Source organism: Coptis chinensis, chromosome 3 (genome assembly GCF_015680905.1).
Source record: "Coptis chinensis isolate HL-2020 chromosome 3, ASM1568090v1, whole genome shotgun sequence".
Taxonomy (NCBI): Eukaryota; Viridiplantae; Streptophyta; class Magnoliopsida; order Ranunculales; family Ranunculaceae; genus Coptis; species Coptis chinensis.
Window position 1 is genome coordinate 22,651,928 of NC_141458.1, and position 72,089 is coordinate 22,724,016.

Below are 72,089 nucleotides of genomic sequence, written 5' to 3' on the forward strand. Positions count from 1 at the left end.
AAATACCAAAACTATGTAAATGTATAAGAATCACGAGTAACCACATACTACATCTTGAGATTTTGTAAATTTAGTGCAAAATATAAGAATGCAGACTAACCACATACTACACATTCAACTTCAAGACTAAAACTACTATGCAAAATAAAAATGCAGAGTAACCACGGACTACACATTCAACTTCAAGACTAAAACTACTCACATAAAATATAAGAATGCGAGTAACCACGGACTACATCTTGAGAGATTTTGTGAATTTAGTTTGCAAATATAAGAATGCAGACTAACCACAGACTACCCATTCAACTTCAAGACTAAAACTACTATGCAAATATAAGAATGCAGAGTAACCATAGACTACACATTCAACTTCAAGACTAAAACTACTACGCAAATATAAGAATGCAGAGTAACCACAGACTACATCTTCAGAGATTTTGTGAATTTAGTTTGCAAATATAAGAATCTTGAGACTAACCACGGACTACCCATTCAACCCAAGAACTACTACATAAACATAAAAATGCATAATGAAATTGCAAAACTATGAAAACTAGAAAATACATAGTAAAATCACTAAACAAACGTAAATTTGTATTTACAAGCATATGAAAATTTAATTTTTTCATACAAATTTATAGAAATATGATTAAAGGTTGAAGATTCTCACCGGATTTGGTTTGTTCGCCGAAGTTTTTGGAGCAGTCATCTTCTCAATTTCATCTCCATCTCTTCTAGAACTTGAAAGTTTGATTTTGTTTTTTTTTTTTTTTTTTTTTTTTTTTTTTTCTAGCTTTTTTCGAGATTGTAGAGTTCTTCATTTTCTCTTTTGTTGCTTTCATAGTTTTTGTTGGTGATTCAACCATTTTTTTCTTTTGTTTTGCCATCTTAACTATGTGAATTTAGATTTGTAGGAGAAGAAATTTTAGATCTAAAAAGCTAAAGAGAAAGAAGAGAGAAAATAGAAGGATTCACAGGTTCACGGGTCTGTTAGGTAGGAGGGTATTTTTGTCAGCTTATTATTTTAAAAAAAATAGGGAGGTTTTGTGAGTGGTTAGGATTTGAGGGGGTTTTAATGTACCGGTTTTTTAAGCAAGGAGATTAAACGCAATAAAAAAGAGTTTCAATTTTTTAAGCTGACGTGTGAATTCAGGGAGTCCAGCAAAACGCATTATCATGCAAATTTAGAGTATTGCTACAGCTCTGTTTGGCAGCAACTATTTACCCTGCATTAGGTAGTCCATATCATAGTTCGTGATTACGAACGAAACTTCGGAATTCCGCCCGGAATTTTGGTTTTTCAAAAAAATGGAATTCCGAATGTAGAGTTGAAATATCCGAAATTCCGAATATGATAGGGATCGAAATTTAATGAATTTTGGTTTTTAGATTTGTCGGAATTTTGAGAATTCCGAACTATGGTCTATATACAGTAGATATGTAAACAAGTCAAGACTAGTGTCGAAGATGTTTGGTATCATTTTTGTTCTTCTTGGCAATCCACAAGATAATTATTTTTCTCAAAAAAAAAAAAGAAAGAAAAACAACCATTGAAATTGAATACCAACCTAAAACAAGAAAATCAATTTTTACTACTGAAAGAGTATGTTTATACAAGTAATAACTTCAAAATGAATACCCATCATCCAAATCGGCCAAACAAATTATGATCTAACATGGACTAAAGAAACCCCAAGTTATACATAGCTCATCTTCAAAACTTCTTGACCAAATATGTTGTGAGAAGAGAGAGAGAGAGAGAGATTGTGAGAAAAAGATTTTTGAGAGTTTAAATTACCAGTAGAGAGCTTAATGGAGAAGAAGAAGAAGAACTAAAGAAGCGCGTCCCCTATTTTCATGTTTTAATCGATGTCTTTTTGGTTCTACTCCTAATGGATAACCGTATCATAGCTTTCCCAATGGATACCGTTATACAGACTTTTGTGGTTTTTTTTTTTTTTTTTTTTTTTCGATATTAACTTACCCATCTCATAGCTATTAACTTAAAACACCATAGGTTGTATGTTTTGTTCAAGCATACACTTCGAAGATGGCTCAAACTTAACTCTTCTTGATAGCCCATCCAAATAAGTCATGAGCCTCCCCATTATAAATCCTACTTATCCAACTAAACCTATGAAATCGTAAGGAAGATACAAGATTGTGTATCGAGTCTCTCAAGCTCTCCAAAGCCCGAAGCAACTTGGACTTGTGATAGCTTTAATCACCTCAGCACAATCTCCTTGGAAAATGACTTCCTTCCAGCCAGCTGTTTTTGTCATACGAGCTGCCACTTCTGCTGCCAACATCTCTGCTTCTTCTTGCCGACCTTGCCTTACACCTCCTTGTTCTTTGCTCCCCACAATTCTGCCTTCATCATCATTTGCAATGCAGCCAACTGCTGCCCATCCTGTTTCTTTGGTAAAAGCAAATACAAACCTAATAATTACGGTCATTAGGGATATCAAAGAAAGTCGATTGGGATAATCATTCAAAAGCATATCTATATTAAAGTCAGAAGAAACTCCCTCCTCCTTGAAAGCTTGACAGCATTTCATGGCCTCCACAGAGCTCCTCCTGAGCACCCTATCCCTATTAGCCTGCTTCTGTTCAAATCTGATCTCATTTCTAATCCTCCAGATGTTGTTAAGCATGCAGCAAGCCAGCACCCCAGCATAGGCTATTTCCTCCTTGGTGCTCTGGGTCCAGGTCAGAAAAGTTTCCACCCATTTTTGTATGGTACCCTTCTCAGGTCCAATCACCCTAAGCCCCAAGCCAGATGCAAACCAAAGGGCTCTCACCCAATCACACTCAAAGAACAAGTGTATGTCAGTTTCAATGGTCTTATAGCAGAAGGGGCATGATAGGTCCCCTTGGACCTTCTTTTGGATCAGTTTGTCCCCCATAGGGAGACCAAGCATATACAGCTTCCATAGGAATAAAATAGTGTTTGCTGGGAGTCTAGCCTTCCAGATGTGGGCAATGGCCTTCGAGCTATAGCTGGAAGTCTGTCCCTCCCACTTGCTGTGGTTCAGTATGGAGTAAACAGATTTCACAGTTAAGCTCCCAGACCTATCCGCACACCAAATCAGCCTATCCTTGCTAGCCCCCAAAGGCCTTACTACCACTTCCTGAATCTTTTGTCTTATAAAAGGCTCAAAGTGTAGAGCTAGCATCTCCTGGTCCCAGCCAGTCCCATCATTTTTGAAAAGGTCAACCACTTTCATATCCTCAAGCTCAGGGTTATTCACCCCTAGCTCTCTGAGGGTCCTTGGTTTCCCATTGCACATCAACCAAGGATCCTTCATAACTGAAGTGGATTTCCCATCATGAATGTTCCATAGGACCCCTTCACTGATAGTATTATACACCTTGTGTATACCTTTCCAGAAGAAAGAGGCATAATCAGGTGGCTTTTCAATATCCCCTATCCAATTTTTGCTGTATATACTATATAGAGTTTTGGTCCACATAGACTCCACATCAGTGGCAGCCTTCCATGGCAATTTGGCCAACATGGCCACATTCATCTCCCTTGTTTTTCTGAAACCCAGCCCTCCATATTTTTTAGGCTTACACATGTGTTCCCACCCAATGGTGTGGACACTTTTTGCTGTTTCTGTCCCATTCCAAAAGAAATCCCTACAAGCCTTGTCTATTTTATCACACGTCGAAGCAGGCAGCATGTATGTAGACATGGCATATATAGGTGTTGCTTGGGCCACAGAGCTTATAAGAGTAGCTCTCCCAGCCTGAGACAACACTTTGGCTTTCCAGCCCTTGATCTTTTTGTGGACATTATCAACTAAGAAATCAAAATCTTCTGATTTCCTTTGGGATAGCATGACTGGAATCCCCAGGTATTTCTCTCTGGGTGCAAACTGCCTCATTTTCCAGAACCTTTTAAGCCTCAGCTTATTTTTGATTCTCACATTCCTACTGAAAAACATACTAGACTTGTCAAAATTAATTTTCTGTCCAGATGCCTCACAGTAATCTTCAAGGATCTGTCTGAGGTGCCCCCCATCAGTGGAGTTGGCTTTAGTAAATAGAATCAAGTCATCTGCATATAGCAGATGAGTGATGGGGGGGGGACCTCTTTTTTATTTTGATACCATGTATCAGCCCCTCTTGCTCTTTTTTAGCTATGAGCCTAGATAGAGCCTCAGAGACTAAAATAAAGAGATACGGGGATAATGGATCCCCTTGCCTTAACCCTCTTTCAGGTTTAAATTTCTTCAGAGGAGACCCATTGAGTAAGACTTGAAAAGTGACAGAGGTCAAACATTGCTGGATCATTCCTCTCCACTTATCATTGAAGCCTAGCTTCTCAAAGATGCCGTCCCAAGAACCCATTCCACTCTATCATAGGCCTTAGCCATGTCCATCTTGAGGGCCACCCAACCCTCTCCCTTAGATTTCATATGTTTCATGTTGTGAAAAAGCTCACAAGCCAACCCAGTATTATCCCCAATACTCCTGCCCTTGATAAAAGCCCCTTGAAAAGGGGACACAATCTTATTAAGGTGACATTTTAACCTGTTAGCCAGGATCTTAGAAATAATCTTGTAAATGGGTTTACAAAGGCTTATAGGCCTGAACTTGGAAACATGATCAGGATTGGTGATCTTTGGTATAAGGGCTACAAAGGTTTCATTAAAACTAGGATTAAGATTCCCAGTGACGAAGAAATTTTGCACAAAGGACACCATACTGGGTCCAACAATGTCCCAGCACTTCTGATAAAACACCCCTTGGAACCCATCTGGGCCAGGGGCTTTGAGACTCCCCATCTTTTTAATCACTTTCCATATCACATCACTAGTAGGAACAGCACAGAGAATCTCATTTTCCCTTTCAGTAATACAAGGGCTGAACAAATCAAGAATATGGTCGTTTTGGGGGGGATGGTCAGAAGTAAAGATATGAGAGAAGTAGTCATTGATGTTGACTCCTACTTCCTCTTCTCCTATGCTCCACTCCCCATCATCATTTTTGAGCTTCTCAATTCTATTCTTCCTTCTTCTATAAATGGTCGAAAGGTGGAAGAATCTAGTATTCCTCCCCCCTTCTTTGATCCAGTGATTAGTAGATTTCTGTTTCCAGAACTCTTCTTCTTTAACCAACCAATCAAACAATTGGGATTTCAGGTTTTTTGCTTTCTCATAGTTTGTGATGGAGAAGGTCTTTGAGAGGACCTCATTAAGCTCTCGCTGAATCTTAGTGATGTTAGTAAAGATATTGCCAAAAACATGCTTGTTCCAGTGATTGAGACTTTGTTGGGTAGACTTTATTTTATTTAAAACATTCACATCAGGCATATCATGTCTAACCACGTTCCAAGCATCATCAATCACAGGCCTGCAAGTGTCATCCCTAAGCCACATGTTATAAAACCTGAAAGGTTTGGCCTTCTTAACCTTGTTCTTTTCCTTATTAAGAGTTATCAACATAGCCAAATGATCAGATGATGCAGTGGCAGAAGTGGTCACTTGCATGTTAGGGAACAAACACAGCCAGTTGGCAGTAGCCAAGGCTCTATCTAACCTTTCCAGAATATGATCTTTAATCTTTCTGTGGTTACTCCATGTGAATTTAGGTCCTTTATACCCCAAATCAATCAAACCTAAGTCATTTATCACTTTGTTAAACTCTAGCATACTCTTATTCATGACACTCCTGCCTCCAATCTTTTCATCTAAGGAAGATATAGCATTGAAGTCTCCAAAGAGACACCAAGGGCCAGGAATAAGAGTAGCTATATCCCTTAACTCATTCCAAACTTTATGCCTCTGACTCGCAACAGGATGACCATAAACAAAAGTAAAGAACCAAGGTACATTAGACTGGAAATTCAAAATTTTACCTGTTATGTGATTCTGTGTCGCTCCCAAAATCTCCAGCTCCACTCCTTCTTTCCACATCACTGACAAGCCCCCACTCTGACCCTTAGCCATCACACTGAAACAACTACCATACTTAATCTGCTTACTAACATACTCCATCCTTTCACTACTTGCTTTTGTCTCCGAGAGGCATATCACATCTGGACTATGACTCCCCACCAGGTCCTTTAGATGTTGAATTGCCGTGGTGGTACCAATACCCCGGCAATTCCAGGCGTAAATACTCATTGTGGTGAAGGCGGCTGTGAAGGGACAGCCACCGCGAACCCTGGAGGAGTAGTGTACAGACCTCCACTGCTTGACCTTCCACTTACCTTCCTTCCTGTCCCATGCCCTTCCCTTTTACTTGCCCCATGGCTCGATCCTTCCCCTTTCTGCAATCTTGTATTCCCAAATAAGCTGTCTTGTTCTTCTTGCCTCTGTATCCCTTGAACTGCAACAGAATCATCCACCGCTAGGGGTGAAGGTTGATCCACATATCCTACTATATCTGTTTCATAGCCACTCATCACCTGAGCCCCATATATAGTGATTCCTCTCTCCATATTCCTCTGACTTGCCTTTTTTCGTTCTTCATTCATCTTCAGAGGATGGTTTTCATCCATGTTATCTATGATTTCAGAGAAATCTGACTCTTCATCCTCCTCTGTCTCAGTCTGATCGTCTTCTATAGACTCCGATGTAGAGAATGATGGCTCAGTGGAGGTAGCCTGACCCATAGAGTCTGATTGTCTCTGAGATCCAGTTGAATCACTAGAAATAGGAATGATTTGAGCATCCTCAGGGATCAGTTCTTGGCCTAACCCACGTCTCCTCATTTCATCTGCATAAAGTTTTGCCTTCTTTGATCGGCCAGCCATCACCCTTAGACTCTTTCTGGTCCAATACCCATCACCATTGTATGCCATTTCCTCCCTTTCTCTCCACTCAACTGATTTCCTTTTTGATCCAGCCTTTATTAGCCCTTGTTCCTCTTGACCCCTTTGTATAGTCTTTTTTCTGCAGGCCTCTCTACTTCCCCTACCTTTTTTCCTTTTCGAGACCATGACCTTAACTCCCCTACCACGCGTTGTCCTACTATCAAATAAAAAAATGGGTTCTCCACCTGTTGATGTGCTACCCAGCGCTGGTACGGGGGCAAGCCTTTCATGAGGCTGGTGGGAAGCCTGGGAAATATCAGTTTTTTGTTGGGAGACCAATCCATCTTGTCGCGCCCCCTCGATTTCCACCACCACTGCGGTAGCCCTGTGGCTAGAGATCTCTCCCTCGCGCAGCTCTAGATTCTCTGTCCTCTTATCTCCTTGATCTGATTCAGTTTCCACAGCTATGCTCTCCGTGTCCCTCATTTTGTTTGGGGTTGGGCCCTTGCACATCCAAACCCATCTCGTCCACCTTGGGCTTTATCTAAGCTCTTTTCCCCCTCAGCCCTTTCTCCAATCCCCTTTGGGCTTGAGCCCAGCATCCCGAATCCAGTCGAGTTGTTACCCCTTCCCTTTGCTGTTATCTGCCCTTGGCCCATTAAGTTTATGACCGTTAAACTAGCCGTTGTCTCTGTACCTGGAGACCCAGGTATGCTGCATCCTCCTGTCCCTGTGTCCTTGTCTTGTTCTGCCCTTGCACATGCGGACAATTCCTTTTCCCTCTTGTCTTGTCTGACTTGCCCGTTGTTTTTCCGGCCACCATACTCCGTCGCATCTCCTCCGCTTGCCGGCTTTTCATCCATTCGCAGTTTTGCTGGTGTTCCTGATATAGTGACCATATGCTTGCCTGTGTACGCTATTCCATTGTAGAACTGATTAGCCCTCAGTTGACTTGTGAAAAAAGGTTTGATATCTTTCTGTGAGCCACCACATTTGAGAAGTTCATATCGGTGTTGTGCTCGTATTCTGCATGTGTATTGGTCATGGCCAATCACTCCACAGAAGAAACAGAACACTTCCAGTTTCTCATACTTTAGCCTGACTGTTATCGTTTCTCCAGTTTCCAATTTTACATTTTGATCTTTTGAGAGCCTTTCTCTGATATCTAGTTCCACTCTTACTCTAGCTATCGGTTTATTGAACTCAGGGGGACATGATAGATCCACCTCCATGACCTTGCCGAGCTCTGCCCCTATTCTCCACACATTGACTTTATTTATCCTTTCTCTTGGGAGATCCCAAATCTGGACCCAGAATTTAACAAACTCAAAGTCATATTCTGCAAAATTATAGTTCCTGTTCCATTCCTTTACTGAGAATATATATCCATACAGCACCCAAGGACCATTTTCTATCACATGCTTCCGCTCCAGATCATCATCAAACACTACTTTCACATGTTCCCGATCCATGAGTTCCAAGTTGATGTGCCCTTTTGTTTGCCGTGTCCGATCACGGATCTTCCCCAGCCCTCCAAGTCAATTCCTTGACTCCCCATACATCCTCCCTACTATCGTCAAAGCATCATTCACGGTTCCTCTATATTGAGGCAATCTATCTCCACTACTGACTTTCTTTCTTGAGAAGAAAAGTGGTGCATCTCCTTTGGAGTTTGTCTATTTTATTTTGATCTCTATTTTGGTTTCTGTTGTTTCGAGGAGTCTTCCCCAAGGTTATTTCCTTCTTCTTCATGACTACCTACCAAGGTCCTTAGACCAACCCCACTACCCCCGCCTCTTGCCAAACCTTACGGGACCTACTTCGGGAATAACCTACTCAAGACAAAGACAAAGAAGCGACGCCATGTGAGGTTTGACAATAAAAGATCCCAAGGGGAAAGGATATCGAAACATAAACCACTTTGCTTGGTTCTCAAGATCACAATAAGTGAACAGAATGGAAAGTGAGATTTGAAAAGGGGGGACAGGGGAAGAAATAAACTTTGTTGTTCTTTCTATATAAGCCAGCGATGAGGCTCTTTTTAAAAAATCAACTTCTCAGTATGTGTTTTCTCTCGCTCATTTAGACTTTTGTGGTTAGGCCAACCAACTAATGACATACGGTCTATAGAATTGGGCCCAAAATATATGAACCAAACATAAAAAATAGGATAGTGCACCCTAACCCATGAATAGGTTGGGCTAAACATGCTACCAAACCGAGTCTATAGGGACCTACTTTTTCACTATTTGGATAACCTTAGTTTGCATTACAATGAGTCATGTTCCTCTATAACCGGGTACAGGTACAGAGATTAATCTCTGTAACCGTGTTATTTAACCATTGGATCGTCTCGAAATACACACATTTGCCTCGAAATACAGACCTTGACCTCGACATTTGTGTGTTGTGTACCTCGGCACAGTTTTAACGGTTAAATAACACAGTTACAGAGATTAATCTCTGTACCCGATTATAGAGGAACCGGTCACCATTACAATACACACAGACATGTATCTCTATGTAAATCAATTATTACCATTAGTAGGTCAGTTAAGTACATCAAATTAGTAGGTTTGTGTATCATTCCAGTGAGCAAAGTGTGCTCTCTCCACCCAAGAAACAAATTAAAGTTAGCAAAGGCACAAAACATTATGTTGCTCTTCTTTGGATTCTTGGAGTTTTGATGCAGTACAAGATCTAGCAATTACTTTTAGAGGGCGAATTTGTGGACAGACTTGTCCACAAACAGCAGCTTCTCATTGGTCCAAACACTTTGTGGGCCAGATAAATAGTTTTTTCAGGCAGGTAAATAGTTTTTATGGGCAGCCTCTCCACCAATCAGCGCATGAGGTCTTGTGGACAACAAATAGTTGTATGTCCACAAAATTATTCTCTTACTTTTATGGATGCTCATGATCATGCTAAGGGAGTGATTATTTTTTGTTCTATGGGTGCACGCCTATAGTTTCGTCTCGTGTAGGAGCATGCCGATCGTCTTGTTCGTAATTGGTTGTCTTAATTGAGTAGGCACACGCCTACAATCACTTCTTATTTTACGAGCACACATAAATGATATATTTTATGTCGAGTTTCTTATTTCTGTAGGGTTTTAATCGGTGAATTTTAGGGCTACTTTAGTCCTTATTTGCTTATGTTTTGGACGCCTATTTAAGGCTATTTTAGGGTTTGTAAAAACGACTTCTTGATTATTATTTTATTCTCAATCGATTCTTGGTTAAATATTGATTATTTACTATCTTTTCTTGGTTAAAGGAGAGATATTTAAATTGTTTGAGAGCTAACATTCGTAGTCATACATTAGTTGGTATCAGAATCAGTAACGAACTGGGCATGCCTCGTCTAGCAGGAAGAGGTCGGGTACAATGTGGTAGAGAACAGAGAGACACTGCTTTAGAAGATGTGTATGACCGTGAACGAATGACGAACTATGTAGGCAGGTTGCTACGCTAACCCGCCAGATGGCATCCCTAAATCGGCAGGTTGATCAACCACAAGAACGCGACCCACCATTAAGGATGATGGTTTGGAGGCAGAGGATGCTAATCCTTTCGCCCCCTAGAGGATGAATATGACCTACTGTTTGTTACACCTCCCAGAGAAAACAAGCGTTGGGAATTTGGTTTGGAAATTGATTTGCTGGAATTCCATAGTAGTTTGCAACCGAATGAATTGATTGATTGGATAGGTATTGTGGAGGAGGTTATGGATTTCAAGGAAGTGCCTGATAACAAACAAGTGGCGTTTGTTGCAACTCGTTTTTGTGGTCGTTTGGTGGCAATAGTTGAAAGCGAGTCGTAAAAGAAGAGGTAAAACCAAAATTGTTGCATGGGAAAAACTTAAGAAACATCTACGTGCTAGTTTCTTACCGTTTAATTATATTGGTGAACTGTATCAACAACTTCAATTCAGAACTTGCGCCAAGGTTCTAAGTCTGTGGATGACTATATATACCAAGGAGTTTTACCAATTATTGGCTCATGTAGAACCTACGGTATCAATTTTGGCAATTAATCACCTATTAATGGTATATCTCTTGTAAACCGATTAGTTTTTACCGATTTTTTAATTTTTCTCACCGGTCCAATTTAATCACCGAATTGATCGATTAATTAGCCGAGATGACCGATTTCTCACTAAGCTGAGATAAAAAATCACAAAAAATATCGGTTCTCCATCCAAAAAATATATGTAAAATTAACAAATTAGATTCTTAAACCGGATTTATAATAAAAGAACATAATCAACAAACAAAGCTATGAGTTTACTTATTTCCTAATCATTAACGAAAGTTAAATATACAAATTATTATATTATCCCAATATATATTATATCTTAATTATGTCTCTTTATTTCGTTAAATATTTAACATAATTGTTGTGTTTGACATCAAGATTGAGTTGGTTAGATGTGATTATGAGAATTTTATATTTTTGTTGCATTTCTGATAAGTATTATAAATATTTGGTATGATTATACAATTATATATTTTGAAATGGCCAAATATATATATACATTCGATTAAATCACCGATTAACCAATTAATCGCATATCACTCTGAAAACCAATTAGCCCCGAATACCGATTTTAACTGCTTATTGTAGAACTAACAGAGACTGATGATCAATTGATAGCACGTTATATTGGGGGTTTTTCGTTATAATCTGCATGCATGATGCCCTAAATCTGTTTGATACTTTTTTGTGTCTGACTCGTTCCTATTTATTAGTCTCTTTGCGCTCTACAGTGATGGGCTTGGACTCTTTTGCTGATTTGTACCCGTCTGATCCTTATTTTGCACCTATCTTATTTGCTATACAGGAGGGACAACTATCTGAGTTTTCATTGTAGGGTGACTTTCTGTTTAAAGGCCGACGCCTTTGTGTTCCTGATTGTAGCCTTCGTATGTGTCTCCTCTCTGAATTACATAATGAGGGACATTTTGGTCGTGACAAGATGCTTAAACTCTTATCTGACTCTTATTTATGGTCGGGTTTAAGCAAGGATGTTCAAAATTTTGTTGCTCGTTGTTAGGTTTGCCAAGTTTCTAAGGGACACAATACTAATGCAGAATTGTATATGCCTTTACCTATTCTGACTCATCCATGGTGTACTATTAGTATGGATTTTGTGCTGAGAGTACCTCGTACACAGCAAGGCTTTGATTCTATCTTTGTGGTTGTGGATCGGTTTTCCAAGATGGCTCGTTTTATTGCGTACAGAAAAACCTACAAATGATGTCAATGTTGCCCAATTGTTTTTTTCGTGATGTTTATCGTTTACATGGCCTGCCTGACTCTATTGTTTTTTATTGTGACACTCGATTTCTTAGTCATTTTTGGCATTGGTTCTGGAAGCTATATATTTCATACAGATTTGGAGTTTAGCAATGTCTATCACCCTCAGACTGATGGACAGACCCAAGGTTATTAAATGGTCTTTGTGCAATTTATTATGTAGTTTGGTGGGTTCTAAAGTGAAGCAATGGGATTCTCATCTCGCCCAGGATGAATATGCTTTTAACCAATTGGTTAATCGGAGTTTTGGTTTCAATCCTTTCCAAGTTCTTTATGGATTCAACCTTTGGGTTGCTGCTAATCTCGCCCAAAGCTGATGCTGATTGGCATCGCCATCATGTTGAGTTTAAGGTTGGTGATTTTGTTTGGGCTGTCCTTACTAAAGAATGGTTTTTAGTTAGTGACTATAATAAATTGAAGCATCACAAGATTGTCCATGTTGAAGTGGTAGAGAAGATTAATTCCAATGCATACCGTCTCCTCCTGCCTAGTCATATCCGCACTTCAGATTTCTTCAATATCAAATATCTTATTCCATATTCTGGTAGTTCGTCAGATGATGATGATGATGCAAATTCGAGGACGAATTCTTTCCATCCAGGAGGGGACTGATGTAGTATAAGATCTAGCAATTACTTTTATGGATGCTCATGATCGTGCTAAGGGAGTGTGATTGCTTTTGTTCTATGGGCGCACGCCTATAGTTTTGTCTCGTGTTATAGGTGCACGTCGATCGTCTTGTTCGTAGTTGATTGCCTTAGTTGAGTAGGCGCACACCTACAATCCCTTCTCATTTTACGGGCACATGTCGATGGTCTATTTTATGCCAAGTTTCTTATTTTCGTAGGGTTTTATTCGGTGAACTCTAGGGCTACTTTAGTCCTTATTTACTTATGTTTTGGCCCCCAATTGAAGGCCACTTTAGGGCTTGTAAAAACCTTGATTATTATTTTATTCTCAATCAACTTTTGGTTAAAATTTGATTATTTACTATATTTTCTTGATTAAAGGAGAGATATTTAGATTGTTTGAGAGCTAATGTTCTTAGTCATACATTAAGTTTATAAAAACATCGTGCTCAGTTAGTTCTTAGGTAGATGCTCCAAAGTTATGATAATATTAAATTGCGAAATATTAGAGCTCCAAATACCCATTAAATAAGACAAGTATTATTCCATGTGTTTGGCTCGAAGTTATTTATCAAGAAATTAGTCCAGAAGACCAATTCTGGGCCAAAATCACTCTCAAGGACATTTTTTTTTTTTTTTTTTTTCACTCACAAACCCAATTTTTGGGTGAAAATAACCCTTAACGACAAATGACCCGGATATGAAATTAATATATTCCAATTTTACCCTTTCTGTCTTTTTGATATGATTGTTCATACCTTCTCATGTATGAATAATGTTTGTTCATACCCCAATAAGTGAACATACCTCATACATTATATTGAGGTATGAGTAGAGATTGATCATATACCCCAAATATGTATGAACATACTCCAATAGGTGTTCTTACTTATCATATATTATTTTGAGGTATGAAAAGTGATTGTTCATATATGAACACTCCAATAAGTGTTTTCTTACTGATCATATATTATGTCGAGGTATGAATAGTGATCATTCACACCCCAAATAACTAGGTATGAACAATGATTATATATTATATTGAGGTATGAACAGTGATTGTTCATACTTTAATAGGTATTTTCTTACTAATCATACATTATGTTGAGGTATGAATAGTGATTGTAGCTATCGTTCATACCCCAAATAGATATGAATAATGATTGATTGTTCATACTCCAATAGGTGTTCTCACTAATAATATATTATGTTGAGGTATGAACAAGGATTGTTCATACGACATACTCCAAGTCGTTTTGGTTGGGTCGGACTGTTTATTTATTTCGCATTAGGGGTAAACTTGACTTTTTACCACCCGACTGTTTTTAATTTTGTGTCAGGGGTATATTTGTCTTAAAATCTACCCGGTCCTTGTGAGTGATTATAAAAAATATATAGGTTTTAGAGTAATTTTTTATTCCTTTTTGTCTTTGAGATCTATTATTTTATTTAGTGTTTTGGCTCAAAGTTATTCTGAACCACAGTAACAATTGGCGATGTATATATATGGTACAATTGGTGAGGTTTACATCAATTTCATATTTTCAAACAATTTATGCGCTCATACAGTTTTGAATTGAGTTATATGCAAAAGTTTAAGGTTTCCGCTAAAGGCACTTTCCATTTCGTGTTGTATAGACCCAAAAAATTAAAAAAAAAAAAAAAATAATAATAATAATAATAATAATAATAATATAAAAATAAAAATAATAAAAATAAAAATAAATATATATATATATATTATAAATTTGTCATTGACTTAAAAAATATGTTTTATGTTGGGCACCCAAATACATCAAGTTAACCTATTGGCAACCTCTTATAGCCTTTCTCCCCTACATTTAAAACTCAAAGTTAAGGTTTAATTTACATAAACAAGATGAATAAGAATGATTATAATCAAACATTTGCAAATTTCAAATAATATTTAGTTTTAAATCTAAACTTGTTATTTTATATTTTATTTTGTCCAATTGTGAATCAACAACTAGTTTAGGGTTAACAAATTTCACACCAAAATCTCATGTAAATTGTTCTCAATAGCATCTTAATTTCAAATTTTACTCAAAAATTCTACAAATGTTTAAAATTTTGTATAAATATCAATACAAAATTCGGTGATAATTTGATGAATGCGGTTAGAGAGTGGTCGAAAATAGAAGAAAGACACGAAAGCTGAAACTAGTTAGTACCGGTTTCTCGGTTCTTAGTGAATTAGGTGCGGGGTGTATGAGATTTTGTATAGTGCCCAACATAAATACCGACCCCAAATTAGACTGGAGTCTGTCCAATACAATTTGAAATTTGGAGGGTGTCAATAATTGGACCCAAGTTTAATTGTGACAAATCTTTCATATGAAAAAATTGCAGAAAAAATTGCATGGCAGTCTGCCGAAATAATTGTTTAAATCTCCTATTGTATAGCATTTCAAGATTCGGCATTTGTATCGTCGTAGAAATTAGATGTCTACTGTTTTCTGGTTAAGTTTCGTAGGTATTTTGACGCTCCCTTCATTTTTATTTGGATGCTCCCTCATGGAGTAATTAAGCTATGGGCTTATGGCTTCTGCAGTTCTGCGCATATCGTCCAAATTCATTTCCTGTCTAGGTACATAAAGAAATGCATGTCACGTGCTAATGGTGCTATACTGCATTACTGCTGCCTATAGCAACGGTTGTCGGATAAAAATGACAGAGCAGCCTTCTCAGCGTGACTTGGGAAGCTATATTTATGCCAAGTCCTGAAAATTCTTCAGGTGGTTTAATAATGACAAAGAAATGGGTCCAAGAAGAACCACATGACATTCGGTGGGCCATCTACTTTTTATGCTTTGCCTGCCACCCTCTCTAATATTTGGTTCCTCATGATGTAATCCTAAGGCGAACGCCACTCCAAAAAATCAACTTCCTCTTTTCGTCTTCATTTTCTACGATCGTTAATCCAACAGCAAAGATATAAGGAGTAGTTTTTAATTTGGAATTACAGTAAATAAAAGTTGCAAATTGAAAAAGCCCGTACAGTGAGAAACGCACTCACGAGCTCATCCATGTCGAAATAAATATGTAGGGCCCAGTGGGGTCCAGGCCCATTACCTAACATGATCAGCTCCCACCAACGTACACGCCAAGGACAAAAGGGAATGAAAACGGAAAAACATTAATAAATAGTCCATTACACATGTTTTAAGGAAAATGAAAAAAAAAAAGAAAAAAAAAAAGAAAAAGAGAGAGAGAGAGAGGCAGGCAGATTCTTTTTTATTTTTTATTTTTTTCTGTTTCGATAATCCTACTTTCACGGGCAGATTCTGTACACTTCCCTAAGAAAGACTTCTGCATCGATCGTTAGCCTTTGTTGGGCTACATTCATTTTCAGTTTTAAACTTTGCTGCTAAATGAGACCAGTTTTAGATTCTGTAACCTTCTTAAGCATTACATGACTATGAATTATCTGCTAATGTTGGGTTACATTCACTTTTAGTTCGGATTAGAATGAAGTTTAGATGAGACAACTAGCACTTACTTGAGTGTTGGGTTGTAAGTTTGTAACCGATTTCACCATGTGACTTTGGAACAATAATAGTTTACCAACCATATACTATATATAGATAGTCATGATTTATGAATTACGATATCACAAAAATTGAGCTAACATTTCCAACATTTCAAACATTTCAACAGAAGTCGTGTATGTGATTGCAAAACAAGGCCAGTGTGCAAGGCTCCCCCTAGTGTGAGGTCTCGGAACGGTCTGTCACAATAGGGCAACTTTCTGTTGCGCACCCTCCGAATTACAACAACCTGGTGCCAGAAATAAACTCATCTGGCCACTTTGCTCTCTGCGAAGTCATGTTTGGGCGAAAAATAAAATGGTCGATTTCTAATCTGCATCCATTTCATTCCGCAAAATTGCACTCATGTTAGCAGGCTGGAATTTTGGATTGCGGCATTGCGCTATGCAATAAACTTGACAGTAAAAGCAGCATTCCTTGTATCTCTGTGTGCAGGAAATATGTCGAGAATGTCTAGCAATATGGAATGACTTGACACAGAAAATGATTAAAATGACAAATAAATCAAAATCAAACCCATTGTTTATATGATTAAGAATCATGAGTTGCTCTTTTACATTCTTCCCATTAACAAAACAATGTGCTCAGGATGGTTATCGCTTATGTCACTTGCTTTTTCATTGGGCCCAAATAATTGTAGTAATGCCTTCTTTTTATTTGCTCACGTCAAGACTCCAATAACAAACTTTACTTTTGGCTTCTCTAATTTAATCATAGGATTAAGATATAATTAAAATCAAGATATGCATCATTTAGATATGGATATTGATGTGTGTTCTCTTAATTTAAACAAGCAATTAAGTAAGTGGAATTGCCACCATCAGGGACTATTGTGTCTAGCCAATCTCGAACACTTCCTTTTGTTTCTCTAATCATGTGTCACCTCTAAACTCGATTGAGTCTGCTCGATCATCAACACATTAAAAAGTGAAAGATTTGTGAACCGGTAATTCTACTAATCACGAATGACGAATGTGCTAAATGAGAACACGCCCATAATACAACATGTTTTTTTTCATATAAATTATGCTGGGAAGCCTGGGAGGCTGGGATGTACAATAAGTATGAAATAATTATAAATAGCGTGAGTAAAAATCCTTCTATTTTCATGAAAACTCTACGAAATTACTAGCACTTCGAATATAATTAATTAAATAGATGTTAGGGAAACTATATTGTTATTTGGAAAGGAATAACACTTGTGAAACCGTTAAGCTTCACGAGCTTACGAAAGGCATTATTATTTTTGGTACAGCAGACAACAAATTCGTTACATCCTTTAGCATGTATGTTTTAAACTTTTAATCAGCACTTCGAGTCAAGTCAATTCAACAATTCATTCTTCCGCCGGATTGAATTTGCCTTTACCAACATTTCTAGTTGCGCGCCGCCCGCTCTAAACCAAAGCAAAAGATTCTTTTGTTATTATATATACGAAATGTTGTTAATAAATTTGGTGTAGCACACTTCAATAAATACTTCGAGGTTGTGGATTGAGACCGAACTTTGATCGATATCATTTATGAAAGATTAGCGTCTATTTTAATCCAAGCTAAACCTTGAGCAACAAAGAATGGAGAGCTACTCATCACAGGAGTTTGATTGTGTTGGAATCTTCTGTCACAACACACAAACTCATTCCACAGCTAGAAAGGATGAAAAAGCAAACTGAAAGGAGTACTTGTTCCCTACTTAGGTCGAACTATGACGTACGAGTACTTTTCCTTGAAGATAAGAGTTGAGAGCGCCACCCCATTTGACACACAAACGTTAATTCCACAACAAACATTATATATAGCAATACGGATCACTTTGCATGTAATTTTCCTAAGTCTGTCTATATAACTATTCGAATGTTACAATCGTAGCACATCGAATTTTTTCTCCGATTGGATTCTATCATATCTAGGCTGGTTGGATTGAATCCCAATAATTGCTGCACTGTGCATGAGCATAGAAGTAGCTAAGTGTGTAATGTGCTTGATTTAATTTGTGATTTGTTGATGTTGATAGTCACCCAATTCAGGGTGCATTAAATATGTTTATTTGTGTTATATCACTCTTCGTCATTAGACTCATTTTAAGTTAGAAATACTTTCTCTGCTTAGTTCTGCTAATTTGTTCTTTTGTTCTCTCTATATAATGCCTATATGAAAGGCACTTTCGGCACTCTATTTCCTCGAAGCGTGCAGCCCAATTTCTCCGGGTAACTATTTACACATATTAATGGTTATAAGCGATTTCTACCGGTGTCACAGGCATTTTAGTTTGCCCAGCTAAATTTGGCACCCCAAAATAAAAAAACCAATCCAATCGCGTATTTGGTTTTGAAGTGCTAAATGATACGGACGACATAGTTTCTGCCGTTCGTCACTTAAGTTGAATTTTTTTTGGACGGACAGTACAGTTTATGTTTGTTAGAGTGTGTGGGCCGAAAAGAGGAATAATCCCACATTGAACAAGAAAAGAGTTCATCATGGGTTGATAAAGTGGGAAGTTCACTAACTAGTACCGAAGCCTTTTAAGATAAAACCCCACACCCATGGCCAAGATGTGGCCCAAGCCCAATGGGTGGTTAAGTGAGGGACAATATCGGTACTAGTTATCCCATGAGTCGCGGAGGCCCAGGCCTGGTGGGTGTGCCCAGGTCCTAACAACTGGTATCAGAGCCGATGGTTCGGCAGAGATGAAAGCACTGATCATGCATAATCAAGAGACGAAATCATTCAAACTGTAAGCGCCAGTGAAGGCCGCAACTCAGGTGGAGTTGCTTGACGATGAACGAATGGAGTCCTTTGGAGTTCGGTCCAAGATGGAGATTGTTAGAGTGTGTGGACCGAAAAGAGAAATAGTTCCACATTGAACAAGAAAGGAGTTCATCATGGGTTGATAAAGTGAGAAGTTCACTAACTAGTACCGAGACCTTTTAAGATAAAACTCCACACCCATGGCCAAGATGTGGCCCAAGCCCAATGGGTGGTTAAGTGGGGGACAATATCGGTACTACTGTACTAGTTATCCCATGGGCGCAGAGGCCCAGGCCTGGCGGGTGTGCCCAAGTCCTAACAACTGGTATCAGAGCAATCTAATACCAGTTTGGTTGAATTTATTTAAGTAGTCCTTGAAGGAATCATTCTCCGACATTCTCATGGAGAAGAGCTTGGTAATCAAATAGACTTTGTTCGCGGCCGAATGTTACTCATACATGCACGTTAGTGCCTTTATGAGAGACGCCGCCGTCTTCTCATTTTTAATATTGAAGGTCACCAAGTTCGAGAGACTCAATCGGATTGTCGCCAATGCTTTTCTATCTAGCAAATTCCATTCACTTTGCTCGCAACTCGATGGCTTCTCTCCCATTAAAGGTTCATACAAATCTTTTTGATAGAGTATGTCCTCAATTTGCATCCTCCAATAGCCGAATTTTGTACCATCAAACTTCTCTATTTTGTAGCTTCCTTTGTCGGTCGTCATGAGTTCCACTGAACCAAAACAACGGTGGAGACTCTCTCAGAGGAATTTCTTCAAACACCTAGCCTTCTCTGCTAAAGGTGGAGTCTTTCCTCACATACCTTGTTCCAATTATTCAAACGGTGGCTCCGATACCACTTGTTGGGAGATTTCACTAGAAAGTCACACCTAAATCTAGCTACTTTCTATCCCAAATGATTTCAACTTGGAGCTCACACAAAGGAAATCACCCACCCAAGACTTTGGTAGTTATCACAACAAACTCAAACAAGCAAAACCACTAATTTATCATTACCCATAATAAGCAAACAATAAATAAAGAAGTAAATAATGCAAAGAGACACAAAGATTTAGGTGGTTCGGTAAATGTTACCTACATCCATACAAGAGCCGAGTTTCCTTTATAGCAAAGATTGGAGAGTTTACAAGAGATATCAAGAATCAAGAACAAGAGGCCTCACTTAAACCCTAGCTTAATAGAGCTCCCATAATACCCAAGAAATGAATCTCTCAAAGTTGTCTCAAAACCCTATTCTATTTCCTTTATATAGGTACACATAGAAAAAGGTGAGAAAATGGGCTTTGGGCCGAAATATCGCAACTCTGTCAAAATTTCGGTAGGCATGAGCGCATGGTACGCCCTGACCAAGGCATGCTTGAGCGTAGGGTGCGCTCTTTTCTTCGCTGACTTCTAGTAAGTTGAGCACAGGGTGCGCCTTCTCCAAAGCCAACCAGAGCGCAGGGTGCGCTCCCTTCTCCAAACTGAAAGTCGAGATCGCGGCATCGGACACCGGAGCAAAGCTCGACGGTTCCACAAACCTAACAATCTCCCACTTGGAACCTTCGAGATTCTACATACACATCACATCTTAATTGTAACAACTCAATCCAAATCCAATTTACTAATGAAACACTCGGCTCATCCAAGGTGGTCTTCAAGCAAGAAGACCCGACGAAATTGAACACTTTAACTTCATCTTCACAACACCCCTACCATGACATAGACATGTCTCCGTGGTACTCTATGAATAACATAATATCCGTTTCACCACTTCCCAATAATGTTTGCCAAAGTTAGCTATAAACTTCCAAGCAACTCCCACTTCATGGGATATATCCGGGTGTGTACAAACCATGTACCATCGCCTAGGGGCTTGTTGGAAACCATGCAAGCTCTTTCTCAGCTTGCGCACTATATTCTCTCTATCCTTCCGTAGGAAACCCAACAGTTGTCACGTGTAAATCTCCTAAACATGGTCACAATGGAGGTGAGCAGTTTTCACATCTAACTGCTTAAGATTTAAACCTTCCACTACAACAATACTAAACACTGACTGAAAAGTATTTGGGGAGAATATCATTGCCAAATATTTCTTAGAACCATCATGTTCCTCCTTGACTCGATACACCCATTTGCTCTGTAGAGTCATGTCCTTGGGTACTTTGGCCAACTCCGAAGTAACACTAAAGACGAGAGACTTCGTCTCATCATGCATAACAAGCTCCCACTTGCTAGCATTACCAACCTCCCACTTGCTAGCATTACCAACCTCTAATGCCACATCATAGCAATGAGGTTCACCATCATCAGTAAATAAATAGGTGGAGGGAGGATATTTCATGTTTGGTACTATACAGTTTGCCTGGATAACCTTCTTAGTGCACGAGGTGGAGATGGACTTGGTGGCGTAGTCTCTTCACCCGAGTCACTACTATCATCATCTGACTGTGGAACTTCCACAACACCACGACTCATATAAGAGCCTTCCAACTCAACATACTTCGGTGTCATCATGCATCAGAACCCGACTCCGGGAGTCGTTTTTTTTTTCTGTCCTTATACAAAACCATCTCACTGAACAAGGCATCTCTGCTTCGAATAATTTTCCAGTTTTGGTCATCCCAAAAACGATAACCAAGATCATCATCGCCATATCCAATAAAGGTACACTTGACATCAAGCTTACTCCTAGCTTGGTCACTAGTGTGCACATGAGACTCACACCCAAACACTCTCAAATGGGAAAGGTTCATATCCTTCCCACTCCACACTTCTTCTGGAATCCTGAAATCCAAAGGTACTGACGGTCCTCGGTTGATCAGGTAAGCTGCTGTGCTAACACTCTCTGCCCAGAATTGCTCAGGCAAGCCTGCTAGCGTACGCATACACCTAGCCCTATCTGTCAGTGTTCTAATCATCCGCTTTGTGACCCCATTCTCCTGAAGTGTCCCTCGCAAAGTCTTTTCCATCTTGATGCCACTGTTAGCACAATACTTCTCAAAACCTGAATCAACATACTCTCCACTATTATCGGATCTCAGCTTCTTCACCTTGAAGCATGTCTCATTCTCAACCATGGCCTTCCACGTTTTGATCACTTCCAATACCCCGGACTTGTGTCTCAAGAAATAGACCCATACCTTCCTAGTATGGTCATCAATAAAAGTCACAAAATATAACTTTCCGCCAAGTGAAGAGACATTAGCTGGCCCCCAGACATCTGTATGAATCAACTCAAGCTTCCTAGCTTTCAGAGTTCGACCCATCTCCTGAAAATTCACCCTTCTCTACTTTTTAAACATTCAATTCTTGCAGAAGTCAAAGTCCGTCGACTCTAACGGGAGTTTACCAGTGGAGTGAAGGACTTGCATTTCTTTCTCACTCATGTGACCAAGTTTGCAGTGCCAAACATTTGGATCCTTTTTGCCATTTGCCACAACATTCGACCCACACTCATGTGCGGTCATGTAGAGAGTACCATCCTTGTCGCCTTTAGCGACTATTAGAGAACCCTTAGAGACTTTCCAAGTATCCCTTGTGAAGATTGTAACAAATCCTTCACTTGCCAATTGACCCACCAAAATCAAATTCTTCCTCAAATCCGGAACGTGTCGAATATCCCTTAATAACCATGTCCTATCTTTCAACATGACACGAACATCACCTTTGCCAACAATGGCACAAGATTGGTCATCACCAAGAAAGACCTTTCCAAGATCACCTTTGGTGTAGTTCACAAAGAACTCTCGATTTGAGGTCACATGGAATGATGCGCCGGAATCTAAAACCCAAGACTTCTTATTGTTCTCCATCAAACATATCAAAGCATCATCTTCCACTTCAACTACATTAACTTCTTGATTCTTCTTGTAGTTGTCATTTCTTGGTACTTGGCATCGATTACTATAGTGGCCAGGCAAACCACAATTGTAACATATAATGATACTATCATCTCTAGGCTCATCACTAGGGGCATGAGAGTTCATTCTCCCCCTTCTATTTCTCGATCTACCACGACCCTTGTGCACATGCATCCCTTCGCTCTCGGTACTCAAAGCCGAACCCGATGTCGAGGCCCCATTCGAACTCCTTCGAATTTCCTCCGCTAGTATCATACTAACCACATTGTCAAATTTCAACTTATTCATTCCCACCGAGCCACTAATAGCTGCAACTGTAGCCTTCCAACTTGGAGGCATTTGTGCTATTATCACCAACTCTCTCACTTCATCACTAAATATAATCTCAACTGACTCTAATTGGTCTTTCATTTGGTTGAATTCATTTAAGTGGTCCTTGAAGGAATCATTCTTCGACATTCTCATGGAGAAAAGCTAGGTAATCAAATAGACCTTGTTCGCGGCCGAAGGTTGCTCATACATGCATGTTAGTGCCTTCATGAGAGATGTCGCCATCTTCTCATTTTTAATATTGAAGGCCACCGACTTCGAGAGACTCAAACGGATTGTCACCAATGCTTTTTCTATCTAGCAAATCCCATTCACTTTGCTCCCAATTTGAAATGAAGGATTTGGGGAGAAGTTTTAGGCTTCTCTCTCAAAAAGGTTCATACAAATCCTTTTGATTTCACAAAGAGTATGTCCTCAATTTTTGAAGATCTTTTCAATAGCGTAAGCCCAAGTTTGTACCATCAAACTTCTCTGCTCATTTTGTAGCTTCCTTTGTCCCAAATTATTCATCATGACTTCCATTGAACCAAAACAACGGTGGAGACTCTCCGGAGGGAATTTCTTCAAACACCTAGCTTTTTCTCGCTAAAGGTGGAGTCTTTCTTCACACACCTTGTTCCAATAATTCAAACCGGATATCCGATTCTCATGATATCATACCACTTGTTGGGAGATTTTACTAGAAAGTTACACTTCAATCTAAATACTTTCTATCCCAAATGATTTCAACTTGGAGCTTACACCAAGGAAATAAAGCCACCCAAGACTTTGGTAGTTATCACAACAAACTCAAACAAACCGCTGAAGTCACTAATTTATCATCACCCATAACAAAGCAAACAATAAATAAAAGAAGTAAATAATGCAAAGAGACACAAAGATTTAGGTGGTTCGAGTAAATGTTACCTACATCCACACAAGAGACAAGTGGTTTTTCCTTTTAGTAAAGATTGGAGAGTTTACAAGAGATATCAAGAATCAAGAACAAGATGCCTCCTCAAACCCTAGGTTCAATAGGCTCCCACAATACCCAAGAAATGAATCTATCAAAGTTGTTGTCTAAAACTCTATTCTATTTCCTTTATATAGGTACAATAGAAAAGGTGAGAAAAATGGGCTTTTTTAAAAATGGAATCCATAGTCCATTATTTTTCATGAGATAGTGTATTTTAACTGCTATGTACACTTGATGGATATCCACCTTCGTGAATGTAGAACCGACTTCCAATGGGTATTTGGTAGCAAATACTCTGCATTCACTCCAAAGCCAACCAGAGCACCGGTCGCCCTATAATCTAAACTAAAAGTGGGTGCATGTCCTCTATTTTACTAAAAGGGAATGTTGGTTCAAAGATTTTTTTTAATCCAACACTTTCCAATTAGCAAAGACATCGACGGTTCCCCAAGCCTAAACCTAACATTGTCATTGTTTTTTAGATTCTCGGCATTTAACATTAACCCCATTTCTTTTGTAATATCCTATTCCAAAATATTATAGACTATAAGTATCTTAATTTGAAATAGGTTTTGAATCTTCCAAATTTAAATACCCTTTTAGCAATCCCATTGGAATGAACCACCACTTGTGGTTGGGGGTATTTATATTGAACCTCTAGCATAAGTGGCGCCGCCCCATTGGACTTGCTCTTACCAATTAGCATCGCCCATTAATTATTGCATTATTTGCAGTTTTACCACATCATCAACTCTTTACAAAATTTTGGTCATTCGACAAAAAATTTATCCAAATGTAATACGAATTCGGCTAGAAGTCTAGAAAAATAACGCTCAAACCTAGTTTTTTTTCCTCTCAAAAATTATATTTATTGATATAAAAAATAAATCAAATAAATGATTTAGAGGTCAAGCGCCGCTGCAAATTACACCGCTAGCCCCTTATGAATATCAAAACCAATTCTCCTAAACACATATTCGTCATTATTATATTGTTGTCTAACACTTTCTGCACCTCGTAAACAACTTAACCGCATCTGGCGCGAAAAAGCCAAATGTATCAAATGAAAAAGTGAAGAAGCAGTGTTGGTTACCCATACATGTTTGGTTTTTTTGAGATAACTAACTTAGTCCAAGAGTTCAGAACCTAGCTTAATACAAAGGACTGATTACAACAATGATTTGGTTTGAGCCAATGGGGATCATTTACTGGACCACAAGGTGCAGTGTTGTTGGTCTTCACTCCCTCCAATTATAATTAAGCATACATGCAAATTCGTACAAGAAATGCTCTTGCTTGGTATACAGAGTACTTGTACGCCAAGAAGACTCCAAAGATAATGAAGGAATAAATGATGAAAGGGATAGCCTTGGTTCTATCTAAGTAAAAGTGCTCCATGAGTTATGGAGAAATGAATGACATCAAAGTTCATGTGCTTTGCCAGGAAAAAGTACAAGCAGATAGCATGTTGGTTTAGTAACTCTTGTCATACTGAAGATATCCAAACAACATACTCCAACAAACAGATAGTGAAGGGCCCTGCAAAGCTGTAAGCCAGTAACTTGCAAAGGAGAGGGAAACAGCAAGTCATTCTAGTTTAAACTAGGACCACAAAACAAAATCAAGAGACTCACAACAAATCCAACATCTGGACCCAATTTTTGATTTGGGAGTTCGATTATTGAAGTCACTTTAGCTGAAATTACGTTCGTTTGAAGGTAAAAATCTGATTCAGTTCACATGGTTGTATACATGTTTTCGGTTGTACTATCTCCATTACTGGTGTGCTATACTATCATCTGAAGTATGCAGAGCAGGTTCTTCACTTTAGCACATCACTTCTGTATCATTTGACAATGATTTGAGATTGTGTCTGGCCAGGGAGAAACACCTAATTCCAATAAATCGAATGGGAAAACCCTCTTTCCCAACATTTTCGGCGTCCCGATTTTTCCTTGTCATTTCATGGCAAGCCAACTGATTTGGTACGTGTGCCTGTGTATTATTATTATTTTATGGCTAAAAGGTAATTTTGATTACTGAAAAAATGTACATGGAAGTAAAATAAACAGAAATGAAAATACATACATAGCAGGTCATTAGAATGGAATTCCAAGAGCCTTTTTTTTTTTTTTTTTGGTAAGTCTATTTTAAATGAGACCAGTAATTCTTTGATGCTGGCGGGATTCGAGCCCCAGACCTCTAATATCATCACCCAAAGGTTTTATCGACTTTGTTAGTCGGCACCTGCATCAAAGATTCCAAGAGCTCTTCACTGAATAAATCTTTAGTAAGTGGATAAGGGTCTTCAATCTTTGTTAGAAATTCTAGTCTGCAAGTCCACCACTGCTTTGGCCCTGCAAGGTAGCAATATCTATCACAAGTTTACAACATGAGGTTCTGTATTAATAGCATCCTCGGGCGGAGCAGTATTGGATATCCAACTTTGGTATCTTGTGATTGCAAAATATCACGAGCTGAATCTCCAATAAGCAGGTCACTCTGGAGTCTGGACAAGTAGGAGTTTGGAACGATATGTCTATACAGTTGCAGATATGTTAATCTAAACTTAGCATCTAATGGTGTTTTGAGACGCTGATATGTATGACACAAAAGCTTAAAATGAGACTGGAGATGTTGCCATACAAGTAACTAAGTAAGTAGTTGAATGACCAGATTTATCCAACCGAGACTCTGAGACATTGTTTAATAACTCTGTAGTGCCTCCCACTCTTGTCCCAATATCTCACACTCTCACTGTAAATTAAAAACACGATCAGGATGTCACTTGATACTAACACTAAAAGTTCATTCTAGTAAACATTAGGATTCATTGTACTTCCACTAGTGGAATCTGGCTACACCTATCACATATGATTGACTGATCATGCCCGGTATTCAGCATGAAAAGTAGATGAAGAGTCAGCTTTGTCTGTTTTTGGATTTTGATTATGGTGTTTGGTAATTTGTGGTGTTTCTTGAATGTAACTTTTTCTTGGTGTTCCACTTGTTTCGGGAGTTTCTTCTCCCCTTTAGGCTCATCGCCATTGAGTTTTTTCGTTATGTATTGTCATTGATATTTTATCATGATACATCGACCAGTAGAACATTCAGCATAGAATTTTGATATGTCACCAACTATTCGACATTTCACACAATGTAATCAGTTCTTGTTATAAATTTCACTCCAACGCAAAGCATGTTGGTGTTATCCCTCACATGAGGAGAGAAAAAGAGAGAAGAGAAACGGATTGATTTGAGATGTCGAGATGCGCTCCTCGAGGAGGCGCACCTACGCTCGTGCCTTTGGATCAGCCTAGATTTCAGAGCGACCCAGCCATAGCTCCATGTTTTGGGCGCGACCCACGCCATATGAAGCGACCAGCTTCGATCTCCATGTTTTGGCGCCGACCAGCGCTCAAAGGGCGCACCAGCGCCGTGTCTAATTTAAGTGGGCTTATTTTCGATGAATCAGCGAAATTTGGTTTTTGGAGATAAAACCAAAAATCAAGGTTTTGGAAAACCTAACCAACCAAGTCAGAGGGATTGGAATCCAGACCAAAAACAAAAGAAAGAGAAACCTAATCTTGAAAGCTATCAAGATTGAGAGATAACCTTTACAGAGATACAACCCTGTAAAGAGATAAGAGTGATCTAGTAGGGTGAGAGACTGAAAGGAGAGATTGTAATCTTCCTTCCCACTTTATAAAGAACTAGCTTTTGTGAAAGTAGGCACTATTGGCCGAACCACGGTAAATCTTTGTTTTGTGGTTTGCCTTTACTGCTTTACATTATTATTTGTTGTTGATAGTTGTTTAGCGAGTTGGGCATGTTAGTATAGGCTGTAGTTGATATTTAGATTTTGTTCGGAGTTGAATTGTGTTTATACAAGTTATCTGTGTAGTGGGGGAATCAATTGGTATTGGTATAATCCCCAACAAGTGGTATTAGAGCCTTGATTGGAATAATCTAGGGTGTTATCCGAATCTTGGTCAGAAGGTGTTTGACGAAATTCCTGAGAGAAGATTTGAGGTTAAATAACTTGTAGAGATAGACCATTCCGTGAACACTTGTATGATGAGTCTGAATAGGAAGAACTACACCATTTGGAAAGCCAAGATGGAAGACTTGCTATACTGCAAGGACTTAGCACTTCCCATTGAAAATGAGGGAGTAAAACCAGAAAAGACTGATGAGGCTGAGTGGAAAAAGCTTGACAGAAAAGCGATTGGATACATTCGATGGATTGGACGACGATGTATTTCACCATGTGTCCCCGAGACTACGACCTTCACCGTGGGAAGAAACTCGAAGACCTTTATGAGAGGAAGTCGGTGGAAACAAAGTGCTAGTCGTTAAGTCACGACCCACGGGTACCAAGAAGGTTCTTCAATGTCCGAGATTCTTAATGAAGTACGAGAATATCATCAATCGATGCATTTGATGAAGATCAATTTGGGAGACGGTTGAGGCTTTGTTTCTATTAGGCTCTCTACCGAAAGTTGGGAGACATTAGCGGTTTCTCTACATGGAGCAAACGAGGATGGAATTGTTACCATGGAGATGGCTACCATGTCTTTGTTGAATGAGGAGACTAGAAGGAGTGGAAGAAACAGCTCCTCTCACTCGGAGATCCTTTCACGCAGAAACGGGGAGAGGTCGAAACGTAAAACCATCTCGCTTCTAGAGGTGATTTGGTAAGTAAATCTAGGGGTGAAGCTAGAACTCCTAAGGTAGAGAGGCAATGTTACTATTGTGCCACCAAAGGCCACTTCGGATATGAGTCGCGAACAATCGAAAAGGGATGAGAAGAATAACTGTGTACATGAAGACACGGTGCAGAGGAACGGAAACACAGGCAGAGATACTACCGCACTAGTCGACTGCCTAGTGGGAATTGTGTCAGATTATGGTGTGTTCTGTTTTAGTACCTCATGTCAGGATACAGAGTGGGTGATAGATACAGGAGCATCCTATCACGTCACAATCGCCATTGTGGATTCTTCACTACCTACAGCTATGGTGAATATGGTGAAGTAAGAATGGATACCAGTGGAGTCTCGAAGATTATAGGCATTGGAGATGTTCATATAGAAACCAATGTCGGCTACACCTTGACACTCAAAGATGTAAGACATGTCCCTGACATTCGGCTAAGCCTAATTTCGGCTGGGAAGTTAGATGACGATGGCTTTGTAAACTCGTTTGGTAATGGGGTATGGAAACTGAGCAGAGGTTCCATTGTAGCAGCTAGAGGAAAGAAAACTTGCTCTCTTTACAAAACACAGGCTAGTTTGTGTAAAGTAGAAACGAATGCGGCAGAAGAAGAAGCTTCATCTGAACTGTGGCACAAGAGACTGTGTCACATGGGCATAAAAGGGATGGAAGTTCTTGCTAAGAAAAAGGTCGTGCCAGACATTAAAGGTACACATTTAAATACATGTACTCACATTTGGTATGAAAGCAAATACAGGGTGTCTTTCCAAAGATTCCGTCTCTCACATAAAGGACAATCGCCCCTTGAACTAGTGCCACGAGACTTATGTGGTCCTATGAGAGTAAAGTCCCACCGGGGAGCTTCGTACTTCTTGACATTCATTGATGATCGTCAAAGAAAGATATGGGCCTATAGTCCGAAGACCAAGGATGAAGTACTTGGCGTGTTTGAGAAATTCCACGATGGTGGAAAGAGAGACTGGGAAGTTGTTGAAGTGTATTCGCCGATAATGGGGGAGAGTACATTGGGCCATTTGAAGAGTATTGCCGTGAGTCATGGGATTCGTCATGAGCGGATCGTTCCCAAGACACCGCAATGTAATGGAATAGCAGAGAGAATGAACCGCACCATTGTAGAGAGGATGAGATGCATGCTATCTCACTCTAAGCTACTTAGAAGCTCTTGGGTAGAAGCAATCGTCTGCAGTGTGCATGTGATCAACATGTCGCCGCAAAAAGCCTTTGATAGTGATTATCCGAGAGTATGGTATGGGCGAGAGAGATGTTGATTATGGATACTTGAAGGTATTTGGGTGCGGGGCATTTGTGCATATTCCGAAGGATGAGAGATCCAAGCTTGATGACAAAGCTAAGCGATGCATTTTTCCGGTTATGGAGATGAAAAGTTTGGTTACAAACTCCATGATCCGATTAACAAGAAGGTAATCCAAAGTCGAGATGTTGTGTTCTTAGAAAGCCAAACCATAGCGGATTTTTTGAGGAGGGTGAGAAGCTACGTGCTTTCACCAATGATCTTGTTGATTCGAACCGAAGTTCCTACCGTGGAACGCGTCAGGCATTGCATTGAAATGCAGATAAGCATGAGTTTGAAGCTCATGATGAGAATCCTATTGCTCATGATGGGATAAAACCTATTGGTATAGAAGATGCGATGAGATGCATGAACCACCACCGAAGCAAGCGAAGTGCAACCTCCCGAGGCACCGCCAGATGGGGCAAGGAGGTCCGACAGAGGAGACTAGCTTCAACTAGGTATCCACCACATATTATGTGCTACTATCGGATGGTGGAGAACCTATGTACTATCAAGAGGCACTTGAAGGTACGACAAAAAAGTGGTTGAAGGCCATGCATGACGAGATGGATTCTTTGCATAAGAATCACACTTATGAGTTAGTTGAGAAACCCACAGGGAGAAAAGTTCTCAAGAATAAGTGGATATACAAATTCAAGCATGAGGAGAACAATCCTCACCCAAGGCACAAAGCTCGCCTTGTTGTGAAGGGATTCTGTCAAAGGAAAGGGATTGACTTTGATGAGATTTTCTCTCCTGTAGTGAAGATGACTTCTATCCGGGTGGTATTGGATATGGCCGCAAGTATGAACCTAGAGGTTGAGCAGTTAGATGTTAAGACAGCTTTTCTTCATGGAGACCTTGAAGAAGATGTCTACATGGACCAGCCAGAGGGGTTTGAGGTCAAAGGCAAGGAGCACCTAGTATACAAGCTAATAAAGAGCTTGTATGGGTTGAAAACAAGCACCGAGACGATGGTACATAAAGTTTGACTCCTTTATGGCGAAAGCAAGGATACAAGAAGTCCGCTTTTGATCATTGTCGCTTGTTCGAGAGATTTCGGATGGGGATTTCATAGTGCTATTGCTGTATGTGGATGATATGTTGATAGTTGGCCCAAACATCAACAAAATATCCAAGCTGAAGAAAGACTTGAGTAAGTCCTTTGAGATGAAGGATTTGGGTCAAGCAAAGCAGATACTTGGGATGCCGGATTACTCATGACGAAAGAGTGGGAAGTTGTGGCTTTCTCAAGAAAGCTACATTGAGAAGGTGTTGAAGAGATTCAACATGGATCAAGCGAAGCCAGTCAGTTGTCCACTTGGTGGCCAGTTCCGCATGACCAAAGAGATGTGTCCTAAGGGTGAGCATGAGCAGAGTCAAATGGAAAAGATTCCTTATGCATCCGCAGTGGGCAGTTTGATGATGCCATGGTGTGTACTAGACCGGATATTGCTTTCCCCGTTGGTGTTGTAAGCGATTTACATCAAAATCCGGTCGAGCATTGGGAAGGTGTTAAGTGAATATTGAAATATCTCAAAGACACTTCCAAATCGTGTTTGTGCTTTGGTGGAAGTAAGCCCTTACTTGAAGGCTACATTGATGCAGACATGGCATGTGATGTTGACTCGATGAAGTCCACCTCCGGTTATCTGGTTACTTTTGTAGGGGGAGCAGTTTCTTGGCAATCTAAGTTGTAAAAGTGTGTTGCCCTCTCCACTACAGAAGCCGAGTATATTGCAGCCACTGAGTGTTGCAAAGAGATGCTATGGATGAAGAGGTTCTTCGACGAACTAGGGCTAAAGCAGAAACAGTTTGTAGTTCTATGTGACGGTCGAGCACCATCCACTCGAGCAAGAATCGAGTTTTCATTCTAGATCCAAAACACATACACGCGTCGTTATCATTGGATTAGAGAAGTACTTTGAAGACAAGCATTTGTGTATCGAGAAGATCCATACCGACAAGAACGGGTCGGATATGATGACCAAAGTCTTACCGAAAGGTAAGTTTGATATTTGTTGTGCTACCGCCAGAATGGTAGCAGACTCCTCCTGTTGATTTGGAAATTGCATGGAGGTATTCCCCCCTCACTGTTCGGGATGGAGAGATTGTTGGTGTTATCCCTCATATGAGGAGAGAAACAGAGCTGGAGAGAAATGGAGCTGATTTGGCGTTGAGATGTCGAGCGCTACGCTCGAGGAGGCGACTTCGCTGCGTGCCTTTGGATCAGCCCAGATTTCAGAGCGCGACCCGCGCTCAGATGGGGCACACCCGCGCTCATAGCTCCAGTGTTTGGGTGCGACCAGCCGATCTCCGGTGTTTTGGCGTGACCAGCTCAAAGAAGGCACTACGTGTCTAATTCGTGGGCTTCGCTGATGCTTATCGTGAAATTTGGTTTTTGGAGATAAAACCAAAAATCAAGGTTTTGGAAAACCTAACCAACCAAGTCAGAGGGATTGGAATCCAGACCAAAAACAAAAGAGAGAGAAACCACAATCTTAAAAGCTATCAAGATTTAGAGATAACTTTTACAGAGATACAACCCTGTAAAGAGATAAGAGTGATCTAGTAAGGTGAGAGACTGAAAGGAGAGATTGTAATCTTCCTTCCCACTTTATAAAGAACTAGCTCTTGTGGAAGTAGACACCATTGGCCGAACCACGGTAAATCTTTGTTTTGTGGTTTGCCTTTACTGCTTTACATTATTATTTGTTATTGATAGTTGTTTAGCGAGTTGGGCATGTTAGTATAGGCTGTAGTTGATATTTAGATTTTGTCCGGAGTTGAATTGTGTTCATACAAGTTATCTGTGTAGTGGGGGAATCGATTAGTATTGGTATAATCCCCAACAAATCAGACAATCAATACTAGTTAAAAACAACCTAATGTCAAATTCTCAATCAAGACAATCAATACTAGTTAAAAACAACCTAATGTCAAATTCTCAATCAAGACCGCACATGCTCACACCATTATTTGAAGATTTATCCAGTGAGAAGGCTGGGAATTTTTGTTTTGTCAATAGATATTGTTTGGGGAGAAAGTAGTCGTAATTGAATGGTCACGGTAATGGGACTAAGATAATGTCTAACCGAAAATGCTCCTAGAGTGCAGCCACCACATAGTGGCTCCCGCTATCACATCATTTCCTTAATGAACATCATTGTCATTTGAATCTTTCGAAGGGAATGCTGATACTGACGTGATGAGTTCATATACTACTTTCGTGCATCAGACTTAATTACTACAACCCTAAGTGCTCTTTGTTTCTCGAAATCTGCATCTATGGAGTCCAGTGTTCCGCTTAAAATCGATCGTTTCACCACTGCTCTTGATATCGTGCATCAGACATAAACGACCAAGCACCGTAATAATGTTCAATTTGCAGTGTATGTGGTTGGGCTGGATTCATTTTACAATAAACCACAGAGAAATGGTGTTCTTCACAATGTAGGCAGCAATCCATATTCACTTGGTTATGCTTTGTGCATCTTATTCAGATAGCAACAAGTAGAGTGGAAACAGAGAAGGCCTAGCAATAATTGTTCCCTCCATGGGTGGTGGATGCATGATGATCGATCACTCTCAGAGGGCTACCTGAGCATAAAGAGGAACTAAATCACCGCCATAACACATTAGCCACATTTTTTTTTTGTTTAAAAAAAAAAACCCAATTCAATAAATCGAATCCATGATTTTCGGCCTATTGCCCATATAACGCAGTGAATACCAAACCACTCGGGACCTCCAAATCTAGAGGGATGCACACAGCCCTTGAGCCACACACTTATGTGCACACAATTACTAGACGTCTAGACATACTTTAGTCAAAAAACAGTATAACACTTTCTTATATTTATCTACAAGATCATGGGCATAAATAGCCGATTCACATAGTTGAGATCCTAAAGTTTAGGACCGAATCTATCTATGCACAAGAGCGTATCTCTAATCTAGGAAAAAACATCTTTACAATAAGGGAAATATATAATCAATCTATTTATGGATGTACACCAACTTGGAATTACTTTTAGAATCGTCAACACTCCCCCTCAAATTGGTACATAAATGTCGCTCATTCCCAACTTGTCTAGAGCGTCATTAAATGCTCGACTTGACACGGCCTTGGTGAGTAGGTCAGCAAGTTGTTCTTGAGACGGAACATGAGGTGTTTCAATAATCCTTGCTTCTAGTTTCTCCTTGATGAAATGTCTATCAACTTTTACATGTTTAGTTTGATCATGTTGAATTGGGTTGTGGGCAATATCACAAGCTTCCTTGTTATCACAATATAGCTTCATTGGACTGTTGTGCTTAATATTCAGATCTTCCAATAAATTCTGGATCCACAATAGTTTGCATATTGCCTTAGCCATTCCCCTGAACTCAGATTCAGCACTAGATAGAGCAACTATATCTTGCTTCTTGCTTCGCCAAGTGACCAAATTTCCACCTATAAAAGTAAAGAATCCTGCTGTAGATCGCCTATCTGTGATTGATCCAGCCCAATCTGGCATCAATGTATCCTTTGACATCTAGATTATCGCCTTTTCTAAACATAATCCCTTTTCCTGGAGATGATGACTTCAAATAGCGCAAAATACGACTAACTGCAGTCATATGTTCTTCGCTTGGAGAGTGTAGGAATTGGCTTACGACACTTAGTGCATATGCCAAGTCAGGCCAAGTATGTGCAAGATACATCAGTCTGCTAGGAATATACAACTTAATTGTACTTACTCTTTATCAATTACCAAACTATACAAACCTTTTGTCTTGTAAGTGTCTTGTACTTCTTAGTTAAATCCGAGCCTAGTGTAGATACGCTATGTCCTTAAGACATATTTTCCCCCTCACGGTGCTTGAAGGTTGATGGGAAACTATCTCCCAAGATAGAATGAATTTTCTTCTATAGAAAGCTAGCATTTCAATTCTATATAATCAGCGAACACAACATAGTATTTGACTAAGAACAGAGATAAAAGAGAAAGATCAAAACTCTGTGTGATCTGGTGTGTCTTTCTCTCCAAATTCATCAACTATTTATAGGTGAGTGGTGCCTCTTCAAAACAACACAGTGACTTTTGGGAAAAAGTAAGCAACTCTTTGAAAAGTCATATGTTTCAAAATGACACACCATTTTAGCATAAAATATTGTTTTGAACCAGTGCCTATTTTGAAAGGTCACACCTTTTTGGCATGATGCACTATTTCGAACTAGTGGACATTTCGAAAGGTCGCACCTTTTCGGCATAATGCACTGTTTCAAACTAGTGCACCCTTTTGAAAATGTTTTTTTTTTCACTTTACGTACTGTTTCAAGAGAAACCCATTTCATCTCAAGTGGGGTAACTTGGGAGACAAATTACTCATTCATATCTCAATGGATTTGTGCAAATCCATTTTTCTAAAATCTCCCACATGAATGAAAATTTGGCTTCTTCTATCATAAACATCGGATTTCTATTCTTTTACAAATGAAAAGATACCGCATCAGGTCAAGTAGCATGGGAGGCTTTGAACTTGCCTTAGTGAAAGATGATCGAATTTAATTGGATGATTAGTAGACTTCAATTAATGTCCTTGAACTGTCAGCCGTTTGTATAACCCTAGACAATCATCTTAACGCAGTACCTTCTTGAATACTGTTGGTTCTCACGTTTGTGTTCATTTTGGCTTTGAACACTTCTTGGTTTCAGAGAGTGCTTTTGAGACATTTGCCTTAAAATTCTCATAGAAGCAGCTCCACTTCACACTCACATAGGCGATTTCTATAAATAGTATCCTGCAATACTCCACTTGGATAACATAACTTTCTAAGATATAGTAAATCATTAAAAGCTTGACTTATCCTGGGTCTCGCGGCAGATATGCACTGTCTTATATAGGAATGAGATAGAGTATATTATTACTCTTTAGTGCTAACTGAATCACACACATAATTAAGTTGGCCCTTTGAACCTAGATCTTGGGATCTCTAGTCAACTAGGTTGGTTTTTCCATTATGAGGACTCTTGGTTGATTATCTCAAAGGCTTTAAGCCCATTCCCCTTGATAATCTTTCCACTTGCTCTCTTGTTAAACCTTTTGTAAGCGGATCCGCAATATTATCTTTTGACCTTACATAGTTGATTGAGATAACTCCATTTGAGAGCAATTGTCTAACGGTGTTATGTCAACTACGTATGTGTCGAGACTTCCCATTATACATACTACTCTGTGCTCTACCAATAGCAGTTGGCTGTCACAATGTATACACAATGCTGGCACAGGTTTAGCCCAGTTTGAAATATTCTCTAAGAAATTTTGAAGCCACCTTGCTTCTTCTCCAGCCTTATCCAATGTTATGAATTTTGATTCTATAGTGGACCTTGCTATGCACGTTTGTTTTGAGGATTTCCAAGAAACAACTGCACCTCCAAGTGTAAAGACATATCCACTTGTGGACTTTGAGTCTTTAGTGTCAGATATCCAATTAGCATTGCAGTACCCCTTTCTGGAACAGCTGGATATCTTGTATAGTGTAGACCAAAATTCTGAGTATACTTTAAGTATCCCAAAACTCTCAGTATGGCAGTCCAATGATCTATGTCAGGTCTTGTACAGTTCATGACATACATTAAACTACCAAGTATACGAGAGTACACTAGTTGAGATATGCTATCTATTGTATTTTTGGCTAAATGAAGATTTACGTCAACTGGTGACCTTTTTGGTGTGATGTTATATTTCTTGAACTTTTCAAGAATCGTCTTAATGTAATGAGATTGTGATAGAACAAGTCCATCCTCTATCCTAGAAATCTTAATTCATAGGATAACATCAGCGACACCTAAATCTTTCATGTCAAACTTACTAGACAACATTTGTTTGGTAGATTTTATGACATCCATATTACTACCCAAAATTAGCATATTGTCTACAGAGAGACAAACAATGACACACCCCTTTTGAGTGCTTTTAACATAGACACATTTGTCACACTCGTTTATTTTGAAACCATTTGACAACATTGCATTGTCAAATTTCTCATGCCGTTGCTTAGGTGCTTGCTTTAATCCATATAAGGCTTTAACAAGATTGCAAATTTTCATTTCTTGTCCAGGAGCAATAAACCCTTCGGGTTGTTCCATGTATATTGTTGGGGAAACAACTGATCTACCCAGACACTCTTAAAACAAAAATAGACCTTTTGAATATCACCACCTTCTAAAAAACAATTTCAGAACTCGCGCACCTTGTTAAACTTGTTGCATAAGAAAAAATGTTTTAGTTGTTGAGACTGAACCACTTTTTAGTTTAGTGGCTACTTACATACCCCAGAGGGATCAAGTCTCTCTAAAAAATCTCCGGAGTGTGGAGTTTTTCAATTTAGTTCTGTTGCTGAAAACTCCTCATTATGTAACAGTTCGGAAAACTAGAGAATCCCTGGATATGGATCCTTATCCTAGTTTTCAGTTACATTGGATAGAGAATCTCTGGATATATATCCTTATCCTTAATTTTCAGTTACATTTGATAGAGTCCAATCTCCAGATTCTACCAGGTTTGGCTGGGCCTTGTTTTCATCTGATTACGGGCTTATATTGAGGCTTGGCCCACATGCCATATTGGGCCCTGGCTACGAACCAGGGCTAGGCCTGCAGATATATAGGGTCTAGTCTGGGTGTCATGTCCAGAGATCATGCCCAACTGGTCCCTAGCGGCATTGTGCTACTGAGCATTCCGTCGAGTTGGATGTCTCACTGCACAAGTCGATCCAATGAGGCCACAAAAGAAAAGGATCTGGTAATGCCATGTGGACCATTTAATGAGGGTCCCCACATCGCCCCATCTCTGTCACACGGAGCAGCCACGTGGCAGAGAAGAGAAAGAGAATCCGATAACGTTTCTTTCGAACAAGCATTTCGGTGCTGATATACCTGTAATATTTCCGATAAGCTTTTGTTCGATGGATAAAGGTCAAAACTCAAAATATATCACTATCATAACTAAAAATAGTCATAAAGGATATTTCTATTTTTAGAAGATGGAAATGATATCCATCTAATGGAATTGTCCAGTGGTTACTTGGAGTGAAGACTTTCACTTAACAAAAACCAAAGTAAAAAAAAGATCCTCAGGGGTATGTTCATCTTTTCATAAAGGCTTAGACTTCCATGATAAACACAATAGAAATCCCAAGGGACATGAAAGGTGATGAGGGTGAAAATAAAATGATTAGAAATGGGGCTGTTAATGGAGGAAGTGGTGGTGTTAATGGAGGAAGTGGTGGTGTTAATGGAGATAAAGGTAAAAGGATTGATGGTGGTGGTGGGCGACATGGCGGACATGATGTAATAGATCTACCTCGTCGGAAGTCTCGACGTCTGAGGAGGACCAATGGAGGCCATGGTGTGGCTGAAAATCCAAGGTATAGGGTTGGAAATTCGTTTCCAGCACCTTCCTCTTCATCCCTTTGATTTTTCATTCTGTAAGTAGAAATAAGAGATAATGATTCCATGTTTTTCCTCACTAATGTTGCATGGTCTGGCCTGACCTATCTACCATCAGATTTGCTTCTAGATAAGCATGTAATCTAGATGAAGAATGATAGTGTACCCACCCTAGTCATGGATGGACCACTTAACCCTCCTTTGGACAAATGATTTGGTGCTGCTCCATATTGAGGCTAGATGGTCTTCCCACGTCTAACCTTGACCAGTCGGTCTGACTTTGACTTTGACCAGTCAACTTTTTAGTTTTTTTTGGAAGATTCTCATAGACTTAGAGAGCACATGGTATTTGCTTGATGCTGAGAACATGTTCACTCTAACCGATGACATGTTTGCTTGTAGGGCTCCATCCGTCGATATTGATTCTGATGATAACGGTGAGGATTATGCCTATGCTCAGGTGGACTGCTGGAAGCAATTTACCACTCAACCGGGGTCCTTCATTGTTCCATCCTGAATGCCTTTACAAGAGTTTTGGTATATTTGAGAGTATTATTATACATAAGCATGATGACTTGGCACTCCCAGTTGCCGAAAATGAAATAGCCATTTCTTATGCTCAACTACAGTACGGTATGAGACTTCCCTTGGGGAAGGTGATGTCTAGATTGCTGAATTGGTGGGGGCTTGCACCTGGGCAGATGATGATTCTGTTTTACTTGGTAATGAGCCGAGTCCGCTACATCCATCAACCTTATGGCATAAGACTTGGAACAATAAAGATGTATCTTATGCTCAGGCCTAAGAAAAAGATTTTGAAGGACATTCCTTTCTTCACCGTCGACTTTGTTTCTTCGGATCGGAAGTTCACCCATCCCCCCACTCATTACTAAACATGGCATACACCAGCCTACAAAGTTCAGGGCTGGGCAGGCTGCGGAATGGATGTTCCAAATAATTTCTCAGGTGAGCTCCTTAAGAAATTATCTTCTTCGTCCACAGTTTTCTCTATTCTGCAGCTCAATTTAGTTCTTTCTCTAACAGATACCTGGATTTCTGATGTTGTGGTGAGTGAAGTTGATGAAAATGCGGTTCAGCATAACCTTCAAACCTTGTTTGGTCTCCCAGAGATTATTAGGGACTTTAGTTACCCTGATACAATCGTTGCATGGGTTTCCGCATACCTTGTTCATCCTCTTCAGTCTGTGATGCCTGACACTGTTCGAGCTTCAGAAAAGGGAAATGAAGTACGTGTTAAACCTATGGCATCGAGGAGGCTTCCACGTATTGCTCCTTCAGATATTATCCTCCTTGTCTCATTGGGTGATGGTGCTCAAAATTCTGACATAGGTGATAGGGTAGAGAATCCTGCACGGCGTCGGTGTTACATCTATTATTCTTCTGACGAAGACGATGTTCCACCGACTATCACGAGGCATCCTGATCCTAGCTTGAGATCCCGCAGCTCGGGTTTGCATTCTCCACGAGCTACCATTTCCAAGTCTACTTCTATTCCACCTTCTCCAGTCGTTATGCGAGGCTCTAGAGAACATCCACATGCTGAGGGTGTTGTTAAGGTCACCGCCTCTGGTGTCGTTGTTGAGCAGAACCATGTTAGTGCCAATGTGAATGGAGGGGGTACTCGTTATGTTATTCCTGATATTGCGAATGATGTACAGTCGGTTCACTCTGTCCATGTCTCTAGTCACTCCGGGAACCACAGAGTGAGAGACAATTCTACAAATAATTGCTCTGCTAAAAGAGTTAGAAAAGACCCTTGTTCCAGTTCGGTACCATTTTCACTATCTTTTCAGCATGCCGAGGAGGTCTTGATTAAGTCCTCCACCCTTTTTCGTGAGGCTTGTGCCGAGGTTGAGCTAGAATCTCAACGTTCACGAGACCACGTTACCACTTTGTTAGAGGAATGTCGTCGACTTAGAGAAACATTGTCTACTCGTGATGAGATGATTGCGTCTAAAGACTTAGAACTGATTACTTTAGTGGATAAGCTCAGGGAGTCCCAGAATGTTGTACGAGCTATGGAAAGTGATCGTCGTCTGAGTGAGGAGAATATAGGTCGTGTGGTGCAGGAAAACTGGCATCTAGTTGAGGAGTTGCGCCTACTCAAGAATCGTGTTACAGACTAGCCAGCTTGACATTTTGCTTTTATTATTATGTATCTTCCGTTTGTAGTTCAGATATTTTGAAGGCTCCTGCACTTTAGTTATCTTGATTTACCATGATGTGTCCTGTAAGGATATTTTGAAGCCATGGACTTTTTTGAAATGAAAAATCTTCAACAGCGGCTTGGCAATAAAATAGAACTTGAAAAGTATTGACCTGAATATTAGCAACGCTATATACTACCGCCCCCCAACACTACATGTGGATACGATTCATGTGTAGTGTTGAATAAGAAAGTTACTGTGTATACTGGTAAAATTGAGTATTTTTACCAACATAATGTAAAAGGAAATAGAATTGATAATGAATTGATGTTTGGCGATTCACCAATAGAATTCCATTGTAAAATAACCCAGTTGAATAGATACAACTGGGCTGAGCATGTCGCCATACTCAGAATATATATCGAACGATAGTGAGGTGCATCTATAGAATGACCCAATTGAAGCGTAATCAGACTGAGCAATTTTGTAGTAATGCTCAAATATAAATAAGTCCATTAGTTGAACCTTTGAAGGTGTTATCTTGGACTGTTTCAGAAAAGATTATCCCAGTTAGCCTGAAGCGTAGCTGGACTGAGCTTTTTGCTGTGAAGCTCAGAGATGACGTTAATGCACAGAGTCTGATTCTATACATATTGTTTTCGGTTGAGAGGACCAATGTCATGCAACTGTACCAAGCGATGTTCTCTATCCAAACTTGGCGGCGCCTCCAAGGGATAGATTGCATCCAACACTTGGGTTTTTAAAGTCCTAAAAGTTCGGAGTTACCCAGTTCACAAATAGGACCGAGCCAGAAGGTCGACGCCATTTACTCGGACCAACACACAGTGCGCTTCTGTATGTTGGCTTTTTGAACTTCGAGGATTTGTGTTTCATGCCAAAGCCAGGCAAGAGGGTCAAAGCCATATACCTGGACCCGATACTTTAGTTGTACGGGACATTTTTCAAGCCTGACGCACTCGCAGCATTTGCCTTATCACCGGCCTCAGTCAATTATAAGGATTTGAACAGGCAAGAGGAACGCTCTGGTCTGTACCAAGCTAGACAATTGATGTCATTCAGCTGGGCTTCAGAGTGTGCATTTAGTATTCTATGTACTTCCAAGTGCAAAAATGTTAGAGCTTGGAATTTTTGCAAGTAAAAATGAGGCTTTTTCACTTGACCGGGCATGCTGAGCATTTGAACCGGGTTTTGTAAAGCTGATAGAGATTTGATCACAAAGTCGTCTATACCAGCTAGGTTCTCTTAGGTTTGAACCTGCAGTGTGTCTAGTTGGAGGGGTTAACTGATAAGAGCCCAAAACTGTAGTTTTAACCCTTTAATAATACTACTTTTAGACCAATTATGCGAGTAATAAATAAGAGTTAATGCTAATTACGTATTTTTATGTATTTCAGGCATAAAACTCAATTATGTGCAGAAATGTGCCACTTTGGCGATATAAAGGAGCAAAGGGTTGGTTGCTAAGAAGTTCTGTGATAAATGCCAAGATTCAAGGAAACAAGGCCTTTATGAAGCCCGGGCCAAAAGTCGAAAAGTCAACACCGCGTAAACAATTAGACAAGTCGATTAGAACGTCCGAAGACCATATCTTTGGACTCATGCCTCAGATATGGGCCTACCTTACGTCAAAACGACCGGCTCGGAAAGAGCTTTCCAATGGTCTAAGCATTGACCCAATCAAAGGAGCAGAAGTGGACAAAAAGTCTTCTGAAGTCAAAGCCAGCTGAAACAGGCTCTGTGGACTAAAGAAAGTGGGCTTTGGGCTCGATTTTCCGGCCCAAAACATGGATCTTTAGCCCATGCACGAAATTGTGGATTTGGTCTCCTCCTTTACAAAAAAACAAGACTTAGCTCTTAAAAAAATATAGTGAGATAGCTTAGAATAGAAAGTAGCCATTAAAATAGCTTGTAGATCTAGTTTTTTTTTTTTTTTGGAATTTCAATTAGTTAATTAATTAGTTTTATACATTGTTTTAGATTAGTTATTGGAATAATTGTTCTTCATTGATTAGATAAATAAAATAGTAGTTCTTGATCATTTCGATTTTGTGATTTAAATTTGTAGATCTAATTTCAATTCTTACTGTTATTCAATTCTTAGTTATTAATTAGATTTGAAGTATTGTTAGTTAAAATTAGTAAAGTTCAAATCTTTATATTATGTCTAGTTTTAATTCAATGGAAAATGATAGTTTGATGAATCAAGGCTAAACCTCAATTAGAGGGGTTTGATGAAGCCTTGATAAAAACTTGATTGTGTAGTATAGAATTGTTGTAAGAATCTATTCCACTCTAGAAGGTCGTTGATTCGCCATGAGAATGGGTGGACGACCTCACATGCTAGTTATGAATTAGTAGAAATGCCATGTATAATTAGGGATTAGAACGACCAATTCTTACCGTAAGAACATAAAAATTGGTTTACAACAATTCTATGCTAGTTTATTAAGTTGGATTCAAGGTGGAATCAAATTCCCCTAATTCTTTATCTAGATTCAACTCTTAGCATTCTGTCATTCCGTTATTCGTATCGTGTTATTTGAATTCACATTGTAGTATAAATTCCACCATTACTCTCATTAGACTTTGGATAGACTCGTCAATTGTAGAAAACTTTAATGCTAAAGGACTAAGAGTGGAACGAATCTTCTATTCCAACACTACGTCAATAGATTCGAGAATAGAAAACAAATATCTTTGATAAATCTAGTACCGTTCAGTTTATAGTTTTACTTGCGTAAAGACTTTATTGTTTATTCGTAGTAGAATTATTATTCATTTTTATCAGTTATCAAATAGCGCCGCTGCCATCTTAGTACTATTTAGTATTATTTTCTTTAGAATTGATAGTTTTTCAAAGTCCCATAACCCACCCACCCTTGTTTGATTCTCACCGTGGTTGTCCATTTCAGCACTACAATTTTCCTTAGAAAATTACTCGGAGCATGACCCGCGCTCTGGGCAAGCCAAATTGGAGCGCACCTTGCGCCCAAACGCCTAGAATTCCACCTTTTGCCTGAGCGCGACCTGCGCCCTACCAAGAACAACTTGGAGCGCGACCTGTGCCCACACGCCTGGAATCCCACCTTTTGCTTGAGCGCCACCTGCGCTCTGCCTAGGCATATTTGGAGCGCTACCTGCGCCCTCTACTGAAACAACCTGATTTCCACAGGTTTGTTTCAAACTTACATTTCCTTTAAGGTTTTCAGTGTTCTAACTTGTTATATACACTGAGCACGCGTAAACAAGACGCTATTCATAAGCGAAGTAAGGAGGCTTTCAGGTACTCTTTTCTTCCACACCTCGCATCTTCTGTTAGAGGTTCTTACTAGCATATCAGGATTGTTCGGAGTATTGTTGTGTTTAATTAAGATTTGTCTTAGCCTTGCATGAGATTAAGGTCAGGCCGAAGAAAAATGCCTAACGTAATTAACCGATAACGGCAACAAACACGTCTTTTTAGTATACCACTCACTACACCTCTAGCTAGCATACCACATACCACACCTGAAATTATGGCTGAAGAAAGAGAGTCTCCTCTCTCTGACTTTTACAAAGCCTTGAACGATAGCCCTAAATCTTGCATCGTTCTATCAGACCCAGTGGGAGATTTCCGAATCCCCCCAAATATATTTAATTTGTTACCCGTTTTTCATGGGTTAGACCATGAAAAGCCCTATCAGCACATGCGTAGGATTAACCAAGTCCTTACTACATTCCACCATCCTATGGTTGGTGTTGAACAAATTAAACTAAGGGTATTTCCCTTCACTTTAGCTGATAAGGCGGCGTCTTGGTTAACTGCCCAAGCGCCTAATTCTGTGGACTCATGGGCTAAACTTGTTCAACTATTCATGGAACATTTTAACCCAGCACTAAAGACCGATGAAATGCTTTCCAAGATTCATTTCTTTCGACAGAATTCTCATGAATCATTTTCAGAGGCTTGGAATCGTTTCACCGATCTACTTATAAAATGTCCACATCATAACCTCGCGAAAGACACGTTAGTTTGTGCCTTTTTCAACGGACTTCTAAGCGTAATAATAACTGGGGGGCGGGGTTAGTGACGATATCTCCCGCAACGCTAGTTCTTCTACAACAGTAAAGGCCGCTGGTATGTTTGAGATGAAACTCGATCCAGAACTTAAAAATTTAATCGAATATCTAACTAAAAAGGTAGAGGCTATTTCTATTCAACAAACACCTATCCCCGTTATGAATGTCAACTCCAATCCATGTAATTTCAATTTGAGTCCAGAGCATCCCGACTCCTATTGTCCTTTCGCCTATGAGCAACAACAGTCACAACAAGATAATGTTTGTTCGATTAATAGTTTTCCTATTCCTAACGCCCCTTGGAGACAACATCCCAATTTCAGTTGGAGAAATAATCAACAAGTAATACCTCCAGGGTTTAATAATCAAAATGTTAGGCAAGCAAACAATTATAACCAAGCTCCACCACGACAAGGACAAGGTCAGGGTAATTATAATAATTATAATAACCAAGCATAACCACGACAAGGTCAAGGTAACTATAATAATTATAACAATAATAATTATAATGCTAATAGAGGTATCATTCTGGTAAATACTAACTACCAAAATCCACCCATTAATAATCAACGTGACATAGTTCCTACCACACAACCTAAAGCTAACACTCTTCTACAGCCGGATCGTTTCAATACCTTTATGCAATCTCAACAACAGATTTTACAAGCCATCCAACTTTCCTTACAGCAGCTAGCTCAAGAGAAAGTACAACCCAAAGGTGTGTTTCCAGGACAAGTGATACCTAATCCGAAAACACCAAACACAGCCTTTGAGGTAAATGGTAATACTAGTACGGAAAATGAAAACGTAGGTGAGCTAAATGCCATCTCCACTCTCCGTTCTGGGAGAGTGGTTGATAACAAAGTAACTATGCCTATAGTTACCCCATCAGTTGTCCCTACACCGCAGATTATACTAGATACCGTAATAAAAACTGAAGAGCCTACCCCTGTAGATGTACCAGTTAAACCACAACCTAAGAAACAAAAAACCAAGGTTAAACATCCTGTTGATCATTACACTAAATATAGAGAGAAACCACCGTTTCCCCAGAGATTAGTAATGTTAACTAAGGATACGAATTTCGATGACATTAGGGAAGTTTTCAAAAATCTAACGATAAACCTTCCTTTTCTTGAAGCGATAAAAAATTACCTCACCATACTAAGTTTCTTAAAAAGTTGTGCACTACTAGGCGTAAGACAAATATTCCTAAAGACGCCTTTTTAACTGAACAATTTCCAACTTTAACGGAACACAATGGAATCGTTAAGTACAAGGACCCTGGTTGTCCTACTGTACAATGCACCTTAGGAGATTCCCACACGACGACCGCTTTACTAGACCTGGGGGCGAGTGTTAACTTGCTCTCATATTATCTATACAAACAAATAGGTCTACAAGAGATGCAACCTACTAAAATGACGTTGCAATTAGCAGATCGATCAATTAAGTACCCTAAGGGTGTGGTTGAAAATGTGCTTGTTAAGGTCCAGGATTTCTACTATCCTGCTGATTTTGTTATCCTCGATACAAGTCTCTAACAACTCTATTCCGATCATTTTAGGGCATCCCTTCTTGGCGACTGCCAACGCGCTTATAAACTGCCGCGATGGGTTGATGTCCTTGTCTTTTGGCTATCTTTCGGTTGAGGTAAATGTTTTTAAACTAATGAAATAGTTACTAGATTCGTCTATAGATGGAGAGGTTAGCATGATCGAGATTTTAGCTCAAGATTACTTTAATAACACGTTTCCAGAAAACCATATGCATAAATTCCTTTCTTTTGGAAGTTCAGATTTTGTTGATGACTCCTATATAGAGGAAGTCAACACCATCTTCGAGTCTACACAAATCGTAGACCCTTAGGTTGCTCCATATACAGAGTTTGAAGACCTGCTGCCTAAGCAAGTATTCATTACTCAAGATGAGGACCCTCCAGAAGCATTTATCGATATTCCTCCCACCCCGGTGCTTAAACCTCTTCCTCCTGAGTTAAAGTATATTCAACTTGATCCGGATGGTAGTCATCCGGTAATTATATCTTCTCTGTTATCAAAGGAGGAAGAGACACGGTTGATCAGGGTGATTAGGGAACATCGTTTTGCGATTGGTTGGTCCCTAGCCGACATTAAGGGAATTGACCCTAATGTGTGCACTCATCGTATCCATTTAGAGGATAACGTAAAGACTTCCCATGAACCTCAGCGTCGTTTAAACCCTGCCATGAAAGAAGTGGTCAGGGAAGAAGTCTTACGGTTACTTGATGCGGGTATCATATACCCAATCTCTGATAACGAATAGGTCAGTCCCATTCATGTAGTTCCAAAGAAATCAGGGATTACCATGGTACGTAATGCCAAGGGTGAATATGTTGCCACGCATGGTCCTATGAAATGGAGGATCTGTATTGATTACAGACGCTTAAATGCCATGACACGAAAGGATCATTTTCCTTTACCCTTTATAGATCGATGCTTGAACGCCTAGCCGGTCATGCTTTTATTGCTTTTGGATGTCTACTCCGCTATTTCCAAATTATTATTGATATTGATGACCAAGAAAAGACTACCTTCACATGTCCCTTTGGAACATACGCCTATAAACGAATGCCTTTTGGCCTTTGTAATGCTCCTGGTACCTTCCAGCGGTGTATGCTTCATATATTTAGTGACATGGTAGAGCGTTTCATGGAAGTGTTCATGGACGATTTTTCTATCTATGGAGACTCTTTCACTGAATGCCTGTCTAACCTGTCTAAAGTTTTAACACGATATGAAGAGAAGAGTCTCGTGTTAAATTGGGAAAAATGTCACTTCATGGTGAAAAAAAAGGAATAGTACTAGGTCACATCGTATCTAGTGATGGCATCAAAGTAGATAAGGCCAAACTAGATAAGATAGCGACTCTACCTATACCACGGACTGTCCATGATATTAGAGCCTTTCTAGGCCATGCAGGTTTTTATAAGCGTTTTATCAAAGATTTTTCAAAAATAGCTAGACCCTTAACTAATCTGCTTTTAAAGGAGGCCATCTTTGATTTTAATTTTAACTGTAAACAGGCTTTTGAAACTTTGAAAGCCGCCTTAACTTCCACACCCATTATACAGCCTCCCGATTGGTCTAAACCTTTCGAACTGATGTGTGATGCTAGTGATTATGCAGTTGGTGCTGTCTTGGGACAGAAACTAGATAATAAATTTACTGTTATTTATTATGCTAGTAAAACTCTAAACGATGCTTAAAGGAATTATACAACTACTAAAAAAGAATTCTTAGCTGTCGTTTATGCTTTAGATAAGTTTCGTCCTTATTTGGTTGGTTCTAAGACTCTAGTTTACAAGGACCATGCAGCCCTTAGGTACCTTCTCGCTAAGAAGGATGCCAAGCAGAGATTGATCCGATGGATTCTTCTCCTGCAAGAATTCACATTAGAAATAAAGGACAAACGAGGGATCGAAAACGTAGTTGCCGACCACTTATCTAGACTTACAAACGACGATGAAAGTGATTCTAACTCCATACCGGACTCTTTTCTAGATGAGCATTTATATGCTATATTTTCTGCACCATGGTATCCTGACATTGTGAATTATTTAGCGTCTGATGTTATTCCTTATGACTGGTCAAGAAATGAACGTAAGAAGTTTTTTGCCAGAGTTAAGTTATACTACTGGGATGAGCCCTACCTTTTTAAGTATTGTGCGGATCAGATTATTCGTCGTTGTATTCCCCAGTGGGAATATAATGAGGTACTCTCATTCTGCTATGAAAAAGAGTGTGGTGGCCATTTCATGGTATATGAAAACCGGCCGCTAAAATTCTACAATGTGGGTTTTATTGGCCTACTCTCTTTAAAGATGCCCAAGTGCATTGCAAAGTGCATGCATTTTGCCAACAACTTGGGAGAATCAATGGGTTTAATATGATGCCATTGAATCCAATCATGGTGGTAGAAATTTTTAACGTATAGGGCATTGATTTCATGGGTCCCTTTCCAGTTTTCCACGGTTTCATTTATATTCTAGTTGCCGTGGACTACGTGTCTAAATGGATAAAGGACATGGCTTGCCGTAGCAATGACCATAAGACAGTTGTGTTTTTCATAAAAGAGTATATTTTCTGTCGATTTGGCATTCCCAAGGCCATCATTAGTGATGGAGGAACACATTTTTGCAACAGAGTTGTTGCATCACTAGTAAAGAAGTATGGAGTTACACATAAGGTAGCAACTCCGTATCATCCAGAAACTAGAGGACAAGTGGAAGTTTCTAATAGGGAAATCAAAAGATCTTAGAAACAACTGTAAATCCTGATATGAAAGACTGGTCGAAGCGTCTATCTGATGCCTTATGGGCGTATAGGATTGCTTTCAAAACTCCTATAGGTATGTCTCCCTTTAAACTTGTATTTGGTAAACCTTATCATTTTCCCATTGAATTGGAGCACCATGCTATGTGGGCTATAAAAAACCTTAACTTCAATTTTGATGAGGCAGTTGTCAAGGGCAAGTTGTAATTGAATGAGCTTAAAGAAATCCGTAGCGACTCTTATGATCTCGCAAAAGATTATAAAGCTAACATGAAACGTGTTCATGAGAACCAAATCTTGCGTAAAGAGTTTGTAGTAGGTCAAAAGGTCTTACTGTACAATTCCCGTATACATATTTTTCCAGGAAAATTAAAAACCCGTTGGTCTGGTCCTTTTCTGGTTACTGAAGTCACCCCTTATGGGGCAATCACCTTGGTAAATCCCAAGGACAATAGTACCTTTCAATTTAATGGCCAACGGTTAAAACATTTCCATGAGTTATTGTCCCCTGATGTAGAGGAAGTCCTTTTATAGGACCCTGTCTATGAGGACTGACCTTTTTCATTGGTGTACTTCCTTTCATTTCCATATATCGGTAAGTGCACCACTAAGGTAACTGGGCCTTCCCTATGGAGTGTGTGGCTGTAAGTACCGGATCCTAAGTCCACGGTTAACATAATTCACCTTTTCCACTCTTGCATGTTTTCTCAGGTTTTGAGTTATGTCCCTCTATGGTGTGAATTATGCATTTAATGCTTTCTTGTTTTCTTTTATTAAATTTTATTCATAAAAAATTAAAAAAAAAATTGTTAAAATCACAAACATAGTAAGTTAAGAAGTCTCGGGAATCTGACTTTAAAAGACCCACTTTTTAAAACAAATTTTCTAAAACTCGTTATCTAAAATTTGTTTGGGGGTGGGATGTTCATTTCCATCCTGGATTGTTAAACTTTCCAGTTGTGTTGTTTAGGCCATTTAATTGTATTTCGATTCAGGTTGACATTATCTATGAAATTAGATTTCATTCGTTCGCATAACTTACGTTATGCACACACTTCGAAGCGTTTTCCTTCTTCTTACATGTCACCAATGGTCAGACTATAGCGTTTTATGGATCATTGGATTGGAAATTCTCTCTTGATCATTTCCATACCTCATTCGCACAAAACGGCCCGGTAACGAAGCGGCAATTTAAGTTTGAAGTTACGTAAAAATCAAAATCCGAAAATCAATTGGGCTTGGGTCCAACTTCGCGCGCAGGTGCAACGTCTCCTTCTTCCACCAACAGTCGTGTTCCATTCTCCAAACCGCCATTACCAAACAACAAAGCTTCAAAAACCTAACCTAAATAAAAAAAAAATAAGAAACCTAAATACACCCACGCCCAAAGTTAAAACCTACCCCAAATCTGCTCCTAACTACAAGCACCACCACTTCCACCAACTTAAACAACCAAAAACCACCGAAAATTCAAAAATTTCGACTGCCACCACCACCGCGCCTCCTACCATTATTTTTAGTTAGGGTGTTTCAAAACAAGTCCCCCTACCTTATTCAAACCCACACATCTTATAAAAACTCTAATGGCTCAAAGACGCCGATATTGCGGTAGAGCACGCTTTTATCAGGTAATCGCGACTTCACGCCATTTTACGGTGACGAGATGGTTAGGAGAGACTGGAGTGGTTTGTGGTACTCGATAGACGATTTTACCACGAAGATTTGGTCCGAGAGTTTTATAGGACGAGGGAGTTGAATGGGAATCAATTTTTGTTAAGGTGGGGTCCGGGAGGAGGAGAGAGGTTACTACCGGGTTGTTGGCTGAGATTTTAGTGATTCCGCCTAGACATCATCTCGATGCCACATTACAGATTCCCCGTTTATCGCTGTAGAACCTTTGATGAGCGCTGATTGCGGAAGGGAACTACAATGCGAAGCTCGCGATTGTGTTTCGCCATCGTCTCATAACCAACCACCGGGTCAGAGCTCGATGGATTGGTAGGAATGTCATAGGGAAGGAGAAAGTCAACGATATCGGTCTGAACTGCCTTCACGTTCTATGGATACTCCAGGAGCAGAAGTATGAGTTCTCTATTTTGGAGTTTTTGCATAACATGATTATGGGAGTTGGAAAGAGTATTGCACCTCTCCCTGTTTTGATAACGAAGATCATGATAACCTTGAGAGCAACTCCGAGGTCTGATAGGATTTCCCTGAAGGAGCACTGAAATCATCATATTTATACGGAGTGTATCCAGAGAGTTTGGAGGTTGCCTAAAGAGAGGGTAGTCGAGGAGACTGACTCAGAGGATGAGGATGACACGACATGTTTTGATGCCGATGCCTTGGCGAGGTGTAGGGCGGATGCAGAACACATGACTGTGATTCACCGTGGCATGCGTTCTCTCAATACTATTTGTGAAGACCTCCGAACTCGACAGGCTACCATGCATCCTAAGCAGTTAAAATCGGTTTTCAGATGTAATCGGTCTAAGAGCGATATGTGATTAATCAGTGAATCGGTGATTAATCGGCGATTTAATCGGTTTTATATTATTATATACAATTATATCTTCAAAATATTTTAATATAGAATAGCAACAATATTAAATGTATTAATAAAAATTATTAATTAGTAGGCATTGTTATCCTTGTTCTTATTTATTTTATTGTTATTAAAATTTTAGTTGTTTTTATCTAATTTGTAGTTTCATAAAATAAAAAATTATCTCATTCTTATGTAATATTAATATTGCAATTTCAATGCATTTGGTGTGACAAAATTTGCAAAGCTCTCTTTCAATTTGATTGATTGAATAAAAAAAATAGTTATTAGTGGAAAAACATAGAAAATAGTCAAAATATAACTTTTTTGGATGAGAATATATATTAAAAAACTTAGTAAAACTTTAAAAAATATAAGTATAGATCATTGGCTTAACAAGAAAAGTAGTATGGCCATGTAACTAACATTGGTAAGCACCATAGTACTTCTTTACAAAAATAGAATAAAACAATGTTTGACTTTAAGCTTTGACCATCGCCCTCAATCTCTCTCGGTTTTGTCTTTGGTTCTCTCTCTATCCTCTCTCTTTGTATTTTGAGGAACCCATCACTCCTCAAAATTCCATCCATCGCCCTCAATCTCTCAAAATATAGATCTTGTTTGTATTTTGAGGAACCCATTACTCCTCAACCAATCACTCCTCAAAATTCCATCATTTGCGCCCGGAATATTAATATTGTTAGGATCCGATAATATCGGCGAGGATTTTTCTCATTTTTTCGAGAAAAAAGTGTTTTCTCAGTTATCGGTCGATATGACCCGATTAAATCGGCAATCGAGTATTAACCGAGAAATCGGATAAAAGCATATCGCTCAACCCCCGAGATACGATTAATCGCCGATTAATCAGCGATATAATCCGATATTAACTGCTTAGCATGCATCATAACTTTAAGACTCGATCCCGGCGCGAGGATGAGCGGTGGGAATAGACGAGGGCCGAGATGGAAGCTCAGCCCTAGTTCCGAGACGACATGCTTGCACACTTCCCACCCCAGGGGGGGTTCTTCTTCGGAGGAGCAGTCTGTGAGGCACGAGCGTCGTCGGCTCAAGACGGATGGCTCTAGCCCATCGGAAGCCCAAGGCCCATCTACTTCTCGAACGCATTCCACTACTAGCAGCGAGTGGTTTAGGGATCTAATGAGTTGATTTGTTTTATTGTATTTGTTTTTATTTATTACGGATATAAAAAGACTAGTTCATTAATTAAATTTGAATTTGGTTGGCTTTTGTTATTTGAATTCAATTTTAATATAAGTTGGTTAATTTCGAATTATGCGTTGTTTTTATCATTAATCCCACATTCCCGAATTGTTTGGGGGTGGTATTATTTAGCCTAGCATAATTCGTTATATGATCATCTATTTTAAGAAGTTGTTTTGGAGTGAGGGTTGAGAATATTGCCGATATGGGCATCGCTATAAATAGATATTATGGTAGGATGAAATCTCGATGAGTTAGGCAGTTTCTATCCTAAATTCAACCTAAAAGATATTAGGGTTGTTTTAGAATCAAGAATATGAGTTGTTTCCGTTTTCGATTTTGGAAATTTTATTATTCCCGGAAATTGCCTTAAAGCTTTTTGGCAAATTCCCGATTCGGTTTAGCAATTTAAAACCTATAAAAATTGCATTCATTCTACACTCACAACACCAACTACATCTCACATTCATCTCTCCCGTTTCATTTCCACTTTACCTTATTTTTCCTTCGCACTTCGGCCTAACAGCTCCCCCTCGAAGCACTCCGCGCCCCCAGAGGAGCGCCACGCGCGCTCAAAGATCGGCCAGAAATTCTACCTTGAGCAGCGCCCTCTCCAGCCCAAACCTGAGCCCCACCTGCGCCCAAAACACTGGAATTCCAGTTTTCATCTAGAGCACACCCCGCACCCATCCCAGGCTAAAAGTGAGCGCACCCTGCGCCCAAGTGCCTGGAACTCGAAATTTAACAGAGCGCAACCCGTGCCCATCCCAGGCATACCTTGAGCGCACCTGCGCCCTGACCCCTGTGGGCACCAAAAATTTCCAGTTTTCCGAGGGTTGTTCCAGGATAGTTGCAGCTATTCTAGAGAGTAGTTTTGTGATGACTTCTCCTATAGTAATATCGGAGCAGTCTTTCAAACACTTATTGGGGAGCGAGTCTTATGGACATTGGTTCTGCGAGAGGATCATGCAGTTCGGATGGAGGCATCTTCTGGTAAGTGAAGACGACTCGTATTCACCTAAGCTTACTGAATTTTTCTACAATAATGTCAAGTTCTATTGTAACCAGGATGGAGAACAAGAATTCTCCGTCACGGTTGATGACACACCCCTAGAATTCAATAAGTATGGGGTAGCATTAGTTTCGGGAATACCAATACCTGATCCTATTCACACGTGGGGATATATGACCAATAATTCATACCTCTATGACTATACATATTTCCATGAGTATTATGGGGAGGGTATTTTGTATAATAGACAAAGGCGTTACAACATAGCCCTTGGTAGCCCGTCCCCTAAATGTAGGCACCACCATGTTATTCATCCCGATGAATATTCTAGGGAGTGGCGGTTTACTACGCAAATAGTACCGTTGGTGATGTTTTCCTTGATTAAAATCGAGGGACGTCACCGATATGACATTCCCGAAATTAGTGGCTAGTCTTAAGAGAGCCCAAAGCATGCGATAAAGTATCTTCTTATGCTTGTTTTGGTTTGCCGCATCATGCCTCGATTGTCTACCGAATTATGTACCCGGTTCATGGATTGGAAAAGGGTTGAAGTCATGAGACCCACCAATTGGGTGGTTCGCTCATTTCGAGTAATGACTTGGCCGGGATGGCAGGTGCAACCTCATTTGGTTGCTCCTTACACCCGATCAGACATAGTAACACCAGACAGGTTAGCACAAGTTGACGACACACAGCGGCAGGCTTGGCAAATTATCATGACATGGCAGGATGCGAAGGAACCTCATCTCTCTGAAGAGGATGAAGAGGAAAATGTTTAAACGGGAGCGCAGGTAAGTTTTTATTTCAGTTAGTGTCTGCTTATGTCCGAAGCAAATTTGTTTCTCATTAACCCCATTACGGATGGAACTTTTATAGAGTTGCGTCCGTTTTTCTATATTAGTATGTTATAACCTTGTTTTGCAGATGTTCGAATTTCACGCGTTCAATGGTATTTTCTTACCCTCTTTATTTAAAATACTTTGAGGACAAAACATGATTCTTTTTTTTTTGGAGGGGGGGGGGGGGTATAGAAACACGTGTAATTAAGGCATCTGTTAGGATATAGATATGTATAATATGCACTTGTTTTCTAGCTAAAAAAAAATAAAAAATTTTAAAAATATAAATAAAAAGTATGCTATACACTTAGGAACATTGGTATTGTTTTCTTTCTCTATGCTCTCAATAATCTAGAAGTCTCACGTAGCTTTTGCATTAGAATAGTTTTTAGAAACTTAAGCTAATTTGTAGGTAATAATCCTTGCATCCATCTATAAATATGTTACATGAGTATATATAATTGTTGGCAGTAAGTTTATGAAATCTAGGCTAGAGTACTTATTCTACAAATCCTGTGAGAATATAGCGTAAAGCATTATATGAGTGAACATTTGAAAAATGACACAAGGGAGAAGTAAAATCCGGATAGAGAAATCACACGTCCACTTGCTTGATTACTATACCATATCCTAAGCGAGAATTTAGGCTCTCTTTGGATCGATATAGCCATAAATTCAAACCTATGAATTATTTTCCGCTAGTCGCCCCTCTGAGCCTTTCTTTAGCCTTTCATAAACCACAAATCCTTACCCTGTTACAAAACAAAACAAAATAAAAAATCAACCTACCCAATTCTTTGAATAAGTTTGATAATAGAGATGAAGAATAGAAAAGAGAATAACCTTTGAAATCAGGAATTCGTTACTCGCTTCAGAAGAGAAAAGTAAGTTTCCATCCAAATAAAAAAAAATAAAAAATAAAGAGTTAGACCTCCAAAAATAGAATCAAGGAGTCAAAAGACAAAGAAAAAAAAATATGGCTAAAGATGGAAACAAAGTGTAGAAGCAAAAGTAAATAATAAGGTTTTCTCTAGTTACATAATATGAAGACTCTATTATCTCAGACTTGTTCTCTTGGAATATCCATTTTCTTCCTTCTTAAATCATCTCATAATCCCTGCAACACCTAATAAAGACCTCTAGCTTAATTAGGAATAGGTTAGTGTGATAGTAAGTGGCAGATGTGTTTGATCGACTCCGGCTTCCTTGTGTGTCATTGAATTTTGTAAAAGTGTGCCCATGTGACTTGCTTTCGGAGTAGCAAAACTTAAGCAGAAAAATCAGAGTGGTTTTTGTCTTGACATTTATGTGATGACCTACTTAAGGACGCTATTTCGAGTTTTCAAAAACAGACCTGCTAGTTCATCTTATAGTATTACTCACTGTATATATGTTTATTCATAGATGATAGATTATTATGCATATATTAGCTTAGGTTTTGACTTGATTATTCTGGATTCATTTGCTAAGTGAGATGTAAAGATAATTGAGACATAGATAAGAAAACAATAGTTTTATTTCTGAGTCGTTGTAGTATAGATGAAGTTTGTGAGTACCTTCACTGGAAAACTCTCACGAGGCTATAACTCGTCCATTAGGGAATTCCTAGGGGTTTAAGGCCTTATTGCATATGGTCAATGCAATCGCATTTGGCGAAACGAGATTAGTTAGAACTCCATTTTTGGTCACTTATGCTAATTTTTCATATTTGCTTGAGGACAAGCAAAATGCTGTTTCAAAATGCTGTTTGGGAGTGGTTTGATAAGAGCCCAAAACTGTAGTTTTAACCCCTTAATAATACTACTTTTAGACCAATTATGCAAATAATAAATAATAGTTAATGCTAATTACGTATTTTTATGTATTTCAGGCATGGAACTAAATTATGTGCAGAAATGTACCACTTTGGCGATATAAAGGAGCAAAGAGTTAGTTGCTAAGAAGTTATGTGATAAAGGCCAAGATTCAAGGAGACAAAGCCTTTATGAATCCCGGTTAAAAGCTGAAAAGTCAACACGGGCATAAACAGTGTACAAGTTAGCAGAACTTTCGAAAACCATATCTTTGGACTCAGGCCTCGGATTTGGGCCTACCTTATGTCAAAATGACCAGCTCGAAAGAGCTTTGCAATGGTTCAAGCCTTGACCCAATCAGAGGAGCAGAAGTGGACGAAAAGTCTATTGAAGTCAAAGCTAGCTAAAACGGGCTCTGTGGACTGAAAAAAATGGGCTTTGGGCTCGATTTTCCGGCCCAAAAATGGCTCCTCAGCCCATGCATGAAATTGTGGATCTGGTCTTCTCTTTTACAAAAAACAGGACTTAGCTCTTAAAAAAATATAGTTAGATAGCTTAGAATAGAAAGTAGCCATTAAAATAGCTTGTAGATCTAGTTTTGTTTTGGAATTTCAATTAGTTAATTAATTAGTTTCATACATTGTTTTAGATTAGTTATTGAAATGATTGTTCTTACTTGATTAGATAAATAAAATAGTAATTCTTGATCATTTCGATTTTTTCATTTAAATTTGTAGATCTAATTTCAATTCTTGCTGTTATTCAATTCTTAGTTATTAATTAGATTTGAAGTATTGTTAGTTAAAATTAGTAAAGTTCAAATCTTTATATTATGCATAGTTTTAATTCAATGGGAAATGATAGTTTGATGAATCAAAGTTAAACCTTCATTAGAGGGGTTTGATGAAGTCTTGATGAAAACTTGATTGTGTAGTATAGAATTGTTGTAAGAATCTATTACACTCTGGAAGGTCGTTGATTCGCCATGAGAATGGGTGGACGACCTCACATGCTAGTTATGAATTGGTAGAAATGCCATGTATAAGAACGTAAGAATTGGTTTACAACAATTCTATGCTAGTTTATTAAGTTGGATTCAAGGTGGAATCAAATTCCCCTAATTCTTTATCTAGATTCAACTCTTAGCATTCTGTCATTCCGTTATTCGTATCGTGTTATTTGAATTCACATCGTAGTATAAATTCCACCATTACTCTCATTAGACTTTGGATAGACTCGTCAATTGTAGAAAACTTTAATGCTAAAGGACTAGGAGTGGAACGAATCTTTTATTCCAACTCTACGTCAATAGATTCGAGAGTAGAAAACAAATATCTTTGATAAATCTAGTACCGTTCAGTTTATAGTTTTACTTGCGTAAAAACTTTATCGTTTATTCGTAGTAGAATTATTATTCATTTTTATCAGTTATCATTAACCACCAGTCCGAACTTGACCAGGCGCTGTGCGCTTGAACCTAGATTTCTGTAGTGTAGCTATGCTCAAAATTCATAGCAATGTTAATAAGAGTATTACATTAACTTTCAATGAGGCAAATAATGAATGACAGCAAATGATCATTGGACTTAGTAGTTATTCAATGACTCTGTACATGATATAAAGAAAAACTTGCTAAGATGAGATGCCATGCTTTACTCGTGACATCGCCAGCTAAAGATTTTCACGGCATTATTAAATGATTTCAGTGCATCATTTATTTAAAAAACTTCCTAAGATGAGAAGCATTCCATGCTTTACTCATGACATCACCGGTTAAAGTTTTTAAGTAATAAGAACCTTTAGATGCCAACCTATCCACAATGAATGGCCCCTCCCAATTTTCAGGAAACTTACCCGCACTTCGGGTTATCAAAATTCTTAGCTTTTCTGAGGACCCAGTCACCAGGTTTGAAGACACATTCTCTGAGCTTCATGTTTTCTTGATATTTGACTAAATGTTGAAGAGCTGTATCTCGGCGTTCATCAATAAGAGCTTTGTCATAAGCTAAGACTTCATTTTCAACTCCGGATTTTACTGCTTCAGTTCTGGCTGTTGGCGCCACGATTTATGTTGGGAGTACTGCTTCTGCACCATATGCTAAAGAGTATGGTGAAAAACCTGTGGACCTTCTAGGAGTAGTCCTATATGCCCATAGGACAGCAGGCAGCTGACGAACCCAGTTGCCTTTAGCTCCAGTAAGCCTTTTCTTAAGGGTATCTAGGATTACCCTATTAGTAGCCTCTGCTTGCCCATTTGCTTCAGGATGGTAAGGAGCATAAAAATTGTGCTTTATGCTCATAGACCCACAGAATTGTTGCATCTCTGTGGAGCCAAATTGGGAACCGTTATCTGATACTAATTTTGAAGGTACTCCGAACCTGCAGATAACATCACGCCACAGAAATCGCTTTACATCAGCAGTAGTTATTGAAGCCAATTGTGGCTTCGACCCACTTTGTAAAGTAGTCGGTAGCCACCAACAAAAAACAAACTCTTCCAGGTGCCCTAGGCAAAGGTCCCACGATGTCGAGCCCCCATTTTGAGAAAGGCCAAGGGCTGAGAATTGGGTGCAATTTTGTGGCTGGTAGTTTTCCAACTTTAGCATGTTTTAAACCGCACAAAATTTGAGTGATTTGTTTTGCGTCTCTTTGCATGTACGACCACCAATAACCCTGCGTTAAAGCCTTGTGGGCAAGACTGCGACATCCCGAGTGATTCCCACAAACACCTGCATGAATTTCTTTAAGTATCATTTCGCCTTGCTTTGGGGTAAGACATCTTAACTGTGACCCGAACCCCATTGGTCTTTGGTAAAGTCGAGTGACTCTTTCTTTAGTGAACAATACTGCGAATTTCCATGCCTCTCGCTTAACCTTCTGAGATAAAGCTTTCTCTTTGGGGAGATTCCCCGAGTTCAGATACTCGATGAAGGGCAGCCTCCAATCAAATTTTTCTAGTGCCAAGATTTCTAAGTCCTTTATCTCGAAATCATCAAGAGTTTCCTCTTTAGATTCTCGCCGAGAATCAGACTTTTTAAACTTCGAGTGGGGATGATGTAAGCCCCGGTGTCTTCATGGTAAGCCCCAATCTTTGCCAAGGTTACCAGGGTTCATTCCTTGATCTGAATCATTGAATGTGGGATGCTTTCTTTTGAGTTGTTTGCGTAAGGATGCCAAAGTCTAGCGATCCTCAGCATCAACTGGATCTTTAGATTCTGAAGATGCACGATCCGCCTGTTCTCTTTTTCTTCGTCGAGTGTTAACAACACAAACTTGCATTGCGTTACACTCTATAACATATGCCTTATGAAGTCTCATTGGTTTTAAATTGATGCTCGTCTCTTGTTGGAAATCAATATGGATTTCTCTTGGTTCATCTAGCTGGACAGTTGCAAAGAGATAAGCTAGTGCATCAGCGTGTCTGATTTCATTTCTTGGCCTTTGACTGATGAAGATTTTGTCAAATTGCACAGCCAATTGGTGAATGACTGTCAAATATGCTGCCATCCTTTCATCTTTTGCTTGAAAAGTACCACCAAATTGATTAGCCACCAAGCGAGAATCTGTTAGCATTTGAATGTTCTTTGCTCCCAGCTTAAGTGCGGCATTCATACAATAGATAACAACTTCATATTCTGCTTCATTATCAGAGGCCGAAAAGCCTAGTCTGACTGACCTTTCAATTTTCTGTCCTTCCGGGCTGATAAGTACACAACCTAGACCAGATCCGGATGCATTTTTTGAACCGTCGGTGAAGATGGTCCAGAGAGCTTGATTACTGTCAAGAATGCGCTTGCCCCCAGAATCGGATGTACTGGGTGAGAATTCCTCAGTTTGTGCAGGGAACTGAATAGAATGATCAGGAAGTTGTTCTATTTCTGCTAATTCTGGACTCAGTTGGATGTCATCGATAGGAAAATCTGCCATCAGAGAGGCTAGAGCATGCCCCTTTTTTGCAGTCCTTGGTTCATAAATAATATCATATGCACTGAGGTAACTCGACCATTCAATCAGCCTATTTGATTCCTCCTGTTTGCCGAAGGTCTTTCGTAGAGGATACTCAGTATAAACCCTCACCGTTCTCCCCTAAAAATACGGCTTCAACCGTCGAGCTGCATGTACTAAGGCCAACACGACTTTCTCAATTTTGGAGTAACAACTTTCTGCTGCGGTTAGTGTTTTGCTAACAAAATGAATCGGCTTTTCTTCAGAATCATCAACAAAAATGACTGCACTGGCTGTAGAGTCAGTTGCAGCAAGAAAAATTCCTACAAGTTCTCCAGCCTTTGGACTAACCAAAATTGGGGGAGAGGTAAGGTAGGCTTTGACTTCATAGAAAGCCTTTTCACAATCTTCATTCTAGGTGGATGCACCTTTTAGAATCTGAAAGAACGGCCTACATTTATCAGAGTATCGAGATATGAAACGACCGAGAGCCGTAAGATGACCTAAGAGCCTCTGTACTTCCTTTCTGCAGGTAGGGGGTGGCATGTCGAGAATAGCTCGAATTTGCTTCGGGTTAGCTTCAATTCCCCTATGGGTCATCATGACCTTAAGAATTTGCCTGAAGATAGGCCAAATGAACATTTGGCAGGGTTAAGCCTCATTTTGTATTTCTTTAGTCGATCAAATACTTTCTGCAGGTCAGCAAGATGATCGCATTCTTCGCTGGACTTCACCACCATGTCATCAATATAAACCTCCATAATAACCCCAATAAGATCAGCAAAGATAGTATTAACAAGCTTTTGGTATGTGGCCCCAGCATTCTTTAGGCCGAATGGCATAACAACATAGTAATATAGGCCTCTGTCTGTGATGAATGCTGTATACTCCTGGTCATCATAGTTCAGTACAATCTGATAATATCCTGATCTTGCATCCATAAAAGATAGTTTATTGAAGCTATATGTCGCATCCACCATATCTGAAATTCTGGGTATAGGATAAGGATGCAGTGGGCAAGCTTCATTTATGTCTGTGAAGTCGACACAAATTCTGAGCTTCCCATTCTTCTTTGGTACTGCTACAAAGTTGGAAACCCAAGTTGGGTATTCAACTGGTCGAATAAATCCAGCCTCCAATAACTTGTCAATCTCCTTGTTCACCAAGAGTTTCCTGTCTGGGGCCATTCTCTGTGGTTTCTGCCTTACAGGTTTGACTTTTGGGTCGATGTTTAATCTGTGACAAGTGACGCCGGGGTCAATTCTGGGCATATTTGTTGGATTCCAAGCAAAGATAACTTTGTTACTTTTCAATAAGGCCACCAAAGCTTCTTTCTCTGTTTCAGAAAGTTCTTCAGAGATGAAGGTGGTCTGAATTTCTTCTTCTCCTATCTGCACTTCTTTCAGCTTATCAACTGTTGGAGGTCCCTTGGTTGGTGCCTCCCGAGGTGCTTTGGCTGCCCTCATTAGTGCTCTGGTCCAGCTCTACTGTAATTGTTATTTCAGCTCAATGTTGAGAATGGTGTGTCCTCTGACCTTAGACTTTTTATAATCATCCATCGCATGCTCATGGTATTTTAGGGATGCAGTCTGCTCACTTCGGATCTTACAAGTTCCCTCTGCTGTTGGAAACTTAACAGCTTGGTGATAAGTGGACACCACTGTATGCATTGCATGAAGCCAATCTCTGCCTAGAATGACATTATATGTGGATGGGCAGTCTACCAGAACAAAGTCAACTCCTACAACCTTAAGACCTACTGTGACTGGCAAATTAATTTTACCAACCTTTTTAGCTGGAGCACCATTAAAGCCGATAATTGGAGTATCATCTTCCTGAATAAGATCATCGTCGAGATTCATGACAGAATAGCATCCAGAGAATAGGATATATGCAGAGCTGCCAGTGTCTATCAGAATTCTTTGGACTCTGTGGATGCCAACCCATGCTGTAATCACCACAACATCATTGTGAGGACAGTAGACTCCTCACTCATCTTCTTCAGTAAAAGTTAGTCCTCCTTCTACAATAGTCTCAACATAGAACCCAGATTTAAAGTTGATACTGTTTATGTGATTCCAACTACCAATTTTTTGAATCTTGCGCTTCATGTTCCATTTTCTTTCACGGTTGGATGAGCATACAGTCGCCTGAGCATGACATACAACTATCACATCGTGCTCGATCATATTTACATGCGCCAGCTTTTGACTACCCTTTAGATACTCCTTTAGCTGTCCCCCATCTGCCATTCTGGAGATCTCCTTCTTGATGAATGCATAACAGTGATTCAAAGTATGGTCGAAATCATTGTGATACTTGCATTTCTTTGACTTATTTCTCCTTCCCTCAGTATCAAGTTTCATAGGGAACAGCTTGGAGATTTTTCCTTTGAGCTTGTCATACAATTCTGAGAGACTGATGCTGAGCTCTGGAAGAGTAAGATCTTTGCTGGGGTGGCCATCTTGCTTCTGACTCTGTGAGATGCCAGTTTTGGCATCTTTGTTATGTTTCTTTCTGTCTTTGTCACACTGTTGTTGTTCCTGCTTTCCTCTATCACTTGAAAAATCCCCTTGCTGCTTGTACTTTGAATCTTCCTGAACAGTAGCATACCTTTCTGCTCACACCAGCAAATCCTGAACTATTTCTGGAGGCTTCAGAGTTAGTGAGTTGTATAGACCAGACTTATCAAAAGGAAGAGCATTTTTGAAAGCTTGCGCAACAACGCGTCATCACGGGACATTCTTGACCTCCTTGAGCGGACACCACGAAGTTTTCGACAAGGTCTCGAATGCTTTCTCCTTTCTCCATGTGGAGGTTGAAAAGAGTTCCATAACCTTTTATGGTCTTCCGGTTGTAGCGATAATGTTTTGAGAACTTGTCGGCGAGCTGCGGAAATGTATGGATTGAATGAGGATGGAGCTCATTAAACCATGTCAAAGCTTCTCCGCTAAGGGTAGCTTGGAACATTATGCACATCAACGCATCATTGTTATTAAAAAGAGCCATAGACGATCTGTACTTCATCAAGTGCTCATCTGGACAACCATCTACATCATCGTAGGTTGGGACTGAAGGTTGTTTGAAAGAACCAGGGGAAATGTAATCTCTGATTTCATCTATAAAAGGAGATTCTTCAGGTCCTTTGATTTCCAGTTTATGTCGTTTATCTTCCCGAGTAGCTTTGGAATCCATGGCAGTTCTAATGAGTTCTTGGACTCGTTGCTCATTCAAGTTGTCACTATTTTCCTGCAGAGCGACATTGTTTGTGCCGACTCTGTGGGTACGGTTTCTCCTTTCAGGGCTCCAGCCTAGCTCAACAGAGTCTTGCCTATGTTGCCTAAAATTTGCTTCAGCCCTACGTGGGCTTAGCTCTCTGGTTCGAGTGTAACCACCCACAGAATTGTGGAGGGCTCCAGTTCTGTGGCTTCTGGCCCACTGTTGGCTACCGCTTCTATCTCCAACCATCTGATAACCTCCATTAGTCCTCCGGTGAGTGTTCCTCGAACCATTGTATTCGGATTCTGAGGAATCTGAACCTCCAGGACTACGATCAAATCTTCTGTTATCTTGAGCTGGTATGTATTGTTCTCTTTGTAGTACCAGACTGCGAGAGCATTGCATGTCACGCTCCAGATCGATTTTAGCTGCAGAGGAATATCTGGGAACTGACAGTGATTGTTCCTTGGGGTACTGGGAACGTCTTGACACTGATTCGCCGATGACGATGGCGTAGACTACTGAACCCGCCCTAAGATAAATACCACCTAAACCTAAACACTCCACAATTGGAGTTATGTGGTTTTGGGTGCTGCTGGAGGCGTGGCTCCTTAGATGATGCCTCCTTTTTTGAGACATGCTCTCCCTTGGTATGAAAGATTCCTGCTGAGAGTTTTCTTCCCTAGGCCTTGTGTAGTCATTTCTCCTAAGCTAATTGTTTTCTCTGGTCAGATTAAGCAACATAGACATTAGAGTTTCTTCATCAGATGGGTGAGCATTGTGGCTTAGATCCTGAGGGCCCGATCCAGGCCCAAGGCGGCCTTGCAAACGCCTAGGCAATATGGATGGTCCAGATTGGGTGGAAATAGCACTCGACCTAGGCCCAAGGTGTTGCTGCAGACGCTGAGGCAGCATTGATGGTCTTACCCTAACAGATGCAAATCCATCTCTGTGTGTGATGACTCGAGTATCCCTAGTTGCATCTTGTTCCCCTGCTGGAACAGTAATTCGCAGGGTCTCCACCAAATCTTCTTCTTCATGTTGGGCATCCAGATTTTGTGAGGGAATCGGACGCGTATACTTCTTCTTTTGAGCATGAACCTCGTCAGCAACTATGTGTTGTGCTGTCTCAGCATTAGGAGGCAGATTTTGTGCAATTTCTGGAGCTTGACTAGTGTCAGCCACCTTTTGATTTCTTTTGGGTCTACCAGTAGCCATTGATCGTGATATTCAATATAATAAAAGAGAAGAACATAGTCGTGGGTTGATTCCCCACAGACGGCGCCAAAAGATGTCAGGGCAAAAACTAATCTACCCAGACACTCTTAAAACAAAAACAGACCTTCTGAATATCACCACCTTCTGCAAAACAATTTCAGAACTTGCGCACCTTGTTGAACTTGTTGCATAAGAAAAAATGTTTTAGTTGTTGAGACTGAACCACTTTTTAGTTTAGTGGCTGCCTACATACCCCAGAGGGATCAAGTCTTTCTAAAAAATCTCCGGAGTGTGGAGTTTTTCAATGTAGTTCTGTTGCTGAAAACTCCTCATTATGTAACAGTCCGAAAAACTAGAGAATCCCTGGATATGGATCCTTATCCTAGTTTTCAGTTACATTGGATAGAGAATCTCTGGATATAGATCCTTATCCTTAATTTTCAATTACATTGGATAGAGTCCAATCTCCAGATTCTGCTAGGTTTGGCTGGGCCTTGTTTTCATTTGATTACGGGCTTATAGTGAGGCTTGGCCCACATGCCATGTTGGGCCCTGGCTACAAACCAGGGCTAGGCCTGCAGATATGTAGGGTCCAGTCTGGGTGTCATGTCCAGAGATCATGCCCAACTGGTCCCTAGCACCATTGTGCTACTGAGCATTCCGTCGAGTTGGATGTCTCACTACACAAGTCGATCCAATGAGGCCACAAAAGAAGAGGATCTAGTAATGCCATATAGACAATTTATGAGTGTCCACACATATATTTCTTTATCTAACTCACCATTTAAGAATGTTGTCTTTACATCCATTTGATGTATCTCAAATCCATGTATTGATATTATTGCTATTAGCATCTGTAAGCACAAAAATGTGTACCTAAGTCTATGCAATTGATTTTAGAGTCGCCACTAACTTTATTAAGGAAAAGTTGAGTAAAACCTATGTGAAGGACTAGCCCTCGAAACTAGATGATTATTGGGTTCGGGAGTCAAGGTACGATGTGGGAAGGTGTTAGGCACCCACAATCGCCTGGTAAAAACCAGCCTTACTTCTATTGAGGTGTAACGTGTTAAGATAGGCAGACGAAGAAAGCTTGAAAAATTAATCTATCAAGTTGGATGATCCTCACTAAATTATAAAAAAACTAATAACTATATGCTATAATAAAACTAAAAAAAAAATAACCTAATATGCAATGCTAAAGGAAATAAAAGAAAAAGGAAAGATGTCACCTGGTTTGGAATGTTGCCTCATACTTGATTGTAGATTGATTGATTGATTGATGATAAACTTGATCTTGAATTGACAACTGTGATTTTTGGATTGAAACAGGTGATTTGAGGAAAAAAACAACTTTTGGTGAAAAGAAGTTTCTACTCAAGATCGACAAGAAGAAGAGAAGGATAAAATGAAGAACTAGAAGAAAAAATGAAGAACACTAAAGAGAAGAAGGCTATTAGCTCTGAATAACTAGGTCCAGATTATTAACTCCGAATTCCTAGCTCTAGCTTGCTCTAGATTCATTTTTGTGGGTGAATGAGACCCATATTTATAGCTTTTTGGGATGGATTCAAATATGGTAATGAGTTTGATCCAATGGCTGAGTATTGATGAAGAAAAATCCAATGGCTTGATCTCTTTCTGGTTGCACCTCCTAAATCTGGCCCTTGATTCAAGAGGTGGGATAAGGGGTGCGATCTTGGCCCTTGATCTTTGGATATTTCAGATGGATTAGGGCAAAAAATCAAGCCCTACACGTCCTTAATGAGCCCATAATCCAGGGTTTCCAAACTTGGCTCCAAAATGGCATATTCTCTAGAATATTCTTGATTTTAGGGATCAAATCAAATCAAACAAAATAAGGAAGGTTCTCTAGGTTTTTGGAGGCTTGAAAATGGGCTATAAACCCTAATGAAAAGGTCCAACTCGAGCTGTACCCACAGCCCACGAGCACAAATCCAAAATCCACAAAAAGGCCCATTTTGACCATATTTTCAATGCTTTCTGCAAATTCCCTTTGACCGGGTCAAAATTAGGCAAACTCTTCTTCACAAAAATTGTTAATTAATCCATTAGGAAGGTCCATGAACTCTTAAAAATACCCTTGGGTCGAAATCTTACTCCAAAAAATCATTGCACTCAACATGAGGCCACAAAAAGATTAGGGTTTCTTAAATCCAAAAGGAACCTAGGCAAGCTTGTACTCATTTCCAAGGATTTTTCAAGAGGAATTCAAATATGAAATAATCTCATCCAAAGAAAAAGTGGAAAAAACGAGATTTGGGCTCCAAAGGGTTACAGGGGCATTTTGGTCATTTTCAGCTCAACACTCAGAAAGCAACGAAACTTCAGCCATAGCTAGAACATGATGAGGAGAGTCTAAAGACACTAAAAGAAGATGAAAAGAAAGAACTTTGATGTAGAAATGAAGACTCTAGAAAGCAAATCACCTTATATGATTAAATTTAATTCAAGGCAAAATCGTGAATGAATTATGCCTGGGGTGCAAAAATGGGGTGTCTACAGCATCCTTATGAAAGTTATTCTTGTAACTGAAGAATAAGTGTCAAAATAATCCAATCTTTCCTTTTTCTCTAAAGCCTTTGACCACAAGTCTAGCTTTATACTTGTCGATTGATCCATCAGTCTTAAATTTCTTTGCGAATATCCACTTATATCCCAAAGTCTTGGAACCTGGTGGTAAATCCACCAATTCCCATGTATGATTTTGCATTATGGATTTAATCTCGCTATTTATTGCTTCTTTCCAATAAGTAGCTTATGGATATAAAATTGCCTTCTTGAACGTTTGAGGATTATTTTCCAACAAGTATGTTACAAAATCAGGTCCAAAAGACGTTGACGTCCTTGATCATTTGCTACGTATAGGTTCCTCATCAATTTCGCTTTGTGTAGGATGGTTACTAGTTGTACCAACTAAAGTTCTCTTTGTTGAACTTGGCTCTACACACATGTTATACGGAAACGTATTTTCAAAGAATGAATCATTCCTTGACTCAATAATTGTATTAACATGTATATCTTGAATCTCTGATTTATGAACCAGAAAACGGTATGCACTACTATTGTTTGCATATCCAATGAATACACAATCAATAGTCTTGGGGTCCTATCTTCACCTTCTTAGGTTTAGGGACTTCTACTTTAGCAAGACACCCCCACACTTTTAAGAATTTGTAGGAAGTCTGATAACCTTTTCACAATTCGTATGGTGTTTTAAGAGTCTTCCTGTTAGGAATCTTGTTGAGAATGTAATTGGCGGAAAGCAAAGCTTCCCCTAAATCATAACTTAACAACATAGTATTCATCATCTTTTTAGAGTTTGGTTTTTGCGTTCTGCAATACCGTTTGATTGAGATGAATAAAAAGACGTAGTTTGATGAATGATTCCATGTTCAGAATAGAAACCTTCAAAAGGTGATTCATATTCACCTCCTCTATCACTCCTTATAGCCTTAATCTTTTTGCTTAGTTGATTTTCAACTTCATTTTTATAGTGTTTGAACACTTCAATTGCCTCATCTTTACTTCTCAACAAGTAAACATAACTATATCTAGTGCTATCGTACTTAAGATCACCTCTAGTTTGCACGTACTTAAGATCACATATATATGTGTGTTAATGTCTAGAGGTTCAGTACTTCTTTCAATGGAATGAAAGGATGATCTAGTTAATTTGGAGTCTACACAAGTTTCACATTTATGGTGTGGGTCTATATTTATCTTTGGTATATAGTCCAAATTAATTAATATATGCAAAGTATCATAATTAACATGTCCTAATCTACCATACTATACATGTGAAAACTCAATCAAGTAAACAGAAGATTCAATTTTATTGGCGCTCTTTGGCGTAATAGTAAAACAAGACAACCTAAAGAGCCCATCCTGAAGATAGCCCTTACCCACGAATACATCATTCTTAATTAGTACAAATTTATTAGAAACAAATAAGACTAACTTAAAGCCATTCTTGCTCAGCAACGACCCAGAAACCAAGTTCTTGTAAATGTCATGCACATAGAGCACCTCATTTAGAGTTAGTTCCTTCCCAGAAGTTAACCTTATCACCATCTTTCCTTTGCCTTCAACCTTGGACGTAGAAGAGTTTCCCATAAAGAGTTGTTCTTCCTTTTCCACAACATGATAAGTGGTGAATATCGACTTGTTGGAGCATATGTGGCGAGTAGCACTAGTATCCACCCACCATTCCCTTTCATTTCCAATTATGAGACATTCAGAAACCACAACAGATAGGTTCATGTCATCGAGGAACAGAAGTAGGAACAGTAACAGCAGGAGTAACTAGTGGTGTTGACATATTCTGAAATACAACTACACTTTGTTATTCCTTTAAACCAAAACAGAAAAGAAAACATAAACAAATTCTGTTCAGTAAAGAAGAAGAAGGAAAAGAAATTTGTCTTAAGTTGTTATGAATATACAACTTAATTGTACTTACTCTTTACTAATTACCAAACTATACAAACCTTTTGTCTTATAAGTGTCTTGTACTTCTTAGTTAAATCTGAGCCTAGTGTAGATACACTATATCTTTAAGACAGATTTTCCCCATCACAGTGCTTAAAGGTTGATGGGAAACTATCTCCCAAGATAGAACGGATTTCCTTCTATAGAAAGCTAGCACTTTAATTCTATAGAATCAACGAACACAACATAGTATTTGACTAAGAACAGAGAGAGAAGAGAAAGATCATAACTCTGTGTGATCTGGTGTGTCTTTCTCTCCAAATTCATCCACTATTTATAGGCGAGTGGTGTCTCTTCGAAGCAACATAATGACTCTTGGGAAAAAGTAAGCAACTCTTTGAAAAGTCACATGTTTCGAAAGGACACACTATTTTGACATAAACACTATTTCGAACCAGTGCCTATTTCGAAAGGTTACACCTTTTCGGCATGATGCACTATTTCGAACTAGTGCACATTTCGAAAGATCGCACCTTTTTGGCATAATTCACTATTTCGAACCAGTACACTCTTTCGAAAAGGTTTTTCTCACTTTACGTACTGTTTATTTCATCTCAAGTGGGGTAACTTGGGAGACAAATTACTCATTCATATCTCAATGGATTTGTGCAAATCCATTTTTCTAACACAGTCTCCCAACTAATCTCTGATATCACGCCTTGTTTGTCGAAACTTGATCTGGATATATGCCTAGCTTCAAATTTTCTTCCATAGGTGTGCTCACTGGACTACATGCTATCATACCAGTCTCACTTAACAGGTCTAAGGCATATTTTTGTTGAGATAAAAAAAAAATACCTTCCTTTGATCTTGACACTTCAATACCAAGGAAATATTTCAATAGACCAAGATCTTTCATCTCAAATTCTCGGGCTAGGTGATTCTGCAATGCGTTCCTTTCTTCTGGATCATTTCATGTTACTATCATATCATCAACATACACAATAAGACATGTAATCTTTCCTTTATTATGCTTAAAGAAGAGAGTATGATCTGAGTTACTCTGCTTGTATCCAAAAGTATTCATTGACTTCGTGAACCTTCCAAACCATGCTCTAGGAGATTGCTTCAGACCGTATAGAGCCTTTTTCAACCTACACACATGTTTTCTGTCTTCTGACTGCCTATTACATCCGGGGCAGCTTCATGTATACTTCTTTTTGAAGGCCTCCATGCAAAAAGCATTATTCACATCAAACTGGTGCAATGGCCAGTCTAGATTCACCGCCAGGGATATAAGAATATGAACAGTCTTGATCTTTGCTACTGGTGCGAATGTCTCCGTGTATGTAATCAATTCCATAAGTTTGAGTGTACCCCTTGGAGATCGACTAGTCTGGCTTTGAATCATTTAATGGTTCCATCTATCTTGTATTTGACTTTTTACATCCATTTAATTCCCAAGTTCCATTTCTATTCATTGCTTCCTTCCACCTAGGATTTCTCGAGCTTCCTCGCATGTTAGTAGGAATAGATACCATTTGGTTCACAAATGACTCACTTTCCTTTGATAGTCTATGGTGGGATACATAATGGGATACTTAGGATTGGAACTAAGGATAAGTTCATAGTTAACTCTAGGTATATCTCTAGTGGCTCGGTTAGGTAGTACTTTTGGAAGAGATTGAGATTCAGAATGTACCTGGGATTCGGGAAAGGAATAGGCCTTAGAGAACAATTGGTTAGATGGTATTTTGTGAAGAGGAGAAGCTGGTGGAGTCACTTTCATCTAATTCTAACTATTTCCTCCATCTAAAAATTGCTCATTCAGCCTAGTTGTGCCTCCTCTAGACACTCACCACTTTTATCCAAACAATCACCACTTGTAATATCCAAATTGTCCAAAGAAGGATTTAGAGTCGGTAATTCATTTCTATCCCCCCCCCCCCCGGAATTGAAGACTCGGGAACCAGTATAGTACATGTCATTTTCATGAAAGACGACGTCAAGAGTGACATACATTTTTTGTGACGGGGGATGATAGCAGTGGTAGCCTTTTTGAAGTGTGGCATAACCAACAAAGACACATCATAAAGCTCGTGGTTCCAGCTTGTCTCGCAAGGGTTTAGGAAGATGCACAAAGGCTACACACCCAAAAAATTTAGGTGATAAATTCGGGACAGTAGGAGCACTTACAGCTGAATGAAGGACATCAAAGGGAGTCTGAAATTGTAGAGAGTTGGAGGGTACACAATTAATGAGGTAAGCCGCAACACTGAGCATTTCACTCCAGTAACTAGTGGGCATGTGAGCTCCACACAAAAAAGCTCGGACAACTTCAAGTAAGTGTCTATTCTTACGTTCGGCAACTCCATTTTGCTGTGGGGAATAAGGGCAAGTTGTCTGGTGAGAGATGCCATGTATTTACAGATACTGCTTTGGGTCTTGATTAACAAATTCTCCACCATTATCAGTGCAAATAACTTGTATGTGAGATTGGTATTAAGTAGCGATCATCCTATGAAATTTCTGAAACAATGAGCTAACTTCATTCTTTGATTGCATCAAGCAAATCCAAGTCATACATGTGTGATCATCAATAAATGAAATAATCCAATGAAAACCATTCAAGG

At 39.4% G+C, this 72,089-nt stretch overlaps 1 pseudogene; it reads right to left on the reverse strand.

Annotated features, from left to right (window-relative positions):
* Positions 1 to 44,737: 44,737 nt before the first annotated feature.
* LOC147508651 (small nucleolar RNA R71) lies at positions 44,738 to 44,831 on the reverse strand (annotated as a pseudogene).
* Between the last annotated feature and the right edge of the window lie 27,258 nt (positions 44,832 to 72,089).